At 35.9% G+C, this 72,089-nt stretch overlaps 1 protein-coding gene across 4 annotated transcripts; it reads left to right on the forward strand.

The window, feature by feature from the left end:
* Positions 1 to 392: 392 nt before the first annotated feature.
* Positions 393 to 59,595, forward strand: DNAJC10 (DnaJ heat shock protein family (Hsp40) member C10). 4 transcript variants are annotated; one of them, XM_003907689.3, is made up of 24 exons: positions 393 to 644; positions 1,173 to 1,229; positions 2,079 to 2,428; positions 4,123 to 4,285; positions 6,038 to 6,088; positions 13,237 to 13,319; positions 13,523 to 13,654; positions 14,810 to 14,903; positions 15,987 to 16,064; positions 17,511 to 17,554; positions 21,227 to 21,364; positions 24,872 to 24,961; positions 25,811 to 25,924; positions 28,162 to 28,276; positions 32,390 to 32,517; positions 32,805 to 32,921; positions 35,411 to 35,512; positions 36,707 to 36,862; positions 38,086 to 38,219; positions 39,221 to 39,274; positions 39,544 to 39,691; positions 43,220 to 43,339; positions 51,517 to 51,621; positions 53,338 to 59,595. In XM_003907689.3, the coding sequence occupies exons 3-24, from the start codon at positions 2,225 to 2,227 to the stop codon at positions 53,347 to 53,349; spliced, it is 2,382 nt and encodes a 793-aa protein (XP_003907738.2). In that variant the 5' UTR covers positions 393 to 644; positions 1,173 to 1,229; positions 2,079 to 2,224; the 3' UTR covers positions 53,350 to 59,595. The 4 variants fall into 4 exon arrangements, with proteins under 4 accessions (XP_003907738.2, XP_009180829.2, XP_009180831.2 ...); XM_009182565.2 differs by lacking the exon at positions 53,338 to 59,595 and having other exon boundaries at positions 51,517 to 51,883; XM_009182567.2 differs by lacking the exons at positions 15,987 to 16,064; positions 53,338 to 59,595 and having other exon boundaries at positions 51,517 to 51,883.
* The last annotated feature ends 12,494 nt before the right edge of the window (positions 59,596 to 72,089 follow it).

A 72,089-nucleotide genomic window follows, 5' to 3' on the forward strand; every position in this document is an offset into this window, starting at 1 on the left:
TTCTTTCTCCGCCAAATTTCGCCTTTCGGCCTCACTCACCCATCACCCAAATCCTGCAAAGCTCCGTTTTCCCTTTAAAAGAGTCTCAGGGAAGTCAACCCCAAATCCCGCCCTCCGGGTTTCCCCGTCACCCTGGCAACGGAAGCAGGAAGAGGCGGGATTCGCCATCCACCCTCCCCGCCCGAGGCAGGCGCCAGCCGCATTGGTGAGAGGGCGCGGGCGGCTTGACCAGGGCACTTCCCTCAGCTCCGGGTTGGAGCCGGAGCCGGAGCCGGATCCCGCGCACACGGCCACGTCAACCTAAACTTACACCGCCCTCTCCAACCCACCGCCGCCGCCGCGCCGGCTAGGCCCGCAGCGGGTCTCCCAGGCAGCGTCCTCCACGCCTTTCCCACAATGCTCCGCGCCAGGCCCCGCCCCGACTCGCCTTGGACACCGGCGCGTGAGGAGCTGACCGGTGCCGGCCGCGCGCCAGTAGTGGCCGGTGTGGCTGGACCTTCCCCGGCCCGTGCGCCGCGGCTGGGCCGTCGGAGAGTGCGTGTGCTTCTCTCCCGCACGCGGTGCTTGGGCTCGGCCAGGCGGGGTCCGCCGCCAGGGTTTGAGGATGGGGGAGTAGCTGCAGGAAGCGACCCCGCGATGGCAAGGTGGGCATGGGCCCGGGGCCAGGGCTTTGCTGGAGCCGGTGGTGGCCGGGGCCCTCCGGTCAGGGAGGGGCGGAATGGCTGAGCGCCTGAACCCCCCTTCCTCTGCGCTCCTATGACCTGGGTATTGTGGTCTCGCTCCCCACCTTCCTCCTCACTGTTATCCACACCACCCTTCCTCTGCCCAGTGGTTCCCTCTCGCTTACACTTTCTGCCTGAGTTCGACCTGAGACTTCAGACACCAGCGACTCCTGACAGCCCTGTTCCCCCGTGTCTCCATCTTTTCCCGTCTCCCCTGTCCCACTTCGCAGTGATGGCAGCGCTAAAGCTTTAGCCTTGCATTTACCTGGCGCTTCCACCTGCCCAGTAGCTCGGGCCAAGGGCTGTTCGGTCACCCCGACGCTAAGAACAACCCCTGGGCGAGAAACATCTTATCCCAAAGGGTTGATTGAGACTATGACCTCTCTTTTTCTGATGGTTGTTTTCTTGTTTGGATACTTGTTAATCTCTACATCATTATATTTTTCAAAGGTATATTTTTGTGGAATGAAAAGGAAGTATTAGAAATGAACTGAAGATCACTCACAGGTAAAGAGAATTTAAAAATAGACATTTAGGATTAGATGAAAAACAGAAATGAAGTGCAAGGAGAGTTAGATTTTTCAAAGCATTAGGAGATCTTTGGAACTAAAATATAGTGGTTGAAATGTGATATGAAGAAGTAATGATGGTTTTTGCCCTGCAGAGAGTATGTCTAACCTATTCCCTTCTCTTTTTGTTTTTTGTTTTTACTTACACCAAACATGAACTTTGCAACAAAATTACACTGGTAACTTACAATTATTTTTCTACTCTTTTTAGAAAGTGGCCTCTGCTTAAATTCAATATAAGCACTTTCTGAGAAAACTCCGGGAAAAAGATCGACTGCTGTGTAGATTGTCTATTATAACAATGTACTTCACTGCCATTTCTGGTAGGGTTATATGAAAAGTAAAGAACCCTGTATTTCCTTCTAGTCCCTCACAAGGACATTTCCTACAAGTGAATTCTGCTGAAAATGAAAATTAGACAGCTTTAGGGGGTAAAGAAGTAGCTAAGAGGAAGAACTATTAAAGGCAAAGCTAAAACTGAGTAGAAAGAGGAAGGACATGTAGCTTATTGCCACCTTTGTGTTCTGGTGCTCGTCAGAGGTCTTTTCTCCATGTATAAATTGCTGAGTGTGTGTGTTCTAGCTAGTTACTACCACTCATGACCTTTTATCTGCTATCTTCAGTGATTTCACAAATCTAACTACATGAATGTAGAAAGAACGTGGGGCATTCACACTGATTTGCCATTTAATGGAGATTGTATTGCTGACCATGTTCTTTGATAAATAAATTGTGCTGTTATTGTTTAGTTCAAAATGTATTTTAACTGCCTGCTTTTCTTTCTTAGATTAATGTTTTTGGGGACAGATTTGTGATGCTTGATTCACCCTTGAAGTAATGTGGACAGACGTTCTCAAATTTGCATATTACATCAACTGGAACCAGCAGTGAATCCTAATGTTCACTTAAATCAGAACTTGCATAAGAAAGAGAATGGGAGTCTGGTTAAATAAAGATGACTATATCAGAGACTTGAAAAGGATCATTCTCTGTTTTCTGATAGTGTATATGGCCATTTTAGTGGGCACCGATCAGGATTTTTACAGTTTACTTGGAGTATCCAAAACTGCAAGTAGCAGAGAAATAAGACAAGCTTTCAAGAAATTGGCATTGAAGTTACATCCTGATAAAAACCCGGTAGATAAATGTTTGTTTTTAAAAATATTTGATTTTATTTTTGGTACATTTTGATATTTATTTAAATCGCTTTAAATGATCAAATGCTTAAGAATAATCACATGTCAAAATTATAATTCAACTTGTATGCTAGAAACAAAAGCACCGAAATGTTATGGATTATTTTGGATTATTTAGGAATGTCAGTACCAAAAATTCAGTTCCCTCTTAATTTGTGGACGAATTTCCAACAATTCTGTTGAAGACATTAACCCCAAAACAAACGATAATATCCATGAAGTAGTTGAAGTAGTTTTCTTATTAAAGTAGGTTAAGATCAAGTATTTTAGAACAGTTGCAAAAAATATTTTTTTAAAACTCAAGAGGGTATGACTTGCTAAAAATAGAAGTAATAGCTAATAATAGCATGTTTTAACTTTGACTATTTTCTTCCATGCACAAGTCCACAAACCAGTTAGAAAGTTTTATAAATTAATACTTGAGAGCAGCTGAATATAATGCCAGTCATAAATATTTATGTACCAATAACGTAAATCTTTCAAAACTAAATTCATTTTAATTTTTATGGTGTTTTTGTAATTAGTTGGTTATGTCTTAATGAGATTTAGCGTCCATCATGAACAAGGAGAAGATATAGTTATAATTTTCTCTTTTCTAGGTAGAAGTTTTAAAATAGGATTATTTTATTTCATTGCATAAAGCTAAGCAAGAGAAACAATATTTCTTTAAAACTCTTCTTTAGTTGATTATCTTTTCCTGAGATCCACATTTAAGATTTTTTTTTAAATTTCTTTAAAATGTCAAATAATGATTTTAAGTTTCCATATAAGATAGTAGACCTTCTATCATCCAAGTATTATTTAAATGAAAGCATCCTTCAGAGACAAATTTTATGAAACACAGTAACAAGGAAGAAACATTTCCAATCCAATTTTGGATTGTTTTCTTTTTTTTTTTTTTTTTGAGACAGGTTCTCACTCTCTTGGCCAGACTGGAGTACAGTGAGGCCATCTCGGCTTACTGCAACTTCTGCCTCCCAGGTTTAAGCGATTCCCCTGCTTCACCCTCCCAGGTAGCTGGGATTACAGTCGTGCGTCACTACTGCCCAGCTAGTTTTTGTGTTTTTGGTAGAAACGGGGATCTCACCATGTTGGCCAGGCTGGTCTCGATCTCCTGACCTCAAATGATCCACCCTCCTCGGCCTCCCAAAGTACTGGAATCAGTTTTGGGGTGTTTTCTGATATTGGCTTTTATGTAATTATTTGATGGATTGGGGCACATCCTTTTTTAATAAGTTGATTTTGCCTTAAATAGAAAAATAACCTATAAATGTATTGATTTATAATTGTTATAGGAGTAATAAATATGAAATTAAGAGTTTCAACAGGCTTATTAGTTTCACTCAGCTGCATTTTTTAGGAAAAATAACTTACATGGTCTGATAACATCTGTCAGCCTTTTGAAGAGTCAATTATTATTTCATTACTTTTCTTACTTTTTTTTTTATTGAAGATTATAGTTTCTCAAAAAATACTTCATTTCAACCCATGGTAACTCATGTCATGTTGTATTACCCCTCCTCATGTTGGTATGTGGTCTCCCAGAAGTCACTAGATTAATTAAACTTACATATATTTTTTAAAGGAAACTTGGATTGTGTATCTGAAATAATTGTATTATGTCTTTTTTAACAGAATAACCCAAATGCACATGGTGATTTTTTAAAAATAAATAGAGCATATGAAGTACTCAAAGATGAAGATCTACGGAAAAAGTATGACAAATATGGAGAAAAGGGACTTGAGGATAATCAAGGTGGCCAGTATGAAAGCTGGAACTATTATCGTTATGATTTTGGTAAGGTGATACGATATTACTTATGAAATGTTTTTTATCTGAGTAAAAGAAAAGTGAATTCTGTTTCACCACTTAGGTTATATATTTAGTATGTGTCACTTTGATTAGCTCCTTTTAATTTGCTGTGGGAGTGAAATTTAAAAGGAAAGTCAGTGGGTATACAGAGATGATCTGTACAGATACGAAGTTGTATTGGTCAAATCTTGTTAAATACTTTTAAAATAAGGATTGTTATTTAATAAAAAATATGCATTCATGGACTGCATAATGACATTTCACTTAGCAATGGACTGTATGTAGGAAATTGGTCCCATGAAATTATAATACCATATTTTTACTGTACCTTTTCTATGTTTAAATACAAAGATACTTACCATTGTGTTACAGTTGCCTACAGTATTCAGCAGTAACATGCTGTACAGGTTTGTAGCCTAGGTGTGTAGTAAGATATGCTATCTAGGTTTGTGTAAGTACACTGTGTGATGTCTTTGCAACAACAAAATTCCCTAACCACATATTTCTCAGAATATGTCCCCGTTAGTAAGTGATGTATGACTATATATTTGCATTTGGGGTAGTTAAATATTTCTTTCAGTATTTTTTAGTATTAAATAATATTTCTTTCAATATATTTTAGAGCATCATATTTTCCAAGAAAGGCTAAACTTTAAGTTTAATAATGATCTCTTCAATAGAAATGCCATCCTTCTCATATGGAACCCTTATTGATGTTTTAAGGTGCTTTGGCCTTCGGTTGACATTAAGGTCAATACCTTGAAACATTATCAATAAAAGTTGCATATGAGAAGGACGAAAGGTGTTCTTTTTCTTAAACATGAAGGAAAAAATAAGGTGGAAGGAGGAAACAAAGTAAAGGAACCAAGGAAGAAAGAATGTAAACACACAGTATTTTAAATTTATATCTGGAGGATTTGCTTTTAGTAAATATAAATTTTCTTTTCAAAATAGTATTTTCAAGTATATTCTCTACACCTTGATAGTCTATATCAAGAGTTAGCAGACTGCGTTTCATAGGCCAAATCTGGCTTGCCATTTGCTTTTATAAATAAAGTTTTATTGGAATGCAATTACATTCATTTGTTTACATAATATATATGACTTCTTTCACACTTTGAGAGCAGAGTTGAGAAGTTGTGACAGAAGCCATACATCCCACAAAGCCTAAAAAAGTTATATTTACTAAATATTTGTGTCTGCCTCTGCAAATATTCCAAACTTTTTAGCAGAAGATATTCTAACATGATACCATGTATTAAAAACCGTATAATATGAAAATTGAATGAGGTCTGTAGTCTAGTTAACAGTATACCACTCTCAATTTCCTGGTTTTTGATATTATACTGTAGCTAATTAACATGTCACCATTAAAGGAAGGTGAGTAAAAAGTACACAAGAGTCTATATTTTTGCACCTCCCTGAATCTAATTATTTTTAAAACCATAATAATTTATAAAATTTTTTCTATGGAGATGAAATTATGTGAATATTAGGAACTACCACACACACACCTATGAGAGTCTGTATCAAAATTCTAGTATCTTTAGATCACCCTAAATATATTGATAGTATTATTTACTTTTTTTCCACTTAGGTTGTTGCATATTCTCTAAGTTTGAGATTTAATATAGTAGTTTGATTTTTTTTGATGATTAAAATGAGTAATCTATTTTTATGTGGCAATTTATATAGTGAAGTTTTGATTTTATAATTTTTATATACTTTTAAAATTAGGTATTTATGATGATGATCCTGAAATCATAACATTGGAAAGAAGAGAATTTGGTAAGTTTGTGGGCTTAAGGTTTTATGAAACTTAATACAAGTTCGATCTCATCTGAAACTCTTGGGGATATATATGTTTGAAATTTAGAAATCTTTTGGATTTTCGAACAGTAATAATGTAATATACTGTATATTAAATATTTCTAGCAGAATGTGGGGAAGTGTACCATAATAAAAACATTAATATTTCTGTAGCAAAATGTGTAAGTATATACTAAATAAAAGAAATGTAAAAATCAGTTCAGATCAGGTTTGGATGCCAAATGAGCTTGCTACAAACTTACAGCAAAATTTCTTAGAGCTTTTTGATTTTAGAGTTTTTGATAAAGGTATAGTTATTTTGGAAGTAGATTTAATTTGATTGGCAACTTGTGTGAAATGCCCATAAAAATACAGTTCTGCATTTTCCATTGCATTTAAGAAAATTGTATACCAGAATAGATTCTTATACTTTCATCCCTTTGTACAGTAATAATAGGTTTATTTTTTATACTTCAAAACAATAAATTATACTTCAAATTTCAATTTTATATTACTCTGTCACAATTGCATTTAATTTGGAAAACTAAAATACAGACGGGCGCAGTGGCGTACACCTGTAATCCCAGCACTTTGGGAGGCCAAGGCGGGCGGATCACTTGCGATCAGGAGTTAGAAACCAGCCTGCCCAACATGGGGAAAACCCATCTCTACTAAAAATACAAAAATTAGCTGGGTGTGGTGGCACCCACCTATAATCCCAGCTACTAGGGAGGCTGAGGCACAAGAATCGCGTGAATCTGGGAGTCGGAGGTTGCCGTGAGCCATGATGGCACCACAAAAAAAAAGAAAACTAAAGTAGCCTACCAGTCACAAAAAATACATATAAATCTATATAATGTTTTTCATATATTATTATCATTAAAAATTTATTACAGCCACTTGATTATATACAGTTTGTTCCTTCTAAGCAAGGGTGGCTTTTTTTTGTTATTTTTGTTTGTTTTTTTGAGATGGAGTCTTGCTTTGTCGCCCAGACCAGAGCACAGTGGCACAAACTTGGCTCACTGTAACCTCTGCCCCCCGGGTTCAAGCGGTTCTCCTGCCTCAGCCTCCCGAGTAGCTGGGATTACAGGTGCCCGCTACCATGCCCACCTAATTTTTGTATTTTTAGTAGAGACATGGTTTCACCATGTTGGCCAGGCTGGTCTCGAACTCCTGACTTCAGGCAATCCACCCACCTTGGCCTCCCAAAGTGCCAGGATTACAGGCATGAGACACCACGCCTGGCCAAGGGTGGCATTTTAATCTTAATTTCTACATCATGCTGGTAAGCTCCACATACAAAATAGCTGTTCAATGTGTTACTTTGTCAAAAGCCGTCTACACAAACACTTGAACATGTTCTAAGTGAATAGAAAAATATATCTTTCCTATATTCTGCAAATAAAATAAGACAATTTGATTCATTTGGATTGTTAATAGAATTAATGCTCATGTCACAGGCTGGTAGAATCATATCTGTTGTGTGAGTTATATAAACCTATACCTGTTCCTGTGTGGTTTTTACTGTCTCTCATCTCCCAATACATCACATCAGTAAGTGGTTTGTGAACCAGTGAGTTAGAAAACACTGGAATTACAGGTAGAGGAACTGAACAAAACTTGCAAACTTACTAATCCATGAGTCTACCTAGAATGAGACTTCACTGATAGTTGTATATGGGTTCATGCTTTTTCAGATGTGTCACTATGCAGAAAAGCTTAAGAACTGCTAATAGTTCATATAGAACTCTAAATGGTAGTTCAAGATAAATTGCAGCCACAAAACTTCAGAGATAATTCATAAATAATTAACCTTGCTTGATGAGAGGAATGAGCAGGAGCATTGTTGTGATAGAGAAGGACCCTCTAGTGAAGCTTTCCCAGGCATTTTTCTGCTAAGCAGATGGTATCATTTCTGACTCTCTAGAAAGTCAACAAGCAAATGCCTTCTAAGCTCTTCTATTATATTTAGCATAGGTTAAGTAGGTTAAGTCAATTCTGACAGCTACTTTAAACTCTGAAAGAATAAAATAAGAGACCTACATAATATAGTAAGGATTGTAGGGATTAAATTTAATCTAAGGCCTAAGTAAGACATTACCTTGGAAAATCATTTTGTTTGAAAAGATTGAGTTTTTTTTTTAACAATTCAAAACATTAATAAATATTTGCTAAAATTATAGATTTGAACAACATGTAGTATCTAGCCAATGGTACATTTTATATTTTATCTGTAAAATGACCTGATGCAAGTTACAAATTTTACTCACTTAAAAAATTTAACATGGTAAAAATGAGCTTTCACATTCAAGATAAAAAGGCAAGGATAATTTGCTTTGGGTTAAAGGATTTCCATATAATTCCATGTTAAAATTAGTTATTAGTTATTTTAAAATAAAAATTTCAGAAATGACTGTAACACATTAAATCATACATGGTATTCTAAATATGTGCAATTAATTCAGACTAATTAGAAACAGGTGCAGGACTCAGTGTTCACCTACATTTCAAGTATAACATAGACCTGTGGGAAAACACTTCATCTGTACGTTACAGGCGAAGTAATTACACTTTACTTTCCTAACAGAAGCTATTAACTATAGTTTTATGTATTTTAACAGACAATACCTCTAGTTGTATAGTTTAGAAGTGGAACGTTGCATTTTGAAATGTAGTAATTCTGTTCTGGGTCACTGTTATGCACAACATCCCGTTGAGCTGTGATGATACAGTATGAAAAATATTTTAACTTTATTCTTATTACTCAGCAATCAGTGGGACCTCAGCAAATATGAGAAGTGCTCCATGAAGACAAAATACAAGTGTACCTCATTTTATTAGACTTTGCTTTATTGCACTTCATAGATAATGCCTTTTTCTTTCTTTTTTTTTTTTACAAATTGAAGGTTTTTAGCAAAACCCTATATCAAGCAAGTCTGTCAGCTCAACATGTTTCCAATAGCATGTGCTCACTTCATGTCTCTGTGTTACATTTTGGTATCCAAACTTTTTCACTATTATTCTGTCTGTTACGATGATCTGCAGTCAGTGATCTTTGATGTTACTATTGTAATCGTTTTGGAGTGTGCCCATAGGATGGCAGACTTAATGTTTGTGTCTATTCTGACTGCTCCCTCTTCCCTCTCCCTTTTCTCTCCCTATTCTTGGGCCTCCCTACTCCCTGAGATAAAACATTACTGAAATTAAGCCAATTAATAACTACAGTGACCTCTAAATGTTCAAGTGGAAGAGATGCATGTCTCTGATTTTAAATCGGAAGCTAGAAATGATTAATCTTAGTGAGGGAGGCATATCAAAACCCAAGATAGGCTAAAAGGCCTCTTTTGCTAGTTAAATTTATAAATGCAACGTAGAAAGTAAACGTGCTACTCCAGTGAACACACTAATGATAAGAACACAAAACAGCCATATTGCTAACATGGAGAATGTCTTAGTGGTCTGGGTAGATGAGATCATCCACAACATCCCCTTAGCAAAAGCCTAACCAAAGAAAGGCCTAATTCTTTCCAATTTTATAGAGGCTGAGAGAGATGAGGAAGCTGCAGAAAAAAGTTTGAAGCTAGAAGAGATTGGTTCATGAGGTTTAAAGAAACTAGCCATCTCCATAACATCAAAATACAAGATGAAGCAGCAAGTGCTGACATAGAAGCTGCAGCAAGTTTTCCAGAAGATCTACCTAAGATCATTGATGAAGATGGCTATACTAAACAACAAATTCTCAAGTGTAAATGAGACAGCCTTCCATTGGAAGAAGATGCTATCTGGGACTTTCATAGCTAGAGAGAAGTCAATGCCAAGCTTCAAAGGATGGGCTGACTCTTGTTAGGGGCCAGTGCAGTTGGTAACCTTAAGTTGAAACCAGTGCTCATTTTACGAAAAACCATTAAGAATTAGGCTAAATCAGCTCTGCTCTGTAAATGTAACAACAAAGCCTGGATGACAGCACATTATTTTATGAATATTTTAAGCTTTCTGTTGAGACATACTACACAGAAAAAAAGATTTCTTTGAAAATATTAGTGCTCATTGACAGTGCGCCTGTCAAGAGCTCTGATGGAAATGTACAAAGAGCATAATGTTTTCTTCCATGCCTGTTAACACAGTATCCATTCTGCAGCCCGTAGATCAAGGAGTAATTTCCACTTTCAAGTCATACTCTTTAAGAAATACATTTCACAAGACTCTACCTGCCATAGATAGTGATTCCTCTGATGGATCCAGGCAAAGTAAATTGGAAACCTTCTAGAAAGGAGTTGTCATTCTAGTGTCATTAAGAACATCTGTGATTCATGGAAGGAGGTCAAAATATCAGTGTTACAGGCGTTGGGAGGAAAGTCATTCCAGCCTTCATGGATGACTTTGAGGGGTTCAAGGCTTCAGTGGAGGAAGTAACTGCAGATGTGATAGAAATAGCAAGAGAACTGGAGCCTGATTATGTGACTGAATTACTGCAATCTCATTATGAAACGTGGGGCGGTGAGGAGTTGCCTCTTACGGATGAGCAGAGAAAGTGGTTTCCTGAGATGTAACTTACTCCTGGTGAAGGTCCTGTAAACAATGTTGATAAGACAACAAAGGATTTAGAATATTACATAAACTTGGTTGATAAAGCAGCAACAGGGTGTTTGAGGCCAATTTTGACTCCAATTTTGAAAGAAGTTCTGTGGGTCAAATGCTATCAAACAGCATTGCATGCTTCAGAGAAAATCTTTCAGGAAAGGAAACGTCAGTCAATGTGGCAAACTTCTTTGTCATCTCATTTTAAGAAATTGCCACAGCCACCCCAACCTTCACCACCACCATGATCAGTCAGCACCTATCAACATCATGACATGCATGACTTGCTGAAAGGCTCAAATGACTGTTAATGTTACCATTTTTTACCAATAAAGTTATTTTTTGTTCCTTGGTTTGAGTTTTTTTTTTTTTTTTTAAGAGATAGGGTCTCACTTTGTCATCCCAGCTGGAGAGTTCAGCAGCAGGGTAATAGCTCACCAGAGCCTTGAACCCAAGCCTGGGCTGAAGCGATCCTGCCACCTCAGTCTCCCGACTAGCTGAGACTGCAGGCACGTGCCACCATGCCCAGCTGTTTTTGTAGAGACAGGGTCGTGCTGTGTTGCCCAGGCTAGTCTCAAAACTCCTGGGCTCAAATGATCCTTCTGCCTCAGCCTCCCAAAATGCTAGGATGACAAGCATGAGCCACTGTGCCCAGCCTATTTTTTAATTAAGGTATGTACATTTTGTCGTTGTTGTTGTTGTTAAACATAATGCTCTTACAAAATAGATTATAGTATAGTGTAAATATAATTTTTTTATGCACTGGAAAACCAGAAAATATGTGTGACTCCTTTATAGCGATACCAGCTATGTTGTGATTTGGAAACAAACCTGCAATATCTGAGGTATGCCTGTTAGCAGGGTAGGAGACATTTTCACTACTAGCAAGGTTTTATGTCAAATACCATTCAAATTTGTTTTACAGCATATTTTTATTTAAGACTTATGAACAGTAATACCTTGTGTAATTATTGCTTTCTATTTTTATATAAAAATACCTCATTACTTGTTTATAGCTGATAAGATAATCCCTTCTTTCATTAAAGTTTGCATTAATTCTGTTACTATTTTTACTTAAATTTGTGCTGGCTTGTGGTCTAAACCAATATGGCAATTTTTTCCACCACCTCTATAGAACGGTCATTTGCCAGACTTTGAAAACACTGCCAAAGAACAGCCGATAGTTCTGAATTATACACCTTGCCTGTAATGTACAGATTAACTGTTTTCCCACAGGTCTGTCTCATACTTGAAATGTAGGTGAACCCTGAGTCCTGCACCTATTTCTAATTAGCCTGAATTAGTTGCACATATTTAGAATACCATGTGTGATTTAATGTGTTACAGTCATTTCTGAAATTTTTATTTTAAAATAACAAATTTTAACATGAAATTATATGGCAATCCTTTAACCCAAAGCAAATTATCCTTGCCTTTTTGTCTTGAATGTGAAAGTACATTTTACAATGTTAAATTTTTTAAATGAGTAAAATTTGTAACTTGCATCAGGTCATTTTACAGATAATAATGTAAAATATACTATTAGCTAGATATACGTCGTTCAAATCTGTAATTTTAGCAAATATGTATTAATGTTTTGAATTGTTTAAAAAAAAAAAAAAAACCCTCAACCTTTTCAAACAAAATGATTTTCCAAGGTAATGTCTTTTTTTTTTTTTTTTTTTTTTTTTTTTTTTTTTTTTTTTTTGAGACGTAGTCTTGCTCTGTTGCCCAGGCTGGAGTGCAGTGGCTGCGATCTCGGCTCACTGCAAGCTCCGCCTCCTGGGCCCAGGCCATTCTCCTGCCTCAGCCTCCCAAGTAGCTGGGACCACAGGCGCCCGCCACCACGCCCAGCTAATTTTTGTGTATTTTTAGTAGAGGCAGGGTTTCACTGTATTGTGGGATGGTGCAGATCTCTGACCGTGTGATCCGCCTGCCTCAGCCTCCCAAAGTGCTAGGATTACAGGAGTGAGCCACTGCGCCCGGCCTCGGTAATGTCTTATTTAGGGCTTAGATTAAATTTAATCCCCACCACAATCCTTACTATATTATGTAAGTCTCTTATTCTTTCAGAGTTTAAAGTAGCTGTCAGAATTGACTAAACCTACTTAACCTATGCTGCATATAATAGAAGAGCTTAAATCTCAGTCACTCTATTTGTCTTCTTTATTTCTCTAGTGCACACATACTCTTCTGTGAGGTTTGGCTGCTGTTTCTTGTGCTGTCACTTTTTAGAACTTTATGGCCATATTTATCTTGCAGTTTGAGGCTGCTGCTTTTTCAAGTATGGGCATAGGAGAGTTTTCTTAAAAAGTTACCATTGGTTTGAGATTTGAAAATGTTTCTCGTGGAAAAAAATTTTTTTAATTTTTTAAGAATGTCATTTATGTAGAAGATATAGAAAAAAATTGCACAGAAAATGAGAAAGACAGTATGAAAATTTTATGACTTTTTTTAAAAATTCTGATCTCCACAAAAAGTTAACTGAAACATGCATGAACCTTTAATAAATAATTCTAAATTGTTTCCATTTTATTTATTTTTAGATGCTGCTGTTAATTCTGGAGAACTGTGGTTTGTAAACTTTTACTCCCCAGGCTGTTCACACTGCCATGATTTAGCTCCCACAGTACGTATTTTTCACATCCCCATTACTAGTTTTATTTCTAATCTGCAATTTATGTGTTAGAATTTTTTTTCTATGAATAGTAGTTATCAAAAATAATTATCAAATACTTTCAAACGTCTGGTTTAAAAATGTATAGCTTAGAGTGTGTTCAAGGGAAGAAAAGTGGTCTCATCAGAAAAATATGTTTTCTTTTTCTCTCATAGTGGAGAGACTTTGCTAAAGAAGTGGATGGGTTACTTCGAATTGGAGCTGTTAACTGTGGTGATGATAGAATGCTTTGCCGAATGAAAGGAGTCAACAGCTATCCCAGTCTCCTCATTTTTCGGTCTGGAATGGTAAGGGATAAAGTTAGCCTTTTTTAAATTTGTGAAACATTATGACAAGTTAAATACTAGAGAAAATACAGTATGTGGAATTTGCAGAACATTTTAAGTCTTGTTTTAGGTGCCATCTCACTGGTCTTCTGTGATGATAAACATTTTGGATTATGGTTTTGTTTTTTTTTTTTTGAGACATTCTCGCTCTGTCACCCAGGCTGGAGTGCACTGGTCGATCTCGGCTCACTGCAAGCTCCACTTCCCATGTTCACGCCATTCTTCTGCCTCAGCCTCCCAAGTAGCTGGGACTACAGGCGCCCGCCACCTCGCCCGGCTAATTTTTTGTATTTTTAGTAGAGATGGGGTTTCACTGTGTTAGCCAGGACGGTCTCTATCTCCTGACTTCATGATCCGCCCGCCTCGGCCTTCCAAAGTGCTGGGATTACAGGCATGAGCCACTGCGCCTGGCCTGAATATTTTTAAACACCATTTCTTTGTGTTTTTGTTTTTGTTTTGAGACGGAGTCTCACTCTGTTGCCCAGGCTGGAGTGCAAGGGTGTGATCTCGGCTCACTGCAGCCTCTGCCTCCTGGGTTCAGGCAATTCTGCCTCAGCCTCCCGAGTAGCTGGGACTACAGGCACCCGCTCCTATGCCTGGCTAATTTTTGTATTTTTAGTAGAGACGTTGGCCAGGCTGGTCTTGAACTCCTGACCTCAGGTGATCTGCCCACCTCAGCCTCCCAGAGTGCTGGGTTTAAAGGCGTGAGCCACGGTGCCCAGCCAAACACCATTGACTTTGCTATATTTTAAAATTAAATGTTTGCCAATTTCAGTTTCTGTCTTAAGGAACATAATTTATACAATATATTGTATTTGCTAGTTTACAAAGTATTTTACAAGTATTGTTTCATTGAATGTAAAGCTCTGATATCTTTTTCCTTAGTTTCCAGTGATGAAACTGAAACCATTATAGATGGTATTATTAAAATATCTTCCATAGAATCTGTACTGTCAAGATCATCAGGATATCATTTGGAAATACATTCTGCTATTGAGAAATAGAACTTTGCTGCATTATTCAAGAAAATATAAAAATCAAACTCTATGGTATTATTTTTACTGAGTTTTTAAAAGAAAAAGTAAAAGATGTTTCTCTTCTTCCAAAAACCAATAGGCCCCAGTGAAATATCATGGAGACAGATCAAAGGAGAGTTTAGTGAGTTTTGCAATGCAGCATGTTAGAAGTACAGTGACAGAACTTTGGACAGGTAATTTTATTTTCTTAATTTGCTTGATTTTCAGGGTATTTTGAAATTAGTATTTTGTTTTTAATGGCAATATTAACATTTTGGTCATAGTATTGAAATTTTAAAGTGTCTTTTCCATGTTTCTTAGAAGTGAATTGTGTCATTCACTCTGAACTCCGCTGAATTTAACAAACTAGTTAGATTTGTACAGAAACTGAAACTGTTGAGATATGGGAAATGGATATGAGAGAGGGCTAGGGTAAAAAGACTTCTCTCAAAGTGCAACTAAATATTTTGTGATACAAGTGTTTCATTGGCTTTTTAAGTATGCTTTTCAGTCAGTAAATTCAAACCTATTCTGTTTAAAGTTTAAAAATGCTTCTAATCTTAGGCTTTTAACTCATTAACTGCCTTTAGGCAGATTAAGCTATCCAGGAAATAATAGTATTCGTGGCTCAAGATGTTCATTTTATTCGTTGAGTAAAGTTACATGTCAGAAACTATTAAATAGTAGGGCTGCAGTAGTAAAATACATAATCCTTGCCATCAGTGACTTCATTAGTGAGGAAAACATTAGTAAACAATTAAAATGCAATATAGTAACTATTGTTATAGAGCTTAAGGAAGCATAACATATGTAAAACAACCCAGTTGGGGAAAAGAGAGTTAGAAAATACTTCTTGAAAGAAGTCATTTCTAATCTGTCATGAAAATGAATAGGAAACCTTAGGAGATCACTGTGTATTTGGGGAACTGGCAATACTTCATGAATCTGACAAAAAGATGAATAATAGGATCAAGTGCTATGGAGAAATACAATATAGCTGGCTGAATAGGTAGACAATGCTCAAGTCACAGGGGCCTAACTTGCCAATTTGAGTTTTTTTCTTAATGAAATAATGAATTTAGGTTTTATATGATGAAAAATTGGAGAGCCATTGAAGGAATTTGTCATACTCAAGAGTATCTTTGGAAAGATAACTGGTAAAACTCAGAGTGGATTAAAAGAGAGTGGGATTAGAGAGGAAAAATTACTTAGAAGACTGTTTCCATTAGTAAAGGAGTAATAGGTGATCAGAATTTGCTTTTTTTTTTTTTTTTAAGGAAATTTTGTTAACTCCATACAAACTGCTTTTGCTGCTGGTATTGGCTGGCTGATCACTTTTTGTTCAAAAGGAGGAGGTAATATTTTTTAATTTTGCTGGAATGAAGAGAACATGACATTTAAATTTTCAGTGACAGTTTTAAGTATGCTACTATAATTAATTATTAAGTAGTTGAAACTACAGTGTATGCCCAAGATTGCAATTGTTTTTCTTAATGAATATTTGCCTTTTTCATTATTTTACACATGAGGTTATTATTCATTTTTTAATGTATTTTTTAATGTAATTTTACATTCAATTTTTTAATGTAATTCATTTTTGAATGTTCTTATGTTCAGTGGACCAGTTTTTCAGCTTAAATAGACTCATGATAAATTGTACCTTCAGGTAGCCACAGATGTTATTTAACAATTTGCAAAAATAACAAGTTGTTTACAGCTCTAACCCATCCCAAAATAATAATTTTTTGGAAATACGGACTTTGCTTCATGCTTATATATATATCTCTTAAACATACATAGATTTGCCTCATACAATTATATATTTGAAGATGACAGCTTCTTCTAGGAACCTTTCCTTGAATAAATTATGTTGAAAATTCAGTACTCTGCATAGCAAGCCACAAACTGTAACTGTTCAGTGTGGTTGGTTAAAAATTGGTCCAAGATAACAAAATATTGTAACTCAATGTATTTGCATGTATTTAATCCCAACATGAGTCTTTTCCCCACATTTCATCTCTCAGCCTTCATGCTACTATATCGAAAAGATACTGCCTTTTAACTAAAATCAACCCATTACCCCATCCTGTAAGTCCTATGCTAGGAAGACACTGCCTTGCAGCAGAACATCAGCCTTAAACTTAACTAATCACCAAGGGATTTTGTCTCATTTTGGCCTATTGCCCAAATTTCTGTTCATCAAGAACAAAACTTCTTACACTCCCTGAGATTCTTTTACTTCTCACCTCAGGTAAATTGCTTTTCCCTGTCTTTGTAGGCTCTGTGATGCTATAGCTCTCTTTCTTCTAAATCTTCTCTCATTGTATTCTAGTGTTCATGTTTACAGAACTTTCATAAAAATAGTGAAGGCACTATTTAAAGATTTTATTGTATTTTGAGGATCCTTTACATACTTTTATCAAATATCTGTTACATTTTATTTTCCCCCAATTATGAGATCTCTTGGGTAAAAGGGATTGTTGATAGGAGGAGAGATTGAGAGTATTATCCTAAAGAGAGAAAATTACTCTTTTCCTCTGTAGCTAGAAATCCTAGAAATTAAAGGGAGAGAATGAAAGAATGTGAGAGAGAGAGTGAGGGAGCGAGGGAGAGAGAGAGAGAGAGAGAATGTGTGTGTGTGTGTGTGTGTGTGTGTGTAAGTAAGTAGAAGGATTTCCATGGAGTCCAGCTCAATTAATTGCCTTCGAATGAACATGGTAATTTGGGGGAAAGGCAAATACAAGTATTTTCATTAGGCTTCATAAAGGTAAAACTGCCTCATAAGGTTTTTTTGTCCCCAGATTGTTTGACTTCACAGACACGACTCAGGCTTAGTGGCATGTTGGTAAGCATCAATCATTTTGTAAAATTATATCACCATGTAAAGAAACACATTTAGAAATTGATTTGAAACGTTTTCTTCCCTTGTTTCTTGAACATTTAACTCACCTATTTGTAATCTTATTTTCTGATGACTGTATTCATAGCTATGTGTTTTTTTCTGAATAATTAGCTACGTTCAATAAATTTTGATGTATTAATTCTAAGTGTCATTTACTTTTTAATTATTCTGCAATTTATAAATTCCTCTTCAACTAAAGTTACATGTTAGTGTTTTTGTCATTTCCAAACTTTATTTTTTGTTTTCTTTTTTAGTCATTTTAAAATTTATTTCACTCTCATGTTAATGGCTTGGAAGTAGTCTGAGTGATGTTAATTTTTTAACACCTTTGAAATACCCTTTGTGGCTTTGTGGCTTGACACTTTGTCAGTTGTGAAAATTGTGGAAATTCTTTGTGAGCTTGAATATAATAATATCTTCTAAGTTAGGTATAATACTGTATTTATTAGATCAGATTTATTAATCATGTTATTTATTTTTGGACTGCATGATCTGTAATTTCTAAAAGGGATGTATTAAAATCTCTACTTTCAATCATTGATTTCTCTCTTACATTTCTGTCAGTTCTTCCTTTACATATTTTGACATATTGTTCGCAGCAGTATGAACATTATATCCTTTGGCAGCTATTTATTTCTCTTTGTGCATTATGGATTTTTTTACACAAATTCTGTTTTATTTGATAATAAAATCACTAACTTAGTATGCTTTTGTTTCATTCCCTTTCCTTATTTCACCCTATGCCTAGGCCTTTAGTTTTTCAACACTACACATTAGAATCACCTGAGGAGATTTTAAAAATAATAAAAAAACAAAACCAGGTCCCTCAGATCAATTAAATCAAAATATTTGAGGGTGAGGACTGAGCATTAGTATCTTTGTTTTTTTTAATATTTGGTGATCGGAGTGATCGGCCTATATTTTTCCTTTTCAGTAAAGTCTGTGCGCTTTTAGCATCAAAGTTAGGCTGGCCTTTAAATGTGTTGGAAAGTATTCTCTTTTTTTCTCTTCTTTGGAAACAGTTTCTGTACAACTGGTGTTCTTTCTTTCTCAAAAAGAATTTTTTTTTGGTAGAATTTATCAGGAAACCATCTGGGCCTGGAGTTGTCTTTGAATCTGTTTTTATAGACTTTTCTCCGATCTCTCTTGATTGATTGATTGATTGATTGATTGATTTTCTACTTCCTCTATTTGGTAAATTCTGTTTTTCTAAGACTTCATTCTTTCTACCAAATGTCTAAATGTATTGCTATAAAAATTGTACATAATATCCTATTTTTTTATATCTGTAGTATCTATAGTGATGTTCTTTCTTACTTTCTGATCATATTTTTTGTGTGTGTGTCATCTGTTTTTATTCTTATTCTGTCCAAGGAGAGGTTTTTTAAGCTTTATAAGTCTTTTCAAAGTCTCAAGTTTTAGCTTTATTGATTTTTTTTTTTTTACTGCACGTTTCTTTATTTCATTGACTTAAGTACTGTATTTCCTTCCCTCAACTTTTTTATGATTTAATTTGCTGTTCTTGAATGATTAGTTCATTCATCTTCAGGCTTTCCTTTCTAATATATGAATTTAGATTGTAAATTAGTACAACTTTAGGTACATCTTCTATTTTGATATATGTAGTATTTTGATTAGCAGTTCAAAATATATTTTAATCTTCCATTTTTATTTCTCTTTGAATCACAGATTCTGTATTTTTTGTTCCCAATCATAAAGGGTATTTTTAAAAGTACTGTTGTTATTTTTTGGCTAGCTTAATTCTACCGTGGATAATGAACATGGATTCAGTTTTTTTAAGTAGTTAGGCCTTTTTTCATGGCCCAATATGTGGTAAATTTTTATAAAATGTTGCATGTGCATTTGAAAATGAATCCTGTAATTCACAGGTGCACATTTCTATAAAATCAGTTGGGTCCAATTTGTTAGCTATGTTGATCAAATCCTCTAGATCTTAATAATTTTATTGTCTGCCTATTCTATCAATAACAGAGAAGTGTCTTAATATCCTCTACTACTTTGTGGATATTTCTATTTCCTTTGTTTTCTGTCAATTTTTATTCATTTTGGTGCTTTGTTATTAGGTAGATATTAATTTAGAATTGTATGTTTTCTTGGTGATTTGAATCTCTAACCTGATGAAATAACCCTCTTTATCTCCTTTCATGCCTTTTGCCTCCAAGTCTACCTTGACTGATACTAATATAGCTACACCAGCTTTCTTTTGTTTAATGTTGGCATTTTTCCATTTTTTACTGTCAGCCTTACTGTATCCTTATATTTATTAGCCTGCAATCAGCATGTAATTAGGTTTTGTATTTATCTAGTTGCCATTCTTTATTTTAGTCCATTTATATTTAATATTATTCCTGACATAGTTGGCTTTATACTTACCATCTTGTTAGTTTTATATCTGTCCTACCTGTTTTCTTGTCCTTTTTCCTTTTTGCTTCTTTTGGATTAATCAAGTGATTTTTAAAATTTCATTTCCCATCTCTACTAGATCTTTAGTTACCCATTCTTTTATTGTTCATTTAATGGGTACCCTAGAAATTTTGTACATGTATCCTGACTTACTCATTTGTTACCTAACGCAAGAGTACTAAACAAATTATTTTACTACCGCTGAAACTTTGCTGTTACATATTTTAATCAAATACTTTTTCTAAGTTCTATCTTAAATGCAGTTAAGTGAATACATCTTAAGTGTACAACTTAATTTTTACATATATATGCTCCCATGTAATACCACCTACATCAAGATCTATTCTTTCTTAGCTTTTAATTGTTTGTGATTTTTCTGAAGTTTCATTATGATGTACATAGGTCTGAGTTTCTTATTTATACTGATTGAGATTAACTGGACTTCTTTATTACTATAGCTGTGTTAGTATCTTTCATCAGTTGTGGAAACCTGTCAGCTGTTATTTCACTTGTTTCTGTCTTATTCTCCCTTATCTTTCCAAGATCCCAGTTGAATGTATGTTAGAACTCTATTTGTTTACTAACTTGCCCAGTCCAAAAAATTTTTTCAGTAACTTAAGGTTCTGAGAAATGTACTTTTCATATAGGATTTTGGAGCTCACTAAAGGATTAGCTTAGCTGCTGTAGATGAAAACTGGGAAGATACTAATTTAAATGCACATTATAGACACATACAGAGAATGTCTCATAAACTGTATAATTATTAAAAGGATAGCCATAATGAAAAGTCTTAAACAGTAGTTTGGTTTATTTTCTTTAACCTGAAAGACTATTGGACAGCTCACTTTCTATAAAAATTGTAAATGTAGTTTTTTGTGGATTCGTAGAAAGAATTATAAAAAGTAGATTTCTACTATTAGGGAAAAAACATTTCTCAAGTTACTAAGTACCATTTTTTGCACTTAATATTTCTAAATTTATTAAGTAATTTATAATATTGGAAATATTGTCTACTTTCCAATATTTCTAATAATATTAGAAATCTACTTAACTTTGCTGTAGAACTAAGGCATGAAGTTTTAATTTTGTGGTAGAAAAATTGTGTTTTTAGCTGAGTAAAGCTCTAAATCCCTTTAACTTTTTGCCTCCTATTTACAACATGGTTTGTTTTCTGTTTCTTTTCCATTTTAGGATGGTCTTGTTAATGTAGGATGGATGGACTGTGTCACCCAGGATAACCTTTGTAAAAGCTTAGATATTACAACAAGTACTACTGCTTATTTTCCTCCTGGAGCCACTTTAAATAACAGAGAGAAAAACAGCATTTTGGTATGAATCACTTTAAACTAATTCCTTTACATATAATATACAAATGCACTCAAAAATAATACATTATTTTTGTAAGCAGTGAGCAAAGAAATGAACAATTTATATTATCTTGTGGAACCCTTATTTAGAACAGATATTTAATTTCTGAGATTCTTTTTAATACATGCTTCAGATTATAAAATTTAAGGATTATTTTTAAGCTGAAGATTACATTTCATTTAAAGTCATTACATCTTTACATTTAAAATTACCTTACATTTAAAACCATTATATTTTTAAACCGCAAAAGTATGGAGTACATTCCTAGGTTATATGAAAGAGCATTTATACCATGAGTTTTCATTGTTTTTGATTTAATTGTTTATTTTCTCTTTTTTGAGACGGAGTCTCGCTCTTGTCACCCACTCTGTAGTGCGGTGACACAATCTCAGCTCAGTGCAACCTCTGCCTCCCAGGTTCAAGTGATTCTTCTGCCTCACCCTCCTGAGTAGCTGGGATTACAGGCACCCACCACCACACTTGGCTAATTTTTGTACTTTTAGTAGAGACGGGGTTTCACCATGTTGGGCAGGCTGGTCTTGAACTCCTGACCTCAGGTGATCTGCCCACCTCGGCCTCCCAGAGAGCTGGGATTACAGGCGCGAGTCACCACTCCCAGCCTAACTGTTTATTTTCTAATGTTAAAAATATAGATCAGTGGTAGTTTTGGCTGGGGCCTAAGTATTTTTCTAAAGTACCCCATGGGATTCTGGTGTAAACTCAGTTTTCACATCTACTAATGTGGCATACCTCCCTAAGTTTGAATGAGGAAACTGAGGCTCAATCTAGTTGTCAAGGAACTGAGATAAATAGTGGGATATTGGATGGGTCACTATGTAATCCCAAAAGAAAATAAGGACTCTGATAAGACAAATCTCCTTTAGTTTTCCCTCTGTATTTTAATTCTGCTTTTTTTAGATGTTGATAAAGATAACATATACTCTTTTCAGAAATTCACATATGGCACAAAGCTGTATAAAGAAGATGCAAAATTCCCTAAAACCAAATCACTAATAGACAGCCACCATCAAATCTTGGTAAATACCCATCCAGATCTCTACTGACATATATATGCAATTATGACTTTGTGCCAGCAATTCTCTAGTTTATATCTGTGGCTGAAATCTCTGTTTTCCACTCCAGATATATTATACACATGCACCTATATATATGTGTGTGGATGTGTGCATGTGCGCTTCTGTATTTATATGTATGTATGTACATACGTATATATCACTGCTCATTCAGTATCTCCCTTGGGATATTAGTCTGTGTCTCATATTTAAATGCCTATAACCATATTCCCAATATCCCCCCATAAATCTGCTTCATCCAGATTTTTCCCATATTATTTGATGAAAACTCTGTCCTTTATTATTCAGGCCAAATGCCCTGGAGTTATTCTTGATTTCTCTTTTTCTCATACCTTATAACGAATTCATCAAGAAGATCTATGGCTCTATCTTTAAAATGTGTTTATATGCATAAAATGGATGGATGGATACAGATATGTAATTTTTCATAAATGGGATAATATAGTAGATTCTATTTTGTAATCTAGTTTTTTTCACTCAGTGTATCAGGAAAATACTTTCTTATTTAAAAATATACATTTTATATGCATACTTTATTATTTTATGAATGAATATGTATACATTATCCTTGAAGTAATTAATGATACCTGGGTGGTAAGTCATTGACTACATGTGACACACTTAGTTTAATCAGTTCCTTCTTGGTGTGTGTTTCTACTTTCTTAAGATTATAAGCAGTGTTGTAATGAGCAATCTTGTGTATTTATCCTTGTGCACTTTTTTAGTTATCTTTTTAGAATGGGAGTGCTGTGGCCATTTTAAACTCAATTGGTATTGCCAGATTGCCCTCCAGAAAAGTTGTGCTAGTTTATTCTGTGCCATCAGTCCACAAGGATTGCCTACACCCTGTCCAACAGTAGAGCCTCTTGCCTTCAGTATTACAGTCTCTGGGCTTCATGATAGAAAATTGCAAGGTCAAAGACAGGAAACAGGAATGAATGACTCTGGAAATGTAATAACAGGGAATGGTAAATTAAACACTACTTGTCCCTTCCAAAAGCATTCAGGTTTTGAAATATGAAACAGTATGCCAGCTAAATATATATGGTTGGTGGAATTCAGAGGCTAGATAAGACAGCAGTCCTTTATAGGTATAACTATCAAATTCTCCTCTAACAGAAACAGGTTTATAATGAGGTTCTAGTAGATTAATCACTGCAAGTTTATATAGGCTGTGTAATAGGCATTTTAGTAAAATCTTCATAGTGAATAGGACTAAAGTGAATAAGCTGTAGAACTGAGGCGTGAAAGATTTGTTTTGGCATTTTAAGCTCTTTGGTAGCAGAGCTATTTCATATAGACCTCTAAGAATGTTTATGCTATAGATTTTTTTTTTTTAAGTTTTAAGGAAAGAATCTTAGAAAAAAACCTGAATTTTTATTCTTATGTTGTACCTATTGTTTTTAGCCATATGTTTGTTCTCATGCTTAGCATGATTAAGCTGTGGATTCCATGATTGTTCGTACAAGTTTTTAATGAGTTTAAGGAATACTTAAACTGTTAAACATAGATGGTTCATAATTAAAGACATATATTAAACTCTGTTTTGTCACCTTTCATATACATTTTCTTGATGTAACCATTGCTGCATTCTTTATAATAACAGCTGCTTCATTCAGAGAATCAGACCAGCAGGGAGAGAGAGTTCTATGACAAAAAAAAGTATGCTGAGGATAAAATATTGACAGAAATAAAGGAGATTTGTTAGAAGGGCCTTTTATACTCATTTGTGTTTTAAATAAGAGACTCAGGCCTAAAACAAGTTTAAGATAAGATCTGTATCATTATATTTTACTCTAAAAATTCCTAAGTGGTTTGGTTTTTAGGTGAAAACCTCTATAATGAGCAATAAGATCCATTCCAATTTTCCAGTTTTAAGTTCCTCTTAATTAATCTTGATTATTCGTTGGGGAAAGAAGTGTCTTCGATAATCTATTCTTCTTCTTCTAGTGTAATAAAAATTCTTAAGTGAATGTGTAAAGCATTGGCATTCTGTAAAACATGGTTAGCATTAAAATTAAGCTAAACATAATGTTTTTCTTGATGATTGAGAGGTCACTCAGGATTATTCTGAGGATTTTTATAGAATACACAGCATAATTAATTAAAAATTCCAGTTAATGCAACACCTTATAATGGAATTTATTGTATATCACTATTCAAGAAACAACCTCATTATATAATATTTTTGATAATTGCCAAAATACACTTTTTTGTTTTTGAAAAAAGACATTTGGAATTGTTTGAAAAGCTGTTTACCTTCTATAATCATTTTCCTAAAAATACTACATTGGAAATTGAAAAAACAAAAGAAAGATATCAAATATAATGAATATTTATTCAAAAAGATTACAATGTGATTTTCTTTTTCTAGTTTCTTAACTCATTGGATGCTAAAGAAATATATTTGGAAGTAATACATAATCTTCCAGATTTTGAACTACTTTCGGCAAACACACTAGAGGTAATGTTTTTATTAATAATGATAAATAGCAATGAACATTGGTAACATTTCAAGTCTTAACATTTTAAAATCAGCATTTGTTTTATTCATCTCTAGAGAGAATTGAAAGTAGCAGTTTCAAAGGATTATATATTAGTCATTTGTAGGTTAAATTATAATTGGAGTTCTGGTGTTGCTAATTCAGGATAGATCTGTAGTTATGGAAAACCTACCCAGTCCTGAAGGTGGGCTTCAAAAGGAGCATGAGAAAAGGCAGAATTTTAATCACAGCAACTTTGGATCTGATTCGTAACTTTTTGTTCTTGCTTACAGAACAGATTATATTGATTACTAAGAAGAAGTATTCAGTTTATGGATAGAATGCTGAGAAATATTGCTTGTGGTAGAATCATTTTTTTTCTATTAGGTTGATGCAAAAGTAATTGAAGTTTTTGCCATTTAAAAGTACTGGCAAAAACCACAGTTACTTTTGCACAAAATGAAATACTTCCTAACCACGGATCTTTTGAAGTCTGTATCACTACCAGATCTTATGTGTTAAGCCTGAAAAACTGACAACTTTGCCACTCAACTTCTTAGCTATATGCTGTTAAAATCATGTATTTGTTTTTGGCAGTCATCTACTTTAAGATTTTATAATTTAGTGGCTAACCCTTCTGGAATATTTGTTTATTTTACATAGCATTATTGTAAGTAAACTACAAAATAAGAGAATGAGTGGGTCCGAATTTTAGACAGTATTTTGAAATAATGGGTAGGGGAGGTAAAACTAACTTCAAGTCATAGAAATGAAGATTACAACCTTTAGAATTTCCCATCTCTGACATGTCCTTTCTTTATCACTTTTAGGACCGTTTGGCTCATCATCGGTGGCTCTTATTTTTTCATTTTGGAAAAAATGAAAATTCAAATGATCATGAGTTGAAAAAACTAAAAACTTTACTTAAAAATGATCATATTCAAGTAAGAAAAATGTATTCTGCCTAGCCTTCTGCTGGTGTACTTTAAATTTAACACATATAGTAATTAAATTTTAAATTACATAAAAAGTCTTATTTGAAATTATAAGAAGCCTATAAGTGCTTTTGGTCTTGATTTGTGCTTTCTTTTTCCTCTTTTTTATTAAAAGTTTATATGTAATCTGAAAGTGGCTAATTTTCATTTATTTCAGCATTTGATAAACCTGTATCATACAATTTTTCTGGAATGCATACTATAGGAAGTTATCTTTCCCTTTTAAAAATTCTTATTTCTTTATATAAGTAATTCTCGGTCATTGTTTAAAAATCAGGACAATAAATAAGTACAAAAATGAAGTAATTGTCTAAAAACATCACCCATACTCTTAACATTGTTCATAACCCTGCTAAGTATTTACTGTATTACCATTTAAACATTTTGTGAGTGCCCATATGCGTATGTAGGCATATGTATATGTGTGCACATGCATACATATTGTAATGGCCATTGTAATAGACCTACACATGCAAATGTATATGTCTGCGTTTTAATCAAAATGAATTCACTGTATACTTTTTTTGTTAACTTTTGTCATTCAGCAATATCATAAACTTTTTCACAGGCTTGCAAAAATGCATATATATTTATATGTATATAAAATCTCTATATCCATGTACACATGTATATCCTTATTATTCCCTAAAGGCTACATAGTGGCTTACTATATGGCTATGCCATAATTGTTTAGCAAATCTTCTCTTACTGATTCTATGTCGTTTCCTTTATTTTTTATATCAAATTATGCAGATCTTATCTTTAGTGTGGGAAATTTTGTTTTCTTTTTTTTATTTTGAGACAGAGTCATTCTGTCACCCAGGCTGGAGTGCAGTGGCATGCTCTTGACTCACTGCAACCTCGGCCTCACGGGTTCAAGTGATTCCGGGTTCCAGTGATTCCCTCCTGAGTAGCTGGGACTACAGGCGCATGCCACCAAGTCCGGCTAATTTTTGTACTTTTAGTAGAGACTGGGTTTCTCCATGTTAGCCAAGCTGGTCTTGAATTCCTGATCTCAGGTGATCCGCCCACCTCAGCCTCCCAAAGTGCTGGGATTACAGACATGAACCACCACACCTGGCCATATGGGAAATTTTCAACTCAAGGTTATGTTTTCTTAAATGGTTTTTATTCTCATTACTAGAGTCCTCCAGAAAGTTTTATCAGTTTATAATCTCACTGACAGCACATGGGTGGCCATTTCTCCATACTATGCCCACCATGGTACTCTCATTCTTCATAATCTTCACAATTCCAATAGGCCACAAGTGATATGTTAACAATATTCACTTTCATTTAGTTGCTTTCTACTGGTTGGGGGAAAAATACTTTTTCATGATTATTAGCAGATCATAATTTTTCTCCAGTTAATTTTCTCTTTGTATCTGTGGCCTATTTTCTTTTTTCTGATGGGATGTTTGTCCAGTTTTGTTTGTTTGTTTTTGTTGATGTGATGTAGTGTTGCTCTGTCAGCCAGGCTGGAGTGCATTGGTGTGATCTAGGCTCCCTGCAACCTCCGCCTCCCGGATTCAAGCAGTTTTCCTGCCTCAGCCTCCCAAGTAGCTGGGAATACAGGCGCAAGCCACCACACCTGGCTACTTTTTGTATTTTTAGTAGAGACATGGTTTCACCATGTTGGTCAGGCTGATCTCAAACTCCTGACCTCAGGCGATTCACCCACCTCAGCCTCCCAAAGTGCTGGGATTACAAGCATGAGCCAGCGCACCTGGCCCATCTTGTTTCTTAATGGATCTTCTGTCTTAAATGCCACGAATTTGTTCCCGGTTTATCATTTGGCTGTTGTGCTTACGTTCTTCTTTTTCACACAGTTTGAAAACATTAACCTTTTTCTTCATTATTTCTGCTTCTGAAAATGATCTCTCCTCTATCTCAAGATTATATAAACATTCTCTACATCTTCAGAAAGTAGGTTTCTGGAATAACTTCATATTTTCTTGGGAATTTCCTCAGGTTTTTGTTAACTCTCTAGGAAGCATTTTTTAACTAAATTGAGTCTTATTATTAAATATAAATGAATTATTTCTGTCTCTTATTTTCATAGCCTATTAGCTTCTGTTTAAAAACTGTGTCATTAGGGCAATGCCATTTTTGGATTATCATGAATATTTACAAATCAAATGGCTAAGACTATTTTTATCAAATTTGACCTTCTTTTTCTCCTTTAGGTTGGCAGGTTTGACTGTTCCTCTGCACCAGACATCTGTAGTAATCTGTATGTTTTTCAGCCATCTCTAGCAGTATTTAAAGGACAAGGAACCAAAGAATATGAAATTCATCATGGTAAGAATAGAAAACATGATAAAAAATGTAGCTTCATTTTCATATAGAGGTTTTCTAATTGTGCTTTTTAAATTTATTTTGTATGGACATGCTTATTGTAAATAACTTTTCTCAGTAAATATGAGGACAGATATTTTGAATTATATGTAGTCATTTTATTCTCTTTACCCTTCTTTTTAACATAAATGCCTTTTCTCTATTCAATATTTTGATCAGGGTTTCTGGTGATAAGTCAAGCTAGTGAGAAATTCAAGTCCTGCTTGTTGGCAAAAGTAAGCAACACCTGCAGTTTATATTCCAGCTTGCCATGTGTATCATCTCAGCCATTATAGGCAATTTCCAGACATTCTTTTTGGTTTTTCTCCCACTAGACTTCCGATTAACTGCCTTGTTATCTTTCTTGCATTTATAATTTTATTTCAGCTTATTTGGGACTTTAGCTCTGCATTTATGTGAGTGCAGTCTCAACTCCAAGAGTTCGGACTACAGCAGAGTCCTTGTCCTGAAAGAAGTCAAATGTAGCAAAAGAAAGACACAGACTACCAACTGTCATACAGTTAAGTGAATAACACATACCGATGAAATGCCCGTTAGCACCTAGCACTGCTTTCAATGTTGAGGATATAAATTTGTAAGACATGAACTCCTTCAAGAAGTTTAAAATAGTGTAGTAGGGAATGGAGGAGGGAGATCCATAAGAAAACATAAAAAATACCTTAATGGTCATTATGTATTAACTACAACAAGATAAAATAGACTTCTGCATAGTAGAGGTCAAGAAGTGGTATTTGAATTGAGCATAAAGTGCTCACTTTCCCCAAGCAACTATAGGGGAAAAAGAAGTGAGACCTCTAGGCTGGAGGAACTTTGTGAGCAAAGGTTTGGGGTAAGATAACCCTCACAGTAACTACTGTTTATTCACTGCTTTCTACAAGTCAGACATTCTGCCAAAAGCCTCGCATACGTGATTCATTTTTATCTTTACAACAGCCCAGTGAAGGAGAAAATGGAGACTCAGAAAGGTTAAGTAACTTGCCGTATGACAGACAACTGGAAACTAGCCATGGTAGATTTTGAATCAAAATTTGACTGACTCCAAAACCTAGGTTTAAACTGTACATCATGCACTAAAAGTGCTAGAAATGACTAAGTTTTAATAATAGAATTATATTATTTTTAATCTCTCAAATAGTTATCAGACATCCCTCTTCTCTGTGCTTACTGCTTTGTTTTAGGCCCATTATCTCCTTCATCTATTATAATAATATCCTCTAGGAGGGTTGCTTATCTCCTAGCCTTTCTTCCTTACAATCGATTCTTTGTTTTGTTTGCAGTTATTGTCCATTCCATTCTTGTGTCACTTTTCTGCCTTGACTTTCCTGATTTCTTATAGCATAAGCTTCAGATTCCTTAGCATAGAAGCAATAATCTTGTCTGTTTTGCTCACTGCTCTATCTCCAGCACCTAGAGTGGTGCCTGGCACATAGTAAGAACTCAGGAAATGTTTGTTCAGTGAATGGGATATGTTTACAGTCTGGCTCCGCCAGTTTTTCCAATCTTAATTCCCACTGCTGCCCCTCCAGATAGTCTTAGCTCCAGCTACCTTTGGTTTGCTCACTGCTCTATCTCCAGCACCTAGAGTGGTGCCTGGCACATAGTAAGAACTCAGGAAATGTTTGTTCAGTGAATGGGATATGTTTACAGTCTGGCTCCGCCAGTTTTTCCAATCTTAATTCCCACTGCTGCCCCTCCAGATAGTCTTAGCTCCAGCTACCTTTGGATCCTTGTGAATGCCATATTCTTTCACTCCTCTAGGTGCCTTCACACATGATTTTTCCTCCTGCATTGTAATCACTCCTTCCTGTTCCACAGGATATTTAGCAAACACCAAATTGCCCTTCAAAACTTAAAGCAGCTTCTTCCCTGGGAAATACATTGTGAATCTCCAAGCACTTCCTTTTATGTGCTCTTACAAACTTTGTAATAGAACTTACATTGTTTAGATTAAAATAGTTATTGAGCATCTACATGTACCAGGTACAGTACTGAAGAATAGGAAAAAATGTGAACTATAATTAGTAATCTCTAATACAAAGAACATTGTGGGCTATTAGGGAAAACAGACAAATAAATGGACAATTATTTTTTTTATGGACAGGTTTTTAAAAATGTTTGCAGTGGGAAGTATTTATTGTCTATTGCTTAGTAGTAAATTACCCCAAAACTCAGTGGTTTAAAACAAACATGTATTAATTCACAGTTTTTTTGGTCAGGAATCTGAGAACAGTTTAGCTGGGTAGTTCCAGACATGGATTTTCTCATGAGGTTGCATTCAAAATACACAAGGGCTCTGGTCCTCTGAAGGCTAGACTAGCTACAGGGTCTGGTTCCAAGCTTACTCCTGCGATGGTCAGGAGGCCTCATATGGCAGGAGGCCTAAGTTCCTCACTGGCTGTTGGCAGAGGCCTCAGTTCCTCATCATGTGGTCCTTTGTAGGGCTGCTCTCAATATGGTAGCTAGCTTCTCTGATAGTAACAGAGATGAAGAGAAGTAGATTTGTAAAAGACCAAGAATGCAAAATCAGTATTACTTGGTGACTGTTGAGATGTGTGGGAGGTCGAGAGAGAGAGAGTCAAGGATAATACCTATGTTTCTGTCTTGACGAAATTGCAATTGAGTGATTGTACTATTCAGTGTAAGTGGACTGTGGTAGCAACGTAGAAAACGGATTAGTTAAGGAAAGCTGAGTGAAGAAACACTAGCCAGGTTATTACAGTAGGCCAGACTGAGTTCAGGCAGTAGCAATGGGTTGGAAATGGTAAGAATGGAATGGATAGAATTACTATGATACAGGGCAGAGAAAAAAGTCAAGGCTTACTCTGGGGAATTATATTTAGCCAGCTAGTGGATAATTATGTTATTGCCAAGATAAGGATGGTGAGAAAAGGAGCAGGTTTGGAGGAAAGTAACACAGCCTTAATTTGAATATATGGCCATGTGTCAACGACAGAGACGTCTTCTGAGAAATGTGTGGTTAGGTGATTTCATGGTTGTGCAAACATCAGAGAGCGTACTTTAAAAACACTAGATGGCATAATCCACTACACATGTAGGCTATACAGTATAGCCTATTGCTCCTAGGCTACAGATCTGTACAATGTGTTACAGTGTACTGAATACCATAAGCAACTGTAACAGTGGTAAGAGTTTGTGTGTCTAAATGTATCTAAATATAGAAAAGGGGTAATGTGTTGCACTGCAGAGTTACAACAGCAACACCATCACTGAGCCATAGGAATTTTTCAGCTCCATTATAATCTTATGGGATCCCATCATATAGGTGGTCCACCATTGCCTGAAATATCATTATTCAGGACTGTATTGTGTTTGATGTGTTTACGTGATATCCAAGTACAAATTTTTCACTGGGAAGTTGGTAACACGGGTTTTGAATTCCTAAGAGAAGTCCAGGTTGTAGAAAACGATTTAGGAGTTAGGCCATAATAATCACCAAAGTAAGCGTAAATAAAGAACCCTATAAAAAAGTCATTGTTCTACCTCTGAAGATGAGGGAACATTTCAAAAAGATTTTGACTTTTTTTTTTTTTTTTTTTTTTAGATGGAGTCTCACTCTCACCGGGCTGGAGTGCAATGGCGAGATCTCCGCTCACTGCAACCTCCACCTCCCAGGTTCAAGTAATTCTCCTGCCTCAGCCTTCCGAGTAGCTGGGACTACAGGCACATGACACCATGCCTGGCTAATTTTTTGTATTTTTAGTAGAGACAGGGTTTCACTGTGTTAGCCAGGATGGTCTCAATCTCGTGACCTTGTGATCTGTCTGCCTTGGCCTCCCAAGTGCTGGGATTGCAGGCGTGAGCCAGCGCGCCTGGCCAATTTTGACATTTTTAGTCCAGGAAACAGAAGAGTGTGCAAGAAAAGGGTACTCCTATCAGAGCTAAGCCCTGTATAGTATACAGAACACTAAAACCTCACCAAAATCAGTTTGTTCATAATTTATCTTCTTTAATATTTTGAGTGTAAAAACTTTGAAATGTTTCTGTGCGTACAAAAAGCAGAATTTGGATTTTAATTTCTCTCATTCACTTTGAAAGGAAAGAAGATTCTATATGATATACTTGCCTTTGCCAAAGAAAGTGTGAATTCTCATGTTACCACACTTGGACCTCAAAATTTTCCTGCCAATGACAAAGAACCATGGCTTGTTGATTTCTTTGCCCCTGTAAGTTATTTTTGTCTGTCAAATTCTAACATTTTCAGATTTTCTCCTGTTATGGCAAAAAGACATTTTCTAGATAACTTTGAATCATTAGTACTAGAACTGTGTCATCCATTGTGGCCACTAATGTACATTGCTTCTAAATGAGTGCTAATGTAATTACCCCTCCAGGGAAGGTTTGCCACTAAATACAGTTTGTGTTACTTAGCATATTACTTGTTGCAGAAATGATGGGGGGGTGCGGTTTGTGTCATTTGGCTCGGTGCTTATGAATATTTTTTCTTCCCTAGTGGTGTCCACCATGTCGAGCTTTACTACCAGAGTTACGAAGAGCATCAAATCTTCTTTATGGTCAGCTTAAGTTTGGTACACTAGATTGTACAGTTCATGAGGGACTCTGTAACATGGTAAGGCAAAGTATCAAAAATTATTCTAATTAATTTTATAAAATGGAGACCTTTGGGCTGTTTATTATTAAAACAATAAAATAACTTAGAAATAATACATCTTCTATTTAGAGTAGTAACAAATTATTTAAACAAATAATTTTTTTAGAAAATGGTATCAAATATGATTGGATTAAACCATGAATAGCTAATCAGTGGATTGAATGTAAATAAGGTCTTATTTATCAAATTCAGGCAGCTGTTTTCATTAACTTGATAAAATGCTTATATGATTTTCCAGTTATTTAAGATTGTTATATTTATTTAATATTTTTGACATTTTATAATTTTTTTCCTTTGGCTTTCCTCATACTTCTAAGTATATTTGCTGGAAGGAAGTTAAAACAATGAACAAGCCTTTTGAAATCTTTGTTTAAATGAAAATATTTTCTCAGGTAAATATTCACTCCTCAATTGCAGGAAAAACTAGAAATTATATACCGTAGAATGAAAGTACATAATATCACCTATAAAATACTCTTGGGGAAAAAAAAAAAAAAAAAAATCAATCCTATAGTAGATCTATCTCCAGATCTATTAGTCTATAGGAAATCGAATGACAAGAGAGCATATTAAGTGACACCATGGATATGAAATCTATAATTTCCAGTATGTGGAGAACTTTACAGGACAAACACCCAGTTTATTGGTCATAATACATTGTATATAGTGGAGGAGAGATTAAAGAGACTTAACAAACTGTCAGTCAAATACAACATTTAGACTTTGTTTGGATGCAGTTTAAACAAACCAAGTGCAAAGAAAGATGATTGAGGAAATGTGAACACTGACAAGATATCTGATGATTTCAGGTAATTATTGTTAATTTTTGACAACAAAACTGATACTATGGTTATATGGAGGGGAGTCCTTACATTTTAAATATACTGAAATATTTGTGGATGAAATTACAGATCATCTGAAATTTGCTTTAAAATAATCTTAGGAGTAGACTAGAAAGGGAGTATAAGTGAAATAAAAAGCCGTGAGTCAGTGATTATTGTAGCTATATGAATACGCGAGAGTTTGTTGCTCTCTACTTTTGTGAATGTTTTAAATAACTCATAAAAAAAGTTAAAAAAAAATAGATGGAGAAAAGATAAAGGGAAAAAAGAAATGGGAAGAGGAAGGAAAACAAAAGAAAGCCATACATTTTTAGAACATCATAGAAGTTTAAGCCAGCAGCAGTGGCACATGGCTGTAGAAATTTCATTAAAATACATTTTTATAAAAGGAAATGAATAAGGCCTTTGGTTTTGAATGTTTTATCTGTAACTTTGAAAGAAATGCCAAAGATACAAAATTAATGTGGTAAACAATAATTATCTTAATTTTAATTCCTTCAGTTTTTCTACTTTCCATCTTAGCTCGTTAAACAAATGTGAGTTCAGTGTAAGCGTTTAAAACTGATATCCGATTTACCTGGAATAGAGGCCAAAATTCACACTCACCAATTAGTTGCCACTCACTAATTGGTTGACCTTGACCAAGTTACTTGGCCTCTCAGTAGCTTAGTTTCCTAATCTATACAGTGGGTTTTATAATTTTAGCAACTAAGTAGAATTGTTGTGAAGAATAAATGAGAAACTACATGTTAAATGCTAAAATAATGCTCAACACATAGTAAACACATTAAATTTCAGCTGTAATCGCTTTGTTAATCAATGAATTATTTGAATTTGCACACATTTTTCAAGACTAATATAAATGTTTCCATTGTTTTTTCAAAAATTATTTTGAATCCTGGTCAAAGATTCTAATTTGCTAATGAGTACTTAAAACTTTAAGAGTACAAAGTTCAGCTACAGCAAATCTACAGACAGGGATCTCTTTATAACTTAAAAAGTAAAAATAAGAGCTTGAGAGAGATGCTTCCTGGGCTGGTGCCCATTTTATTTCTGAGAAGGAAATTAAGCATTTCCTACTATAAAGGCTATCTTGAAGAAAGAATACAAAGTGATTACATTCATAGGGCATGATTCATAATTCTTTAACCTAAAATATAATCATGTACCCCCTAATTATTTATGTCTTTATTCTTGCTATGTTATTTCCTGATCATCATCATCTATTTGTAGAAAAAGTATTTATTATGGTTTAAAAAAAGACTCAAGCTAGAGATACAGCCTGTTCTTTATAGCCTCTTCTTACCTTGGTTCAGGAGAGTAAAAAGGGACCATTCGTGTAATTACCATGTCGATTTCTCAATGTTTCAATGTCTATGGTTTTCATGGCTAATGGAGCAGCTATAAATAAGGATCAGGTATTCATCAGTATTTAGCAGTATTCATTGCCATGAGTGCTTTGCTAAATTTGGTGAGACTAAAATTTTTGTCACCAGCAATTTAGAAATGGGTTTTTAAAATCCTGTTAGAGGCAAACTTGTTATAAATTTGTAACAAATAGGTGAAATCTATAAAATCTTTAATTTGTATTCTCCTTCCTATCAGTATAACATTCAGGCTTATCCAACAACAGTGGTATTCAACCAGTCCAACATTCATGAGTATGAAGGACATCACTCTGCTGAACAAATCTTGGAGTTCATAGAGGTATTTCAAACTATAGACTATGTGGCTAGAAATTTGTCTTTTTATATGTTACACCCTGTATGAATATTTCATATTGTTTAATAGGATTTATTCTTTCCATGCCCAAACTATTTTCTGACAAAATGATCTTTAAAGAATTTTTCTAATGTTTTACTGTTACTAAACTCAACGTAAATCTGTGTTTTACTTGTTACCTGGTATGTACAGTGCCTTATAAACAATGGACACAATTCTTTATTGAACATATGCAGTATACTTTCACCTCGTCACCCGCTTGCGCTGTTTTCTCTGAAAATGAGTGTCCGGCATCTTCAGCATCTTTTTTTTTTTTTTCTTCTCAGTAACACTCTTGATTGACTGAAATACAGGGGCTTCCTAGAAAAAAATGAAAAATTCTTGTTTATTATTATCCATTTAATGACTCTCCAACCTTGTCCTACTCATCTGTTCCTCCTTCTCTAACGTAATGTTTTGTGGTGGTTTCCCAGTGAAGCTACCCTCTTCATTAGTATTACCTGATTGTTGTAGGCTGACGCTTTGTTAAAATATCATTTGGAGCAAAGAATCTGTAGAACGGTGTAGTATCGCCAGTCAGAATGTCAGAAAAATGAGATAGTAGGCTTTCCATTAGTAATTAAAGAATCATTTCCAAGCCAGTCATTCTTGGTTCTAGAACAAAACTTTATGGCCTCTGTAGACATCCAGGCAGCCCTTGAAACTTTTGTATTATCCACGCGGAAACTTAAAATCGCCTCTTTTCCCTGCCTGTCATTTTAGTGATATGTAGAGATAAAGGAAAAATAGACCTTGATTTTTTACAAAACTGATGAGCAAAATCCAAACTTAAAAAATCTAAGTTTTATTTTCATTTTTTAAGTTAATTCACATTAGATTTCTTTTAGCTATCCTTAAGTATCTTTTAGTTTCTCAAAAATGAGAACTTTCTAAAGGACATACACAGATTGAGCACCCCTAATCCAAAAATCTTAAATCTGAAATGCTCCAAAGTCTGAATTTCATGTTTAGCCTTGGGTTTCATCCCCAAGATACATGCAAATATTCCAAAATTCAAAATTCACAATACTTCCAAGTATTTTGGATAAGAGATACTCAGCCTGTACCAACGATTTTCCAGGAATATATGAACAGCTGTGTTTTATATACATGTTATAATGGAAGCTATGTTCTCTTCAGGATCTTATGAATCCTTCAGTGGTCTCCCTTACACCCACCACCTTCAATGAACTAGTTACACAAAGAAAACACAACGAAGTATGGATGGTTGATTTCTATTCTCCGTGGTGTCATCCTTGTCAAGTCTTAATGCCAGAATGGAAAAGAATGGCCCGGGTATAGTAAAAATCAATTATTTTTAATCTTAACATTTACTAAGAATGTTTATTTAACAGAATTATTTTGAAACTGATGTGAGTGAACCCACAATTAAATTATTACTTAATAACAGTTCTGATCATACCACTTTGATTCCAGCTCTGTTTCTGTCTGGTACGTGAACGGCATAGCCTACCCTTTTTGTGTGTATAGCATCTGGTACACATTTTTTTTTTTTTCTTTTGGTCAGCGAGGTACAGTCTCACTCTGGAGTGCAGTGGCGCAATCTTGACTCACTGCAACCTCAGCCACCCTCGTAGCTGGGATTACAGGCATGTGCTACCACGTCTAGCTAATTTTTGTATTTTTAGTAGAAACAGGGTTTTGCCATGTTGGCCAGGCTGGTCCTGAACTCCTGGCCTCAAGTAGTCTGCCTACCTCTGCCTTTCCAAGTGCTGGGATTACAAACATGAGCCACCGTGCCCAGTATATCCGGTGCTTTTAACTAAATTGTTGCCAAAAACAACCCAAAACTTTACCTCATTTTTTGTTTCAATTTTTTCTAATTTTTTTTCTGCTTTATTTTTAGAGCTTAAAGATAACATTTCCTCACATATTGTAGGACTTAAAAGTAAGAAAACAAAAAGCTTTCAGCATGTGTATTAGAAAATTTCCTGAAAATAGGCACCATGTTTTAAGTTGTACAAGATTGGAAACAAATTACTTAAATACCAGAATGGAAAATGCAATTACTACTTCACATTTATTTACAAGATAAAAAATAAATCTGAGTTAAAGTGATTTCTAGTATCCTAACATTTAGGATTACATATTTTTGAGCTCTTTTCAATACAATTTTTAAGTTCAGGTGTGAGTCAGTATAACATATTAGATACCTACAATGCTTGTTTTCATTGGAAAGAGTAATTCTTTGAAATATTGCAAAGACTTTCATTAGTTTCTGGCACTTTGAATTTTAGAAGTACATAGTTTTTTCTCATGTAACAGGTAAATGAAGTAAATTGTTTAATCTGCAATAATTTTAGTAAGTGCTTAATTACAAAATTAGATTACAAATTCATTAGTATAAGTGGTCTATTTTATGTTAAACCCTTATCCATTTTTACTGGGTGAAAGTCACTGATACGTAATAAGTATTTCACTATAATAATATAATGCTTGTTTCTTTATTGTAAACATATGTAAAAAGTGATGGAGGTAATCCGTTTCTTCTTTTATAGACATTAACTGGACTGATCAATGTGGGCAGTATAGATTGCCAACAGTACCATTCTTTTTGTGCCCAGGAAAATGTTCAAAGATACCCTGAGATAAGATTTTTTCCCCCAAAATCAAATAAAGCTTATCAGTATCAGTAAGTATTCTCTCATATTTGAAGGCATGTATTATAATTATTTAATTATACACTTAACAGTTAAGTTACCTGAACAAAATAAAAGTTAACCCAACAAATATTTATTGGGAGCCTAGTACGTAAAGATAGTGTGTTAATGAGCACTTCAGAAGATGAAAAGAGAGTACTGAACAGTCTCAATGTGCATAAAGCTTATAGTCTAGACAAAAAGATAAGGAAAGGAAGAGCTAACATTTATTAAGTCCTTATTTGGTTTCAGGTACTATATTAGATACTTTACTCACCTTATTTCCAATAATCCTCACATATACTTTGTGAACTAGGAATTACTGCCCTTCCTACTATTACAGAGAAGTAAACTGTGATTCTCAGCCCTTAGAATCCAAGGTCTAGAAGTTATCTAAGGCTTAGATAACTTCCCCAAGTCACACAGTTGTTAAGTTGAAGCTGGGGTTTGAACCCAAGTCTGTCTCAGCACCCATGCTGTTTCCACAACACCATGTGGTATTTCAGGTAGAAAACGCAAGTGTAAGGTACATATGATGAATGTTATTAAACAAGTAAAATTGAACCATGGATTTCAAGGGAGGAAAGGATCTCAACTATGAGGAAATTATGAAAGGCTGCATTTTGTAGGTAGTTTTTGACATGTGTCTTTAAAAATCGGTAGGAATTTAACAGACAGTAATAACTTGAATAAAGATTCAGAAACTAAAACCGTGGACATTCTGAGTTTTGCAGTTCCCATAGGTCTACAGGAGATGTCCAGTAGGTAGCTAGACATTCTGGGCTGTCTGGGACACAAAGATACCAAGACTAGAGAAAAATACATTTGTGAGGCCTTGTAAACAGAATTTGTAGCTAGGAATATCTGAGAAGAGAGATGCCAGATGAAATCAATCAGTATAACTTGTTTTTTAAATTGCTACAATAAGATTGTTTTCTGAATACATCCAATAATAGATAATCCTATTTACAACTAACGTTTTTTCTTCTCTCAGCAGTTACAATGGTTGGAATAGGGATGCTTATTCCCTGAGAATCTGGGGTCTAGGGTGAGTAATTAAAATGTATGTCATTGTATAAAATAGATTCAAAGCTATTTACCCCCCTTTTATGTCAATAGTTAAATTTACTATGGGTTAAGGTTCTAGCCTTTTAAATTACTTAGTAAAGGATTATATTAACCAAGATGGTACTATACTTTATTACGTTGCCATTCCTTGACATCATTTTTAACTTAGAAAGTATTACAATATTACTACATTTTAGATGTTTGCTTTGGTTTTATATAATGAAAAATGATTTTGATCCTTTGCCACAGATTTTTACCTCAAGTATCCACAGATCTAACACCTCAGACTTTCAGTGAAAAAGTTCTACAAGGGAAAAATCATTGGGTGATTGATTTCTATGCTCCTTGGTGTGGACCTTGCCAGAATTTTGCTCCAGAGTTTGAGCTCTTGGCTAGGGTGAGTCTTACCTGTCTTAAATAAGTTGTAACAACGTTCGTGTTTAGTAATTAGATAAAACATTGTAAATACATAATTTTTAGGTTTTTTTCTTAAATGTTTCCTCTGAATTTAAAAATAACTATTATATTTCTATGATTATAATCATTGTAGTAGATTTCCTCTTTCTTTGTTAAAGCTTTTAGCTAACATCTTCTCTATCTTGGTAGACATCATCATCTACTAACCATAAAAGCCAGAAACTTCTCTTTCTTCTCCCTTTTGTCTATTTCCTCTTCCCCACCCAAGTACTCTGTTGCCTTCCAGGCAGTCACTAGATTCTGTCAGTTTTATCTACTAAATGTCTTTCAAATGTCATTTCTTATTCATTTCTGCTGCTAACCTGTTTATTCAACCCTTTATCATCTGTTGTCTAGACTTAACCATATTTGCCTTTTAAGTACAGTCTTCCCTTGGTATACTCAGGGGATTGGTTCCAGGAACCCCCATTCCATACCAAAATCTGTTCATGCTCAGGCCTCACAGTGGGTTGTATGCAGGGTTTCACATCCTATGAATATTATATTTTCCATCTGCAATTGCTTAGAAAAAAAAAATTCCCAGTTCAAGCAGTTCAACACAGTTCAAGCCGTTGTTGTTCAAGACTGTCAGTCTACCTTTGTCAGTGCTGCCCTGGTGATCTTCTAAAATATTTCCCTCTCTGGCTCACTAAGTTTCTCAATATGCATACATTGACTTCAGGTATCTGATATGAGCTCTATCTCTATTGTCCACCTCACACCTTAGATTCCAGTGTAACAGAGTACTCCAGGTTCTCTGAACATGTATCCTTATTTACATGCCACTCCCTCTCTCTAAAATGCTCTGTCCTTACCTTGGTCATCTGTATTTTTTCTCCTCTTCCTACAAAACTTAGCTCTGATGGCACTGCTCTATTCTCTGCCCTTCTCAGTTAATCATTGTCACCTGGATATGTTATCAGTGTACTGATACAATGCATATTAATTATTTATTATTACTTGAAAGATTTTAAATTTGACCAGAAATAAAAGGAGCTGAATACTAATGGAAATATTTAGTTGTAGCAATTTTGGGTTTTGGTTGGTTGGTTGGTTTTGGTTTGGTTTTTTTTTTCGATATAGTATTGTCCATCTTCCTTTGAAAATGGCTGTCTCTTCCTGAGGGCAAAGTCCATGTTTTATTTATTTTTATATCCCCGGGGCCTAACTCAGTAAATGCTTATATAAAATTAAACTGAATATGTACCCTCAATGTAGTCTGAGTTTTTACTGTTTCTTTCTGTCATAACAGTCTTATTAGTGACCTAATCCAGGTTGATAGCTTTCTTGCCTCCATAACTCAAGGAACTCTTGCCACTAGTGTTGGTATAAAACATTCAACTAGAATGAGAAAGTCAGTGCCAGTTCCACCAGTTCACACTAAAGCTTAGCATCCCAGACCATGGGAATTTTTTAGCAGAGGGATTTTAAGTCTTACTAGCTATGAAAGATTATTTTTGTTATTAGCTGGTGCATCAGATAAGAGGTTTATTCTTTCCATTTATTCTAATCTTCTTATGCTTCCTTCTGTAATAATTGTGTTTTACTTCATTTCTCATGTGCTAAAAACTGTACTTAATTATAAACTTTGTAGTGCAACTCTGCATTATATCTAGTAGAAAATTATTAAACATGAAAAAGACCACTCATTCAACAAATTTTAAGTACCAAGTGAAAAGCAATTATGCTAAGTAGTAGGGCCATATAACTCCAGATGAAAGAAAAGGAAGATGAAAAGGAAGAAATTCCATGTCTTTAAGGAGATTTTAATCTAGTGAAAAGAGAAAATGGAAATAAATATAAGTAATACAAGATAGTTGCTACAGTAAAATTAGAATGAAGCTGGAACATGGACAGAAGAGTGTCAGTGATGCCAGAGAAATATGTTTAGAGCACCAAAAACAGTATGGTGCCATCTCATAAGTAGTTGGAAATACAAGTAAGCACATACACAAACATTTTGTAAATGACATAGAAACTTACGAAAATAACATTCCTACATTTTTCTTACTTTCAGTATGCAAGTATGTGTGTGTGTGTGTGTGTGTGTGTCTGCCTGCATGCTTGTGCCCTAACACAAGTTAGTCTGCATATTAGTATACCCCTGCCTTGGGGACGAAACTAGAGGCAGCAAAGATGTTTTAATTGTCCTGAAGTGAGAGGTGATAACTTTAACCAGGATTAGGGCAGTGATGATAGAAAGAAGGGGACAAATACAAAAGAGAGATGAGAATAAATAGTATTGAATGTGATCGATGAAGGATAGAGAGGAGTCTGGATAAGCCTAATTTCTGGCTTGAAGTGAATGAATAGGACAGGAGGAAGAGTGGGTTCAGGGGATATGCTGTGTTTGGGTGCTTATGCAGCATTCACCCAAAGCAGGCCAGTTTGTAGTTAGCTATGAAATTGAAGAGAGTGATTGGGGTACATTAGCATATAGATATGGAAAACCACCCTGGGCGACTGTTCACAGTGAAAAGATTGTTGATCAAAGATGGAACTCTAATAACTTGAGGGGCAGGTGAAGCAGATCCTCGTGCTGGAAAAAGGAAGAACAGTCAGAGGGGTAAGAAAGCCAAGAGAGAGTAGTGATAAATGCTAAAAAAGAAATAAGAAAAGAAAGGAGTGGTCAGCCTCGCACAGTCCTTCTGAGATTGTTAAACAGATTACTTCCATCAGTATTGAGCCAGGAGTTAGAGGTGGAAGTCACCATTGTAGATGCTTAAGTCAACTATTTTAATAAATTGATTACCAGTTGTTTAAAAAAAAAAAAAAAAAGAGTGGTCAGCAGTAAACATCAGTTGCCCAATAAGATCAAAAAGTGCCCAGTTTGGTCAAGCGGTCACTGGTGAACTTACAGCAGTTTCAGTGGAGGGAGCAGTAAGCACAGAAGCCAGACTAAAATGTTGCCAAATAAGCAGACAGTGGGGAAGCAGTGAAAGAGTAGACTGCTGCTCAGGAAAAAAAGAGAGAGCATAAGAAGCACGATGGCAGAGGAGCTGTAATCCAGGAAGGAATCCTTTTGTGATTATATACATCTTCACTGGAGAATATGCATTCTGACAGGGAGGGACTGGAGAATACAGATGGAGTAGTCAGCCTTCACAAGACAAACAGTCCCCAAAGAGTCCTACCACAGCACACCCCCAGTGAAAGGAGAAAAAGATAGAAACAGAAACACATTTATGGTATGATGTGCCAGTTGTGGGTGGCAGGAAGTTGAGACATTTCAGGATAAAGCCACTCAGTTTTCTTGATAAGGCAAAGGAGGGTTTATTTGCTGTTGGAGAGGTGGTGCTAGGTGAATAGGGGCTTAAAGGGATAATGTGGAAATAATCTTGTTTGAGTTGGAAGAATTAAAGTTTTTTAAATAAATTCTTAGATGCAAAATGTTTTATATCCTATTGCTTTGTTGTTGCCAAAATAGTTTATGCCAAACAAAATGACAAACCATATTTTTCTTTTTCAGATGATTAAAGGAAAAGTGAAAGCCGGAAAAGTAGACTGTCAGGCTTATGCTCAGACATGCCAGAAAGCTGGTATCAGAGCCTATCCAACTGTTAAATTTTATTTCTACGAAAGAGCAAAGGTATGTCCAGACTTTCCTCTCTTCCTTCCCTTAGTAGACCAAGCTCAAAAGATGTGTTTTAGTCTGAGTAATGTTTTTTTCTATTTTCTGCTTCCTGTCATTTTTTTTATATTATTACATATTACTGATACAAGTTTTTAAAATTTACGTGTATACCAAGCGTTCTTAAAAGGTTTTTTTGTCTCATGGTTGATACAGATTCAATTGCCTTAATATTTTTATACTAATTAATAGAAAAAATACTAGAAAGAGACAAAAAAAGTATTATTCATTATTATCTTTGGGTGCTGGAATTCAAGGTAATTTTCTACTTCCTGTGAAAGGTTATGGTGACTGTTGAGGTCACTAAGAATACTCTATAATACACACTGCTGCTTGGAATAATATTTCCTTACTATATTTCTATTCAGTATACTTTTTACTGAATAAGTTTCAAAGTAATGAGCTTACTTTGTGGGGAGGAAAGAATGATAAAGTATTTGCCATCCACTCATGTTTTCTGTTAAAACATTAAAAATACATAATTTCAAATATTTTCATGCTTTTTATGCAGCGCTTACAGCTTGCACTGAACACCAAGAATGAGTTCTCAGACAATTCCAGCCTAGGGGGAGCCCGCCCCAGCATCCATCCACCAAGTATTTATTGAAAGGGCTTGTTAAACCACAAACATCCACTAGATGGCTTTTTTGAGGTCCGGTCGTGAGACACCCGTGACCTTGTAAAAGCGCTCAAACTGCGTTCTCAGGAGGCTGTTTTCAGCATTCCTTATCACACCACACCCTCCGCTCCCTGTCCTGTTTTCAGGGTCAAGGAGTTTCATTCTTATGCACAAATAACATACACACAGTGCCCCAGTGTTTTTCCATGCCCCGACCTCAAATGCCATGTACATAAGTTTGAATATGTTGCCGTGCGCCCCCCCACATTTTGAGGGAGAATTAGGTTTAGATCTGATGTTATTTATTGGTAGTGATATTTTAAGATGAGTAGGGCTAAATTAAGAAATTGGATGATGAATTTCAGAAATCTAGAATTGCCACACATCTAGATTTTTCAGTGAATGTTTTTGATTTGTCAATAATCTGTCTCTGTCTTTAGAACAATCTAGAACAAGCAGAACTTGATGGAGGTGAGAGGCAGCTTAATACCAGAGCCTGAGTCTTCATTTCTTTGAATCAACAGCTCTGTTTCTCAGTTTTCAAAACAGCTGAGAGATGGGTGACATAAATAGGAGTCTTCTTCAGATAATATCAGAGAAGCATCAATTTGATGATCAGTCACAAGAGTTAACCATACCATAGACAGAGCTGTTTGAAAAGATGTTGCCATGTGTCCAGAGAAGTCTAGGGGACAAAGTTTGGAACCAAACATCCCTGTCCAAATTGAAATACAAGGGTGGCATTCAGCCATTGAGGCCAGACAGGAAGACCAAATCAGAATAATGGTTGGAGTAGAGTGTCAAGTGAAACTGTTGTTTAAGAATCCAGGTGGGCAGTTGACACACAAAACAAAATCCTAGCATGTAGTTGGAGATTAGGGTTCACACCAAGATTAAGACAACAGGTGGCCCCAGAAGCAAATAAGCAGGTCAGGTTATATTGACCTGTTCCTTCCCTGCTTTTCAGTCACCTTCCTGCTGTGCGCAGATGAAAACTAGGAGATATATGTTGCCTTCCATTATTGTTGTTGGTCATGGTTGGCAGTGCTTATGACTGTATTAGAGTGGAATGAGTTCAGTCCTCTGGGAACATCTTTGGTTTGTTTTTGTTTTAATTTAAGTTCTAGGGTACATCTGCACAATGTGCAGGTTTGATAGGTATGCATGCGCCATGTTGGTTTGCTGCACCCATCAACTCATCATTTACATTAGGTATTTCTCCTAATGCTATCCCTCCCCCAGCCCCCAGCCCCCAGCCCCCCGACAGGCCTCAGTATATGATGTTCCCTGCCCACCTGTGAGTGAGAACATGCAGTGTTTGGTTTTCTGTCCTTGTGATAGTTTGCTGAGAATGATGGTTTCCAGCTACATTCACGTCCCTGTAAAGGACATGAACTCATCGTTTATTTATGGCTGCGTAGTATTCCATGGTGTATATGTGCCACATTATCTTAATCCAGTCTATCATTGATGTACTTTTGGGTTGGTTCCAAGTCTTTGCTATTGTGAATACTGCTGCAGTAAACATACGTGTGCATGTATCTATAGTAGCATGATTTATAATACTTTGGGTATATACCCAGTAATGGGATTGCTGGGTCAAATGGTAATTCTAGTTCTAGATCCTTGAGGAATCACCACACTGTCTTCCACAATGGTTGAACTAACTTACACTCCCACCAACAATGTAAAAGCGTTCCTATTTCTCCACATCCTGTCCAACATCTGTTGTTTCCTGACTTTTTAATGATTGCCATTCTAACTGGTGTGAGATGATATCTCATTGTGGTTTTGATTTGCATTTCTCTGATGACCAGTGATGATGAGCATTTTTTCATGTGTCTGTTGGCTGTATAGATGTCTTCTTTTGAGAAGTGTCTGTTCATATCCTTTGCCCACTTTTTGATGGGGTTTTTTTAATTGTAAATTTGAGTTCTTTGTAGATTCTGGATATTAGCGCTTTGTCAAATGGGTAGATTGCAAAAATTTTCTCCCATTCTGTAAGTTGCCTCTTCACTCTGATCATAGTTTCTTTGGCCATGCAGAAGCTCTTTTGTTTAATTAGATCCCATTTGTCTATTTTGGCTTTTGTTGTCTTTGCTTTTGTTGTTTTAGTCATGAAGTCCTTTCCCATGCCTATGTCCTGAATGGTATTGCCTAGGTTTTCTTCTAGGGTTTTTATGGTTTTAGGTCTTACGTTTAAGTCTTTAATCGATCTTGAATTAATTTTTGTATAAGGTGTAAGGAAGGGATCCAGTTCCAGCTTTCTGCATATGGCTAGCCAGTTTTCCCAGCATCATTTATTAAATAGGGTATCCTTTCCCCATTGCTTGTTTTTGTCAGGTTTGTCAAAGATCAGATGGTTGTAGATGTGTGGTGTTATTTCTGAGGCCTCTGTTCTGTTCTATTGGTCTATATCTCTGTTTTGGTACCAGTACCATGCTGTTTTGATTACTGTAGCCTTGTAGTATAGTTTGAAGAAAGGTAGCATGATGCCTCCAGCTTTGTTCTTTTTGCTTGGGATTGTCTCGGCAATGCGGACTCTTTTTTGGTTCCATATGAACTTTACAGTAGTTTTTTCCAATTCTGTGAAGAAAGTCATTTTCTTGATGGGGATGGCATTGAATCTATAAATTACTTTGGGCAGTATGGCCATTTTCATGCTATTGATTCTTCCTATCCAGGAGCATGGAATATTCTTCCATTTGTTTGTGTCCTCTTTTATTTCATTTCTTTTATTTCGTTGAGCAGTGGTTTGTAGTTCTCCTTGAAGAGGTCCTTCCCATCCCTTGTAAGTTGCTTTCCTAGGTGTTTTATTCTCTTTGTAGCAAGTGTGAATGGGAGTTCACTCATGATTTGGCTCTGTGTTTTTCTGTTAATGGTGTATAGGAATGCTTGTGATTTTTGCACATTGATTTTGTATCCTGAGACTTTGCTGAAGTTGCTTATCAGCTTAAGGAGATTTTGGGCTGAGATGATGGTGTCTTCCAAATATACAATCATGTCATCTGCAAACAGGGACAATTTGATTTCCTCATTTCCTAATTGAATACCCTTTATTTCTTTCTCTTGCCTGATTGCCCTGACTAGAACTTCCAGTACATAAGGAGTGGTGAAAGAGGGCATCCTTGTCTTGTGCCGGTTTTCAAAAGGCATGCTTCCAGCTTTTATGGGTTTGTCATAAATATCTATTATTTTGAGATACGTTCCATCAATACCTAGTTGATTGAGAGTTTTTAGCATGAAGGGCTGTTGAATTTTTTTGAAGGCCTTTTCTGCATCTATTGAGATAATCATGTGGTTTTTGTCTTTGGTTTTGTTTATATGATGGATTACATTTATTGATTTGCGTATGTTGAACCAGCCTTGCATCCCAGGTATGAAGCTGACTTGATCGTAGTGGATAAGCTTTTTGATGTGCTGCTGGATTTGGTTTGCCAGTGTTTTATAGAGAATTTTCGCATCGATGTTCATCGGGGATATTGGTATAAAATTCCCTTTTTTTGTTTTGTCTCTGCCAGCGTTTGGTATCAGGATGATGTTGGCCTCAAAATGAGTTAGGGAGGATTCCCTCTTTTTCTGTTGATTGGAATAGTTTCAGAAGGAATGGTACCAGCTCCTCCTTGTACCTCTGGTAGAATTCAGCTGTGAATCCTTCTGGTCTTGGACTTTTTTTGATTGGTAGGCTATTAATTATTGCCTCAATTTCAGAGCCTGTTATTGGTCTATTCAGAAATTCAGCTTCTTCCTGGTTTAGTTTTGGGAGGATGTATGTGTCCAGAAATTTTTCCGTTTCTTCTAGATTTTCAAGTTTATTTGCATAGAGCTGTTTATAGCATTCTCTGATGATAGTTTGTATTTCTGTGGGTTCACTGGTAATATCCCCTCTGTCATTTTTTATTGTGTCTATTTGATTCTTCTCTCTTTTCTTGTTTATTAGGCTTGTTTGCGGCCTATCAATTTTGTTGATCTTTTCAAAAAATCAGCTCCTGGATTGATTTTTTTTGTTTGTTTTGTTTTTGAAGGGTTTTTTGTGTCTCTATCTCTCTCATTTCTGCTCTGATCTTAGTTATTTCTTGCCTTCTGCTAGCTTTTGAATTTGTTTGCTCTTGCTTCTCTAGTTCTTTTAATTGTGATGTTAGGGTGTCGATTTTAGATCTTTCCTCATTTCTCCTGTGGGCATTTAGTGCTATAAATGTCCCTCTAAACACTGCTTTAGCTGCATCCCAGAGATTCTGGTACGCTGTTTCTTTGTTCTCATTGGTTTCAAAGAACATCTTTATTCCTGCCTTGATTTCGTTATTTACCCAGTAGTCATTCAGGAGCAAGTTGTTCAGTTTCCATGTAATTGCAGTTTTGAGTGAGTTTCTTAATCCTGAGTTCTCATTTGACTGCACTGTGGTCTGAGAGACAATTTGTTGTGATCTCTGTTCGTTTACATTTGCTGAGGAGTGCTTTACTTCCAGTTATATGGTCAATTTTAGAATAAGTGCAATGTGGTGCTGAGAAGAATGTATATTCTGTTGATTTGGGGAGGTGAGTTATCTAGATGTCTATTAGGTCTGCTTGTTGCAGAGCTGAGTTCAAGTCCTGGATATCCTTGTTAACATTCTGTCTCATTGATCTAATATTGACAGTGGGGTGTTAAAGTCTCCCCTTATTATTGTGTGGGAGTCTAAGTCTCTTTGTAGGTCTCTAAGGACTTGCTTTATTAATTTTGGTGCATATATATTTAGGATCATTATCTCTTCTTGTGGACTTGATCTCTTTACCATTATGTAATGACCTTGTCTCTTTTTATCTTTGTTGGTTTAAACTATGTTTTATCAGAGACTAGGATTGCAACCCTGTTTTTTTTTTTTTGTTTTTTTTTGTTTTTTTTTGCTTTCCATTTGCTTGGTAGATCTTCCTCCATCCCTTTATTTTGAGCCTATGTGCATCTTTGCACGTGAGATGGGTCTCCTGAATACAGCACACTGATGGGTCCTGACTCTTTATCCAATTTTTCAGCCTGTGTCTTTTAATTGGGGCGTTTAGCCCATTTACATTTAAGGTTAATATTGTTATGTGTGAATTTGATCCTGTCACTATGATATTAGCTGGGTATTTTGCCTGTTAAGTGGTACAGTTTCTTCATAACATCGATGGTCTTTACCATTTGGCATGTTTTTGCAGTGACTGGTACCAGTTGTTTCTTTCTAAGTTTAGTGCTTCCTTCAGGAGCTCTTGTGAGGCAGACCTGGTGGTGACAACATCAGCATTTGCTTGTCTGTAAAGGATTTTATTTCTCCTTCACTTATGGAGCTTAGTTTGGCTGGATATGAAATTCTGGGTTGAAAATTCTTTTAAGATTGTTGAATATTGGTCCCCACTCTCTTCTGGCTTGTAGGGTTTCTGCCGAGAGATCTGCTATTAGTCTGATGGGCTTCCCTTTGAGGGTAACTCGACCTTTCTCTCTGCCTGCCCTTAACATGTTTTCCATCATTTCAACGTTGGTGGATCTGATAATTACGTGTCTTGGGGTTGCTCGTCTTGAGGAGTATCTTTGTGGTGTTCTCTGTTTTTTCCAAATTTGAATGTTGGCCTGCCTTGCTAGGTTGAGGATAATATCCTGAAGAGTGTTTTCCACCTTGGTGCCATTCTCCCCATCACTTTCAGGTACACTAATCAAATGTAGATTTGGTCTTTTCACATAGTCCCATATTTCTTGGAGGCTTTGTTCATTTCTTTTTACTCTCTTTTCTCTAACCTTGTCTTTTTGCTTTATTTCATTAATTTGATCTTCAATCACTGATACCCTTTCTTCCACTTGCTCGAATCGGCTGTTGAAGCTTGTGCATGCATTATGAAGTTCTCGTGCCATGATTTTCAACTCCATCAAGTTGTTTAAGCTCTTCTCTATGCTGTTTATTCTAGTTAGCCGTTCATCTAATCTTTTTTCAAGGTTTTTAGCTTCCTTGCAATGGGTTCAAACATCCTCCTTTAGCTCAGAGAAGTTTGTTATTACCGACCTTCTAAAGCCTACTTCTGTCAACTCATCAAAGTCATTCTCCATCCAGCTTTGTTCCGTTGCCAGCAAGAAGCTGCGATCCTTTGAAGGAGAAGAGGCGCTCTGATTTTTAGAATGTTTAGCTTTTCTGCCCTGGTTTCTCCCCATCTTTGTGGTTTTATCTACCTTTGGTCTTTGATGTTGGTGACCTACAGATGGGGTTTTAGTGTAGATGACCTTTTTGTTGATGTTGATGATATTCCTTTCTCTTTGTTAGTTTTCCTTCTAAGTCAGGTCCCTCAACTGCAGGTCTGTTGGAGTTTGCTGGAGGTCCACTCCAGACCCTGTTTACCTGGGTATCACCAGCGGAGGCTGTAGAACAGCAAATATTGCTGCCTGCTCCTTCCTCCAGAAGCTTTGTCCCAGAGGGGCAGCCGCCTATATGAGGTGTCTGTTGGCCCCTACTGGGAGGTATCTCCCAGTTGGGTTACACAGGGGTCAGGGACCCACATGAAGAGGTAGTCTGTCCATTTTCAGAGCTCAAACGCCGTGCTGGGAGAACCACTGCTCTCTTCAGAGCTATCAGACAGGGACATTTAAGTCTGCAGAAGTTATCTGCTGCCTTTTGTTCAGCTATGCCCTGACTACAGAGGTGGAGTCTAGATGCAATAGGCCTTGTTGAGCTGCAGTGGGCTCTGCCCAGTTGGAGCTTCCCTGGCTGCTTTGTTTACCTACTCAAGCCTCAGCAATGGTGGATGCCCCTCCTCCAGCTAGGCTGCTGCCTCGCAGTTCAATCTCAGACTGCTGCGCTAGCAGTGAGCAAGGCTTCATGGGCGTGGGACCCGCCAAGCTAGGCGTAGGACCCGCCAAGCCAGGTGCAGGAGAGAATCTCCTTGTCTGCCTATTGCTAAGACCTTGGGAAAAGTGCAGTATTTGGGCGGGAGGGTCCTGTTTTTCCAGGTCGTCTGTCATGGCTTCCCTTGGCTAGGAAAGGGAAATCCCCCAACCCCTTGCACTTCCCTTGTGAGACAACACCCCCCACCCCAAGCCCACTTCAGCTCGCCCTCTATGGGCTTCACCCACTGTCCAACCAGTCCCAGTGAGATGAACCAGGTACCTCAGTTGGAAATGCAGAAATCACCTGTCTTCTGCATCAATCACACTGGGAGCTGCAGACCAGAGCTGTTCCTACTTGGCCATCTTGGAATGCCCTCTCACACTTTCTCCAGGAACATGTGTTCTTGCACGGTTTTGATGTTTTGGGGCTTGGAGTCAGTGATGCTTTTTTTTTTTTTTTAACAAAGAACAGTTTCATGTTTCCATGACACTATTATTAATATTTATTTTAGGTACATTATGGGTTAACTGTTTTTGCAGCATTATTTCCTTGAAGAGAAGAAATTTGAATTTCAAACACTTCAAGTTTTGGAACAAAAGAACTTGAAAGCATATTTAATCAAGTTTCTTAGGTGGGATTGTTATGTTTTGATTAAATACTTAAAAGGTAACAAGTGTTTTTAATTTTAGAGAAATTTTCAAGAAGAGCAGATAAATACCAGAGATGCAAAAGCAATCGCTGCCTTAATAAATGAAAAATTGGAAACTCTTCAAAATCAAGGCAAGAGGAATAAGGTATGGACTAAGCCTAGAGTTGACTTTGGCAAAAGTTAGCAAAATTTATTTTTCCTATACATTACATGTATCCAGAGGCAAGCAAAATGAGGCATCAAAAAATAGTAAGATAGCTAAAAATTCTACTTTGGGAAATAGGACAATCAAAATGTAGCCTAGACACTGAAGTGCTTTTAGAAATTTGGACAAGTAAAACCACTTAACAAAAAATAGTGACTGTGGTCCATGCAAAAACATGTATACAAAAATTTTAGTGGTATCATTCATAATAGTGAAAAAGAACGAAACCAAATGTCTGTCAACTAACAGATAAACGAAATGTGGTGTATCCATACAATAGAATATTTTCAGCCATAACAGGAATGAAATACTGATCTATGCTACAACGTGGATGAACTTTGGAAAATGTTTAGTGAATGAAGCCAGTCACAAAGACCAAATATTATATAATACTATTGATGTAAAATATCTAGAATAATCCGTAGAGACAGAACGTAGATTAATGGTTGCCTGGGGCTGAAGTGGAGTGGAATAGAAAAGAGCGCAAATTGGGTAACTGCTAATGGGTAGTAAGGAGTTTATTTTGGGAATACGGAAAATATTTTAAAATTAGATTGCAATGACAGTTGGACAACTCTGAATATGCCAAAAACCACTAAACTCCTTTAAATGTGGGAATTTTATAGTATGTGAAATATATCTCAACAAAGCGTAAAAAAAAAATAGTGACTATAGCCATAAATTATTTAAATTTTGTTCAAACGTAAATAAAGCATTGAATTGTTAGGAATAAATATACTGGAGCCTCATAACACGTTTTGGATAGCAAATTTTCTTTTGTTCTTAGTGTAATCAGAATGTATTGAAACCCATATTTCTCCTGGCCCCTCTTTGAATCTTTAATCTGTCAAGAAGCAGCACAACCTTTTTCCTGTTACTCTTCAGAAGGCAGTTCAGTTTTACCTTTTTCAAATCCATGTTACTGTAGGTCATACTTAAAAACAGAACAAAGAGTCTATGAATGTTTTAGTGCTTTTAAAATGGAATTTAATACAATTACATGAGGTATCTTGGATTCTTTCCCTGTGAGGCGAAAGGAGGACAAAATAGCTCAGCCTCTGGAAAGGGATAGAGAAGTCTGGCTTTACAGCACCATATTAGACTATAGGTTCTACTGTAATCCAGTTCAAACTGCAGACCCCAATAGACAAAGCCTTACAATAACCTACTTCAAGAATATTCTTTACCAATCTGAAATTTGTACAAATCTGAAATAGGAAAGAGTTATGATTCTGTATTTTCTTGGTTCCACAGAACAAACATATTTTTCTAGTGTTTTACCATATTAGTTTTCTCAAGATATTTTATTTTGAAAGGTATAACTTTTATCGTGTTAAATATTTGAAATTTAAAAATTGTCATAATCTAGAATATCATACCTGAAATTAAGTTAAAGAGCTTACTGAATATGCTTGAAATTATGTAAACCTATATAGTTAGTAATATCTGCTGTGGGCAGGTGAGAACTAGGAGATACTCTTTTCTTTTTTATTGTTATGTTTTGGCAAAGTATATTTCATGTCATGATCCATTAAACAAGAATATTGAGTATTTCTGAAAATAAAGTGTTGGTTAGTTTGTGGTGTTTTACCTTATTTTTAACATTGCAAACTCATACTTTCTCCTTTCTCTATTGCCTTTACATTATTATTATAGGATGAACTTTGATAATGTTGAAGATGAAGAAAAAATTTAAAAGAAATTCTGACAGATGACATCAGAAGACACCTATTTAGAATGTTACGTTTATGATGGGAATGAATGAACATTATCTTAGACTTGCAGTTGTACTGCCAGAATTATCTACAGCACTGGTATAAAAGAAGGGTCCGCAAACTTTTTCTGTAAAGGGCCGGATTATAAATATTTTAGACTTTGCAGGCTATATGGTTCACACATGAGAACAAGAATGGAGTCGTCATGTATTCTTCTCTGTTATTTGCTTTTAACAACTCTTTAAAAAATATAAAAACCATTCTTAGCTCAGAGCCATACAAAAGTAGGCCAGATTCAGTCCATGGACTATAGATTGCTGTCCCTCTCTACGGACTTATGTTTCAGGTGGCTGGCTTGAACATGAGTCTGCTGTGCTATTATCTACATAAATGTCTAAGTTGTATAAAGCGCACTTTCCCTTCACGTTTTTTGGCTGGCCTGAAAAGAGGTAACTTGGTTTTTGGTCACTTGTTCTCCTAAAAATGCTATCCCTGACTATATATTTATATTATGTTTTAAAAACACTCATGATGTGGCACAGTAAACATACCCTGTTATGCTATATTATTATGAAGAGATTCTTCATTGTTTTCTTTCCTTCTCAAAAGTTGAAAAAATGTTTTTAATTTTTCACAGCTGAGAAACAGTGCAGCAGTATATGTGCACACAGTAAGTACACAAATTTGAGCAACAGTAAGTGCACAAATTCTGTAGATTGCTGTATCATCCAGGAAAACCTGAGGGAAAAAAATTATAGCAATTAACTGGGCATTGTAGAGTATCCTAAATATGTTATCCAGTATTTAGAGTTCTATATTTTAAAGATATATGTGTTCATGTATTTTCTGAAACTGCTTTCATAGAAATTTTCCCACTGATAGTTGATTTTTGAGGCATCTAATATTTACATATTTGCCTTCTGAACTTTGTTTTGACCTGTATCCTTTATTTACATTGGGTTTTTCTTTCATAGTTTTGGTTTTTCACTCCTGTCCAGTCTATTTATCATTCAGATAGGAAAAATTACTTCACAGGGTTGTTTTACTGTAGCTCATAATGATACTGTAGTTATTCCAGTTACTAGTTTACTGTCAGAGGGCTGCCTTTTTCAGATAAATATTGACATAATAACTGAAGTTATTTTTATAAGAAAATCAAGTATATAAATCTAGGAAAGGGATCTTTTAGTTTCTATGTTGTTTAGACTCAGAGAATCACAAATTTGTCAGTAACATGTAGTTGTTTAGTTATATTCGGAGTGTACAGAATGGTAAAAATTCCAATCAATCAAAAGAGGTCAATGAATTAAAAGGCTTGCAATTTTTTCAAAAACCTGTTAAAATATGCTTTATTGTGTTTGGAAGAGTTTTCTTTTTTTTCTTTTCAATATCACTTTATCCTGCTCACCAGTATTTCCTCATAAAGGTTATTATAGCCATAATTAATATTAAAATAGACTTTGTTCTTCATATTCTCCCATCTTTTTCTCTACTGTATACTCAACTCTGTCTGGATTCTGCTGTATGCCTATGGGCATATATGGAACAGTCACCACTTCTCACACTTAACACCAGCTTTTTGAATTATGATCAGTAAAGGCAAGAGCCTTTCATTCTCAAATGTTTAAATCCTAGAAGTTCTACAAATTTGGCTTGTTTCTACAAGAATCCCAAAATGGAATGCCTAAAGAAGTCTTACTTGGAATATTTACTAAAATGTACTGGTTATGTGCATATCACCACACTGGACACTGAGGAGTGTACAAAAGGAATCTAAGACATGGTCCCCATCTCCCAACTGTCTGTAATTCACAATTTTGTCACTGAGCTCATAGGGTACTTACATTACTACGTATAAATGTTTCCTACACTTGTTAGTTGAGAAATACTTTAGGCAGTAAATAAAATAGTAAATATTATGTGTCCTATAATTTGACCTAAGCTATGTGCCTTTGGAATCAGCTCTAAGCCAGGGCCCCCTAGTAGTCATGTTAAGTAACATGTATCATAAAGTGATACACATCAAGGTTATCTTATACAGTCATAACAGTATTATTGAGTCTTTCAAAAATAGCTGGCAGATTGAGCTTTTAATGGCTGTATTGATGCAGTAGATAGAGCACCTCTAAGGAGTACCAGGTATAATGTGCCAATTTCTCTGAGCAACACCATTTTTGTGTGCAGCTGACCCTGTGTAACAAGTTATCAATTTTAGCTGACCAAAGCACATTCTGTCACACAGCCAGCTTTGGAAATTCAGTCCATTTAAAGTATGTGGCTTACAGCCAGGTATGGTGGTGTACACCTGTTGTCCCATCTACTTGAGAGGCCGAGGCAGGAGGAATTGCTTGGGCTTAGGATTTCGAATCCAGCCTGGGCAACATAGCAAGACGCCATCTCAAATAAATTGTGTTTTGGGCATTAATGATGTTTGTCCATTCTAGTTTCTCAAATTTTATTTAGGTCATTCATAGCTTTTTTTTTAAAAGGTATATGATTAAGATAAAGGAAAAGTAAAATGAAATGGTTATTTAATAACATTTTACATTCTCAAAATTTTCTTTAAATTTACTCTTTGTTTTCTGATAGTGCTCAAAGTGGGAATTTTTTTAGAAGTACGGTTATCAAAAAAACATTTCCTATGGGACACACATTTCAAAGATGTTTAGTACAATAAAATTTTTAGCATTTTTAAGTTAGTTGAATAGAATTTTTGTGTAATATTTAGTCTAGTATTAGTCCTTAAATCTGCCAACAAAACCAGATAGATGTCTTAAATTAGGGACATTTCTTCCATTGTGACTGTTAAGAAATAATACAAAGATTAAATTAACAAAATACATTTTTAATTTTTATACCTATAGAATAAAAATTGATAATGAAGATGAAAAGTAAATAACCTTTCTGATAATATTCTACTTTACACACATACTGAAAACTTACATATACCCAAATTCTTCCAGTGAAGAAGTTTGTAATATGGTTTGGGTATTTGTCCGCTCCAAATCTCATGTTGAAATACGATCCCCAATATTGGATGTGGGGTCTGATTGGAGGTGTTTGGGTGATGGGGGCTGATCCCTCATAAATGGCTTTGTGCCTTCCCCAGTGGTAATGAGTGAGTTCCTGCTGTGTTTGTTCCTGCAAGAGCTGGTTATTAAAAGGAACCTGGCACCACCACCTCCTCTCTTTCTCGCTCCCTCTCTGTGTGACATGCTTACTCCCCCTGTGCCTTCTGCCATGAGTAAAAGCTCCCTGAGACCTCACCAGAAGCTGAGCAGATGCTGGTGCCATGTTTTTATAGCCTGCAGAACTGCAAGTCAAATAAACCTTTTCTTTATAAGGTAACCAGTCCCAGGTATTCCTTCATTGCAACGCAAAACAGACTAATACAGTTTCTTTTAAGTAAGAATTACAAAATTTAGGCCAATGACCAAGCTGAGTATAAATCACTAATCATACACAAAAATGTGTTTCACTGGCTTGAGTCATTTTTCTATTTAACACTGAATTTACACTTAGATTCTTGTACTGTCACTGAGTACCTTTGTGAACAGCTAGGTATATTTTGTGAATAGTAACAAGCCAAAAATATAGCCAAAGTCTCATGCCAAACTGGTCTACATCAATATGGACTCCATAAATGCATCTTTCAACCACTTGACTGCATTAAGTAGTCATTTGAGTGCATCACCTAGTGGCCTGTGGTCCTGAAAGTTAGTAATCATCCCCAAAAAGGTGTAAATTAACTACTGATAGACAATCTTCATTAAACAATTGCTATTTCCTTTTTTGTTTGTTTTTTTTTTTTTTAATACTTTAAGTTCTGAGATACATGTGCAGAATGTGCAGGTTTGTTACATAGGTATACATGTGCCATGGTGGTTTGCTGCACCCATCAATCTGTCGTCTACGTTAGGTATTTCTCCTAATGCTATCCTTCCCTTTGCCCCCTGCCCTGCCGACAGGCCCCAGTGTGTGATATTCCCCTCCCTGTGTCCATATGTTCTCATTGTTCAACTCCCACTTAGGAGTGACAACATGCAGTGTTTGGTTTTCTGTTTCTGTGTTAGTTTGCTGAGAATGATGCTTTCCAGCTTCATCCATGTCCCTGCAAAGGACATTAAAGTGATCCTTTTTATGGCTGCATAGTATTCCATGGTGTGTGTGCCAGTTTCTTTATCCAGTCTAACATTGATGGGCATTTGGGTTGGTTCCAAGTCTTTCCTATTGTGAATAGTGCTCCAATAAACATACGTGTGCATGTGTCTTTATAGTAAAATGATTTATAATGCTTTGGGTATATACCCAGTAATGGGATTGCTGGGTCAAATGGTATTTCTAGTTCTAGATCCTTGAGGAATTGCCACACTGTCTTCCACAATGGTTGAACTAATTTACACTCCCACTAACAGTGTAAAAGCGTTCCTGTTTCTCCACATCCTCTCCAGCATCTGTTGTTTCCTGACTTTTTAATGATCGCCATTCTAACTGATGTGAGATGGTATCTCATTGTGTTTTTGATTTGCATTTCTCTAATGACCAGTGATGATGAGCTTTCTTTCATATCTTTGTTGGCCACCTAAATGTCTTCTTTTGAGAAGTGTCTGTTCATATCCTTTGCCCACTTTTAATGGGATTTTTTTCTTGTATATTTAAGTTCCTTGTGGATTCTGGATATTAGCCTTTTGTCAGATGGATACGTAGCAAAAATTTTCTCCCATTCTGTAAGTTGCCTGTTCACTCTGATCATAGTTTCTTTTGCTGTGCAGAAGCTCTTTTGTTTAATTAGATCACATTTGTCTATTTTGGCTTTTGTTGCCATTGCTTTTGTTGTTTTAGTCATGAAGTCTTTGCCCATGCCTATGTCCTGAATGGTATTGCCTAGGTTTTCTTCTAGGGTTTTTATGGTTTCAGATCTTACATTTAAGTCTTTAATCCATCTTGAGTTAATTTTTGTATAAGGGATAAGGAAGGGGTCCAGTTTCAGTTTTCTACATATGGCTAGCCTATTTTCCCAACATCATTTATTAAATAGGGCATCATTTCCCCGTTGCTTGTTTTTGTCAGGTTTGTCAAAGATCACATGGTTGTAGATGTGTGGTGTTGTTTCTGAGGCCTGTGTTCTGTTCCATTGGTCTATGTATCCGTTTTGGTACCACTACCATGCTGTTTTGGTTACTGTAGCCTTGTAGTATAGTTCGTTCTTTTGGCTTAGGATTGTCTTGGCTATATGGGCTCTTTGTTGGTTCCATATGAAATTTAAAGTAGTTTTTTCTAATTCTGTGAAGAAAGTCAATGGTAGCTTGATGGGAATAGCATTGAATCTATAAATTACTTTGGGCAGTATGGCCATTTCACGATATTTGATTCTTCCTATCCATGAGCATGGAATGTTTTTCCATTTGTTTCTATCCTCTCTCATTTCCGTGAGCAGTGATGTGTAGTTCTCCTTGAAGAGGTCCTTCACATCCCTTGTAAGTTGTATTCCTAGGTATTTTATTCTCTTTGTAGCAGTTGTGAATGGGAGTTCACTCATGATTTGGCTCTCTGTCTATTGTTGGTGTATAGGAATGCTTGTGATTTTTGCACATTAATTTTGTATCCTGAGACTTTGCTGAAGTTGCTTATCAGCTTAAGGAGTTTTTGGGCTGAGATGATGGGGTTTTCTAAATATACAATCATGTCATCTGCAAAGAGAGATACTTTGACTTCCTCTCTTCCTGTTTGAATACCCTTTATTTCTTTCTCTTGCCTGATTGCCCTGGCCAGAACTTCCAATACATAAGGAGTGGTGAGAGGGGGCATCCTTGTCTTGTGCCAGTTTTCAAAAGGCATGCTTCCAGCTTTTGCCCATGCAGTATGATATTGGCTGTGGGTTTGTCATAAATATCTATTATTTTGAGATACGTTCCATCAATATCTAGTTTTTTGAGTGTTTTTAGCATGAAACGGTGTTGAATTTTATCGAAGGCCTTTTCTGCATCTATTGAGATAATCATGTTTTTGTCATAACTGCTATTTCAAATGTTTGGAGGAAGTAAAATGTCTTTAAAAGAATAAGTGTTGATTTTTGGAAAATATGAAATTGGAAACTTAGAAAACTTGGAATTCTAAGTGGCTGTTTATATTACCAAATGGTAAAACATTGGCTAACTAAAACATCGTTCTGAAGCCAATAAACTAGCAAAAAGCCCCACCTATGCATTGAAATATCTTTCTCAGGTCATTAGATAAAGTATATGGCACTAAGGCAAAAAATACATATACACACACACATAAAATATTTCAGTAGCCACTGCCAACTGAAAGTAATAAAATGAAACAATTTGTTGGCTTTAGTGTATTTAGGAAAAATCATTTATTTACAAGACATCTTCCCTTTCTTCAGTTATCATGAAAATTATGAAGGTAAGGTAAAGTCTCTACCATTTTTCCTCTATTTTTGAGAAGCCTTAGATTTATATTGTCTGTAACTTAGCTTTCTTCTTTTATATTTTAACTATACTTTTTATTTTGTGACAGGAGTGAAAAGGTTTTTAATGATTTTAAACATGTTTATATATATTTTTCAGACTCGGAACAGCAGTATCTCATGTTTTACTATAAAAACTTGGGGATATTACTTGAAGATCAGCTATATTGTTATTTTTAGTATCTTAGCAATTCATCTGTCAGTAATCACCAAAGAACTCAGGAATGAATAACGTGATATATCAAAAGGCCTATAATCTCAATCATCATGTTAAGACTTTGGAAAGTTAACTTGTATTAATTAACTAGTTGTAAATTAATCCTATCAAGTTAATTTGTAATAAATTCAAGATGCAAAATGAAAACCTATTTCACTACAGGGATTAAGTAAACTTTAAAATTCATTTTGTTGGCTGGGTGCGGTGGCTCACACCTGTAGTCCCAGCACTTTGGGAGGCCAAGGTGGAAGGATCACTTAAGGACAGGAGTTCAAGACTGGCCTAGCCAACATAGTGAAACCCCGACTCTACTGAAAATATAAAAACTAGCTGGGCATGGAGGTACATACCTGTAATCATCTACCCAGGAGGCTGAGACAGGAGAATTGCATGAACCTGGGAGGCTAAGGTTGCAGTGAGCAGAGATCACACCACTGCCCTCCAGCCTGGGTGATGGAGCGAGACTCTGTCTAAAAAAAAAAAAAATTGTTGATATTTTATATAAACTTAAAATTAAGAAACCTCCTACACACGCACACACACACAGTCATATTGTCATCTCTGAAGATAGCAGCCATGTGTGTCTTATTCCCTGCAGTGCTGGCAGAACTTAGCACATTGTTGATCCATAGAAGCAGTGTATGTTAAAATTGACAAACAGAGTAGTATGCTGTTGACTGTGTTTAAAATTAATTTGCCAGAGTTCTCCTGTGATAAGAATTTCTGACTAGAAATTATAAATTCATTGTTTTATGCCTTAAAAATTATAAATAATGATAAGTTTAATTTGTAGCCCTTATAGCTTAGAGGCATTGTAGTTGATATTATAGTAACCTTTTTAGATGTTAGTAATTTTTATTGTAAAACTTAAGGTAGCTTTACCTATTAAAGTAGCACCTATTCTTTTGAAAGGGATTTTCTCAAAGGATTTTTAGGGCTTCATAATTTCTTGTTGCTCTGTGTAAGTCCCTCTGATAGACTTCCCTGAAGGATTTTAAACAGAAATAACATCAGGTACCAGTAGATGGCAGTGAAAAATAAGCAGACACAGTTCATTATTCCAATAAAATGCCATTTCTACCTCAGTACTGGACAAGAATCACACAGCCTAATTGGCCTTTGTTTTTTCACTAAAAATATCCTGAATTATCAGTCACTTATGTTTGACTATGAGAAATTGCAAAAAAGTTAAAACTATTTTGCATCCAAAAGTTTGTGATCTAGTGTAGTAAGACAAGTGTATGAACGGTATGACAATAAATTTAGAAATTTATTGCACACACACTACTATAGACATGTAAGATACATGCATGTATTGGAGCTCAGCAGATTCCCATTCATGAAGAATGGTGCCTGTATAACAGTATAAATGGATCACTTTTAATAAATAAAACATAAAATTGGACTAATAGCTTTTTTTTTTTTTCAATTCAAAAGTCTCAGGGTTTTCTAGGGTTTTTAGTACTCCTTTAATTTGTGAAATAAGAGACACAGTCTTCAGGTAAAAAGAGGTCTCGGTCAAAGCAATGGGTTTACTGAATTCTTGCCCTGTAGTCAAGTACTTACTATGAGTTTCAAAAAATTGCTTACTTCATGTCTCTGTACCCTAATTAACTCATTTGTTAAGTGGAAAAAATATTTCATTAAGTAGTCATATAGATAAGATGAGGTAATGTGTTTAGAAAAATCAGTGTGCAGGCAAGAATCAGGAATGTGGGAAATTTTGTAGGACAAATGATATGATTTCTTTAATGAAAAAGGGAAAGATATCATATAGCTTAAAAGGAAAAAGAAAAAGGCTTTTCAGTCATATGAGCCAAATGCAGTGTGTGGGCTACATTGGCATCTTGATTTGAACAATTATATATAGAGAGAGCGAGCGAGCTAGAGAGAGAGTAGGATATATTTCATATATATAAAAAAAACAGTTGGGGAAATCAGAATATTTGAATTTGATATTAACTAAGAATTGTTTGCAGGGGTTGTTCCGTTGTTACGTATTCTAATGACATTTTTTTAATAATGAAAATGTTTGGGATTTGCTTTAAAATAATCCAGTAACCAGGATGAGAGAGAATCCAAAGAGGGGGAGATAATAATCCAGGGACTTTGGGTAGCTGTTAAATGGAACAAGATTGTCTGTAACGCAAGTATTGAAGCTGATAGAGGATAGATATGGGTTGGTTATATATTTGTTTTGCTGGAAAATGTTCCGTAATACAGTTTTAATAACTAAGTTCTAATTTCAAAGATGCAAAATATTGTTTTTACAACTAAGATAACATTGGAATTTATACAGAACCCCCAATGACAAGTGTCTAATCAACTGTTTGCCAGGAAATCAGTTTACCAGTTAGAGGTAGAATAGTTACAGGATAAAAATGGAATTGGTTGGTTCTAAGTGGGACCACTTTCAAAGAGAATGGTTAGAATTCATTTTCTTTTCATTACTTCCTTTCAGCTTGGAACCTGAGCATCATTTCACCATTTTGAGCCTCAACATCTCAATATACTGGAAAATTGTAATCCTCTTACCTTCACTGAGGTCGTAATACTGAATTCTGAAATGTAAATAATTGACTAGAGATTTTCTAGTTAAACTAGACTGATGAGGTCTCACCACTTTCTTCAAGGAAAGTTGAACCTGCCTGAAGGCACAGGGTACACCATCTTCCTAAGGTGTGACCTCCTGTTCCCAAAGGAGTAGACCTAGGTGACCAACCAGCAGTACTTAGCTTTTGCCAACTATACAGCTTTGAATAGCCTTCCACCCTTGTGTCCTTCAAACCCCATTCTTGCCAAAGCCAAGTTCTCTCCCTCTCAACAGATTTCTCAGCACACATCAGATTTCACACCAATCTATGAAAAACTATTTTTAGAGATTATTACTATGGTCCGAATGTTTATATCCCCTCCTGCTCTCTCTAAAATTATGTTGAAATCCTAACCCCCAAGGTGACGGTATTAGGGACGTGAGGCCTTTGGGAAGGGATAAAGTCATGAGGGCAGAGACCTCCTTTTTCAGATTAGTACCCTTATAAAGAGACCCATCTCTTGCTCATCCCTTCTGCCATGGGAGAACACTGAGAGTGAGCCATCTATAACCCAACAAACAAGGCCCTCACCAGGCACTCAGTCTGCCAGCACCTTGATCGTGGACTTACCAGCCTCCAGAACTGTGAGAAATAACTGTGTTGTTTTAAGCCACCCAGTTCATTTTGTTACAGCAGCCTGGACAGACAGTATATTGAAAAAAATCAGATTTGCAGCTCCACTGGTCATGTAAATGCCAGAGGAGCTGATCCACAGTCAGACATTAAAGCTTCTTTTGGAAGCTATACTGGCTTGACAATCTCCCCATACTGATTCAGACTCCAGCAAGGTGCACATCACCCGCTAGTCATTGTGGCTTCTGCTACTTTAAGGCTCTGGAATTATGGAAGAAAATAGGGTGGGCCTACTGTCTCTTCCTACTGTTTACCTGGTGTTTTGATTCTGAAAAGTTTATAAGCTCTGCTATTCAAGAAGTTTATACAAACCCATAATCTACTACCAAACCATTCATTTGTCATGACAGAACTGCCTACCAAAGCCACATACTTTAGATTTTAGATCTTTGCAAGACTACCACTGAAAGTTCACATGCTTGGTTAGCAGTCTTAACCTCTAACCAATCGAACAAATCGAAGACATCTAATTTAGTCAAAATAGGTATGGGAATGAAAGTGAGACATAGAGGCCAGGTGTGGTGGCTCACACCTGTAAACTCAGCACTTTGGAAGGCCCAAGCAGAAGGATTCCTGGAGACCAAGATTTCAAGACCAGCCTGGACAACCTGGCAAAACCTCTCTACAACAAAATTCAAAAATTAGCCAGTCATGGTAGGGTATGCCTGTATTCCCAACTCCTTGGGAGGCTGAGGTGGGAGGATTGCTTGAGCCCAGGAGATCGAGGCTGCAGTGAGCCGTGATCACACCACTGCACTCCAGCCTGGGAGATAGAGGGAGACCCTGTCTCAAAAAAACAAACAAAAGGCAAAGACTGATTTTAGGAGTTTGGTGTCTCCAAATTGAAGTAACACTCACATAGAAAAATTAAGGCATATTCTTTTACTGTACTCCCAGAAATATGTTTAACAAATACTTGAAGAGCCACTCTTTAAGATAAATGAGGCCTTTCCAATTTGAGCCTCACAGAGTGGCTCCTACAGAGAAGGGTGGCAAGAAAGGCTGTTCTGCCATCAATGAGGTGGTGACCCGAGAATATTCCATCAGTGTCCACAAGCTCATTCTGGAGTGGGATTCAAGAAGCATACCCCTCAGCACTCAAAAGAGATCCAGAACTGTGCCACAAAGGAAATGCACATTGATACCAGCCTCCACAAAGCTGTCAGGGCCAAGCAAATAAAGGATGTCCCATATCTTATCCATGAGCAATCGTCCAGAAAATGTAGTGAGGATGAAGATTCACCAAACGAGCTCTATATTTTGGTTACCTATGTACCTGTTACCACTTGCAGAAATCAACAAAGTGGATGAGAACTGTTAATCATCAAGTTATAAAACCACCAAAAAATAGGAGAAAATAGGAGCAAAAACAAAATATATAAATAACAAATATTAAAATTTGAAAAATATATTGGAAATAAGGATGGAGAGTTTAAATACTTATCTAAAAAGGAAAAATGTTAGCAATGGGTTGTAGCAATAAGTCCGACTGTAAGTGATGGTCATATTTGTGTTCTTTAGTCCCAGAGAACAAAAGGAAGTGAGCTTATTCCACAACACAAGCAACGTCTATTTATCTCAGAGGAAGTCCAGGGAAGTTCCTTCCTGGGAAGACGGAAGGGTAGACTATTCAGAAGTTCTCTAAAATGGACTTCAAGCTCTATGACTTTATGATCACTTAATATGTCTACAGATTTTTGTGGGGAAGAGAGATTTCAAGTTAAAGGTCATTTTGTGTCTTTTTTAAAACTCTTGATTCCTTTTAGAGTTTTTAAAATTGTGATAAAGTACATGTAACAAAATTTATTATCTTAATCATTTTTAAGTAGTAGATAGCTCAATAATGTTAAGTAATTTCACATTGTTCAACCAATCTCTAGGACTTTATCTTGCAAAACTGAAATTTTATATCCATAAAGCAAAACCTTTTTATTTACCAATGCTGCTAGACCCTGACAGCCATCACCCTACTTTTTATCGATTTGACTATCATAGATATTTAATGTAAGTGAAATCATACACCATTTGTCTTTTTGTGATTGCTTACTTTACTTAGCATAAGTCCTCGAGACTCATCCATGTTGTAGTATGTGTCATAATTTTCTTGTTTTGAGACAGAGTCTCACTCTGTCCCCCAGGCTGGAGTGCAGTGGTGTGATCTCAGCTCACTGCAACCTCCACCTCCCAGGTTCAAGCGATTCTCCTGCCTCAGCCTCCCAAGTAGCTGGGACTGCAGGCAAGTGCCACCACACCAGCTTATTTTTGTATGTTTAATAGAGACAAGATTTTACTGTGTTGGCCAGGCTGGTGTCGAACTCTTGACCTCAGGTGATCCACCTGCCTTGGTCTCCCAAAGTGTTAGGATTACAGGCATGAGCCACCACACCTAGCCAATTTTCTTCCTTTTTAAGGCTGAATAATATTCAATTATATATACATTCTACATTTTGTTATTTGTCCATTGATAGGTTGCCTTCACCCTTTGGCCATTGTAAATAACGCTGCTATAAACGTGGGTGTACAAATTCAGAGACCCTGCTTTCAATTCTTTCAGCTATATACTTAGAAGTAGAAGTCTATATCATAGTAATTCTGTTTTTAATATGGGGGGACCTCCATACTGGTTTTCATAGCAGCTGCACCATTTTACATTCCCACCAATAGTGCACAAGAGTTCTGGTTTTTCCACATCCTCACCAACAATCACTTCTTTAAAATAGTAGGTATCCCAATGAGTGTGCGTTCATATCCCATTGGAGTGTTGATTTGTACTTTCAGAGTCTTTATTACTTTTTCCATAACAAAGCACTTTGTGGGAAGTTAGTTATTTTATATTCTCATACTGTGCTTTGTATTACTTTCCCATTTGGATGCCCTTTTCATCCTTCACCTTATCCTATAAACCCCAAATCTAACTTAAATCCCAAATCCAACTTCCATTGTAAAGTCTTTGCTGACTTCTTTACTTCACATTGATTTCTGAATTTCTAAAATTTTCTCACTGTCTACCACAAAACTTAGTATTTGTTTATAAGAAAAACCTTTATTCAGTCCTATATTATTCTCTAACTGTTCCATATGTTATCTTCCAAACTAGATTGTTAGGTCTTCAAGAGCAGAAGAAATTTGTTTTATACTTACAAACTTCAAGATTTGCTGAAGTGCTTTGGGTGCCAAATGCTTCTAGCTTATTCATTTAATTTACATGACTTTCTGCATGTGAAACTTGAGAAAACTGCAAATCGAATACCTTGGTCTTACAGAACTGAACAATACTTAAATGTGTTTAAATCTGCTATATAAAATGTCCGACATAAAAACCAATATCTAATGAAGCACCTTTTCCCTTTTCTAAAATTCAATAGCAATGGCTGGGCACAGTGGCTCACACCTGAAATCCCAGAGCTTTGGGAGGCGGAGTCAGGTGGATCACTTGAAGTCAAGAGTTCGAGACCAACCTGGCCAACATGGTAAAGCACCGTCTCTACTAAAAATACAAAAAAAAAATGGCCAGGTATGGTGGTGCATGCCTGTAATCCCAGCTACTTGGCAGTCTGAGACAGGAAAATCGCTTGAACCCAGGAGGCAGGGGTTACAGTGAGCCGAGATCACGTCACTGCACTCCAGCCTAGGCAGCAACAGTGAAACTCTATCTCAAAAAAAAAATTACAATAGTAATAATTATGCCTTCCAACACTATAATCAAATAACCTTACTTATCAGTTCCATTGCCTGCTAAGCTGACTTTTTTCCAACTTTTCCTTTTTTTTATTCTCTTATTTCTTCCAAGTAACCATATTCTCTTTTCCCCTCCTGTTCAAGAGTCTATGCTCTTTCTCTCTTTGTTCACTATTTTGGTATTTAAATGTTATGACTTATTTTCAAGTAAATATTTTTTAAAGTTCTTCATTTGGGATAAAATATTCACTACATAAATTCAGTGGATAAATACCCCCACACAGATTGACCCTGCATGAAATCTGTTCCCTCAGAAGTAGGGCAATTCATTCATTATGAGATCAAGCCATAAAATTTAAATCCAAGCAGTAATTCTCCAATTAAAGTAACTCTAGAGCTTAGTTTTCAGTCCTCCTGAATCATAACTAGTTGGCAACAAAAACTAGTATGCCATCATGTGAATAAGCCTTAACATAAAAACTCACCCAGCCTCAAAAGTTAAAAATTAAGAGAGAGATGTATTCAGGTGGCCATTTATACACAATATTTTTGAATACTGTTCTGGCCAAATTAGTATCAAATGAGTTACTGTAAAATGAAATTGTAAAAGTATATAAACATCTTAAACTTTAAAAGCTCAGCCCAGCTAGAATGTGTGTTTCTGAAACTATGCTGGGGAAAGTAGCTCCGTCCATAATGGTTATATAGTTGTTAGCAAAATATTGGTCAAAACTTTTTCAGTTTAATGAGTTTCAAGATACGCTTCAAACTGGCCTCCTCTGAACTCTTTCTTGATAACTGAAATGTGGCTCCAAGAATGACTACTTTATTCTTCTTCTCATTTATTTTCTGTTTAATAAATCCAGTATTTGGGCATACAAACTATATACAAAATTTTAAAACACTCTAATGTGGATAAGACACCTCAAAAACAGGAGTTTAGTCATTTCAGTCACATTTCTAATATGTGATAAGATTTTCAGTTAGTAGTTATCGTTTAATTGCAATATGGAAATAGATGCTAAAAAATCTAAGTTGCATCTTACATTTCAACAATGGATGTTTAAAGTGTTTATAAATGTGTTTTGCATTTTACAACATATTGAAGATACAAATTTTAAATTTAACTCTAAACAATGCAATAATCTAGAGAATCAGAGAATTGGATCCTAAAACACCTTGTAAGTTCAGCCCTGTTGACTGGTCTGTTTCCCTGTCATAGAGTGCGTGAACTTTCAAAGCCAGGACACAATCTTCACTTTTCATGCCATGATCTTGACACTCAATACATGTTCATAGAGTAAATTAAAGAAAAACAAGATGCTCAAGTCAATTTATAAGTAATCCAAAAGTTTGCATACCATCAATGAACAATTATTTTTTAATCTCTATGCTATAATCCTGCACAAGTTTCATTAGAATTAAATGCACTAGCTGAGGTCTATGTTTATTAAATGAGGGTTACAGTAGTTGGTTATCTTTGTGAGGGATTTTGAGGGTTGTGGAACAGGATAACATTTTGAGGTACAAAAATAATGAAGAGGATATATTCCAATGTCTTTCCTTCCCCAAAACTTTTCATTACATCTGTTATAAACCCTGGTAGAATTGGTTTCCTTTTCAGCTTCCTGTTTTGTCCCTCAGTGTTCACAAAAGTCCCATCTGATAAATGTATTGTTTAACCTCATTATTTGAAAGAAAACTCTTTGCTCCCTGCAGATTATAGACCTATTGACTTAAGCAGTCCATCTAAATGCATGCCAGTTTCTTTCTTAATAAATTAGAGGCCTATAACCTCAAACCAGTTTATCTGCAAGAGAAGTGTATGATGTTAGACTCAACTCTTCCACTAATGGAACATCATAATCCTCCTTGTCATCTTTCCTTTGGCCTTCCTGAATAGAAATCATTTATGAGCTAGTTACATGAGCTCAACATGAGCCCCATGTCACTCAGCAAACATTTATTTCAGTACTTACAATGTGCTAGGCTTTGTTCTGTGCATTTAAGATAGTTCATTAAATGTACTGACCTCATGAAGATTCTATTCTCGCAGCGGGGAGATAGACAATAAACAATATAAGTAAATGTTAAGTATATTAGAAGTATGTTAGAAGATGTGCTGTGAAATAAAGAAAAAGGTAGAACAGGGTATGAGGGATTAGGAGTGTGGGGACAGCAGCAGGAGGGTTGGGGTATTAAATAGGGTGGGCAGGCCTGGTCTCCTGGAGAAGATGCCATTGAAGGAGGTGGACAAAATGTAGCCACTAAGTGGGCTGAGGGTAGAGCATATGAACAGAGAAAACGGCCAGAGGACAGGCTCCAAGGCATGCTTAGCAGATTCGAGGAACAGCGGGGAGGCTCACATGACTGGAATGGAGTAAGCTAGCAGGAGAGAAGATGAAGTTAGGGGGAGAGAGAAAGTGGGGAGCTTCATTATAGAGGGCTTCGCAGATCATTGTAAGGACTTTAACTTTTGTAAGAACTTCAACTTTTACTCAATGAAATTGTGAAATTCCAAAACCAAAAAGAAGATCCTGGTAAAAGAAAAACTTTCAGCAAAATAAATTTAACAGTTTATTTGGGTAAAGAACAATTCATGAATCAGGCAGCACTCAGAACCAGAAGACATTCAGAGAGCTCTGCTTTGCAAGGTATGCAGTGAACATTCATAGACACAAAACAAAATTAAGTACAGAAATAGCTTGATTGGTTCCAGATAGGCATTTGCCTTATTTGGACATGGTCTTCTCCAAATAAGGCAAGTTGGCAGCATGCAGTTGGCTGTGACCTATCTGTTACAAAAATATATCTATATAATCCTAAATTTAGGTTTCAGTTTATTTATGTACCAAGTTAGGTTACTGTTTATTACATGGGAACTCAAAGTCTGGAGACAGCCTCAGGCCAAGGTCCTCTTGCTTATTTAATTTAGTAATCCTAAAACTTTCCGGAGAGGAAACACATCTCACACACACACACACACACACACACACACACACACACATATTACCTACAAAAAAATAACAATTAGATTGTAATTGGAGCTCGAAATATTCTAGAAGACTTTGGAGGAAAGCCTTCCAAATTCTGAGAGGAAAATATTTTTAATCTAGGATTCTATTCATATCTACACAGACTAACAAGTAGCAGGCAGATGATAAATATAATTTTAAGTGGTTAGGTGATGAAACACCTCTTCCAAATGAAAGCATAAACAAAAATGCATGGGGATCCAAGAAACAATGACTCCAACCCAAGAGAGCAGTGAACAAATCCACAGGATAGCAGCTAAGCAGGAGGCCTAAACATGACCGGGGCAGATGGGGGTGAGAGAGCAGAGAGCCTGGGAAAGAAGTCTCTGAGGAGGAAGGAGGAGGCAGTAGGTCAGATCCATATTTGTGGACTTCAGAAAAATTTGACTACATAGGAAACAATAGATGAAGGATAGAAATTCTCTCCTTTGTGTGATGACCACATTAAACTTATAGAGTAAGAAATGTCATTCTAGATTTGATTCTACTGTTTGTCTTTGCAGTGAGCTATGTTTTTTTTATAACCCATAGAAGTGAAATAAACTTGTCACAAAAATGCAAATGCTGTCACCAGTTTTCAGCTTAACAACATATACACTGACCCAGGTTAAGGATAGGTAGGAGCACAAATGTCCTTATCTTCCAGAGTGAAGAGAGGCTGTAGTCAGGCATTGCAAACTCACATAGTTAAGGGTGTTTGGTAGGCAAAGTACATGTCGGTAGTTAGTGCATGCACTATTTTAAAAAGGCAGTAGTTTCTCTGCTCCAAAAGAGTATTGTCATAAAGAAAGAGACCCAGATATTCCAGTTTACCCAGAATTTACCCCAATCTGGGTTTTCATGTAAAATATTTCAGATGTTCACAACTAATTAAAACATTTAAAAATACGAAGGTCAAACAATACCATATCCAGCCTGGGGTTTCCAGTTTGTGACACTGCGATAGCAGATGGATAAGTAAGGTGTTTGAATGTATGAAATTAACCAGTACAGATGTTAAACTGGCAGCAGCAGCAGCTTTACAGTATGGAAGGGCCATCCAGCCAAAGTCAAGGTGAGGGGAATTTTTTTAAAGCTGTGTTGGCATTGCAAGGATATTATTTGCATTTATTGGGGAAGATGGTAGGGAGAATTGGGGAACTAAAATTCTTCCCCCAACACTTGGAGAGCAGTGATAAAACTATATTGGGAAGGAAGAGGTAAGAAAGAAGAGAAAAAGGTGTAAGTGTGCTAAATCCTCACGTATCATAATCAAATGCCAATAGCTAAATTAATATATTTTTAAAGTACTATAAACATGTTATTTAAATACTAAAAATGAAAAATTAGTAAAAATGGCTGTCTCCGGAAACAACAAAACTACTTCTGCATTTATCCCTTGCCTAGCAATCCTATTTTTAAGAACCTACACTGAAGATATACCTCAACAATTAGAAAATACATATATACAAAACTTCATTGTTGCATTATTTGTAATTTAAAAATACTATAAACCACCTAAATGTTTATAAATAGGAGATGAGTTTTACAAATTATAGTATATATACTCAATAGAATATTGGGTGTGAATTTTTTCATTTTTTAAGAGAAATCTATATAAACTGATACAGAGTGATTTCTAGGATATGTTATTAAGTTAATACAAACTTCAAAAGAATATCTAGTATGGTACCTCTTTTTGTAAAAGAAACACATGAAGGATAAATGAGAAATTAACAAAACTGGAGACTACAAGGGTATGGTAGGATGGGGTAAAAGGATAGAGGAGAGAGTAAAAAACAACCCCATCAAAAAGTGGGCAAAGGATATGAACAGACACTTCTCAAAAGAAGACATTTATGCAGCCAACAGACACATGAAAAAATGCTCATCACCACTGGCCATCAGAGAAATGCAAATCAGAACCATAATGATATACCATCTCACACCAGTTAGAATGGCAATCATTAAAAAGTCAGGAAACAACAGGTGCTGGAGAGGATGTGGAGAAATAGGAACACTTTTACACTGTTGGTGGGACTGTAAACTAGTTCAACCATTGTGGAAGACAGTGTGGCAATT

Source organism: Papio anubis, chromosome 10, assembly GCF_008728515.1.
Source record: "Papio anubis isolate 15944 chromosome 10, Panubis1.0, whole genome shotgun sequence".
NCBI lineage: Eukaryota > Metazoa > Chordata > Mammalia > Primates > Cercopithecidae > Papio > Papio anubis.

Coding starts and splice junctions, on each gene's coding strand:
- DNAJC10 (XM_009182565.2), top strand. CDS start 2,225: ATGGGAGTCTGGTTAAATAAAGATGACTATATCAGAGACTTGAAAAGG. Junction 16,065..17,510: donor TTTTTGTTCAAAAGGAGGAG/GTAATATTTTTT, acceptor TTTTGTCCCCAG/ATTGTTTGACTTCACAGACA. Junction 25,925..28,161: donor TTAAAAATGATCATATTCAA/GTAAGAAAAATG, acceptor TTTCTCCTTTAG/GTTGGCAGGTTTGACTGTTC.